The sequence below is a fragment of the Crotalus tigris genome, unplaced genomic scaffold, assembly GCF_016545835.1.
Source record: "Crotalus tigris isolate CLP2741 ecotype Arizona unplaced genomic scaffold, ASM1654583v1 scf7180000018563.1161478300:1536566, whole genome shotgun sequence".
Lineage (NCBI taxonomy): Eukaryota > Metazoa > Chordata > Lepidosauria > Squamata > Viperidae > Crotalus > Crotalus tigris.
Window position 1 is genome coordinate 1 of NW_024097077.1, and position 72,089 is coordinate 72,089.

Here is a 72,089-nt window from a genome sequence, read left to right on the forward strand (position 1 = left end):
CCTGGATATCTGGTGAAAAATGGGTTACAGGACTCAGGAGTGTTGGCTGAGCAACAGGGCCAGCAGCTGCAGAACTACTGGAAGAAAAGGTGTTTACCCGTCGCAGATACACAGTGATGGAAAACAAAGAAATAATGATCTGTTACTACAGATCAAGTCCAACAAGACGAGGGTATCTAAAACGAATGCACCAATTCTGGAAAGAACAACATCCAGAATCAGAAATAACAGAACAGAGACTAGCAGATCAACGCCGATTTATAATATGAAATAAAGTATTCACAGAAACAGAATTGGACGAACTGCAAAGGTTTACCCAGGGCAAAGAAATCAAAGCCTTACCAGAAGTAATTCAGAATGTAGAGGCAAAACCCAGGGGAGTTGGCAGTGAAAGAATCCAGTAGAGATATACAACTGTTCATTTGGAAACCAGGCACCTCTTCCTCAGGAAGAACAAAACCCTTTAACTAAAGAAATAAAAGAATTGAAATAAAGAATAGCTGAGCATCTAGAACAGCACAAAAAAAAAACAGAATAAGGCTGCCTGCATTGAAGCTTGTTCCAAAGAAACAGCTAGCACAAGCATTAAAAGATGCAAATACTTCAATAGCAAGTATAAGCACCAATTCACTGCAAGAAACAAACCAATTAATGTACAGCACAGCTGCAGTTATAACAGAATACCTGGGATGTAAAATCAACAAAAAAGAAAAACAAACCAACAGTGCACCACAAAAATGGAAGGGTAGACTAGAAAATAAGATCAGCAAGTTAAGATCACATGCAAGCAAGCTAGAACAGATGAAAGAAAAGAAGCTGAAGAACAAGAAGACCAAAGAATACCTAATCAAGAAATACCACTTAAAAACAAGGAAGATCAAGGAAGCACTGGAAATAATAAAGCAACAAATAACAGCTATAGCCAGGAAAATCAGTAGATATGAAGCTCGAATTGCAAACTATAGGCAGAACCTCCAATTTCAATCCAATCAGAAACGTTTATACCAATCCATCAATAGAGAAACTGCAAGGAATCAGTCAGTACCTGACAAGGAAGAAACAGTGCAATTCTGGAAGCAGATATGGGATAACCCAAAGAAATACAACAAGGATGCGGCTTGGTTAAAAGAGGTGGATGCAAATAAAACAGAAGTTGAAATGAAAGAACTAGTAATAACAACAAAAATGGTAGAAAAAAGAGCAAAGAAAATCAAAAAGTGGTCAGCACCAGGTGAAGATGAACTGCATGGGTTTTGGTTGAAACATCTAACTGTTATACACCCACTCATTGCCAAGCAATTCAACAATATACTACAAGGGGGAGAAATTGAAAAGTGGCTAACAACTGGGAAAACCTACCTAATAATGAAAAATCCAGCAAAAGGGGCAACACCAGGTAACTACAGGCCAATTACCTGCTTACCAACAACTTTCAAATTACTAAATGGTGTGGTAGCTGATGCAGTACAACAGCATCTAGTTGAAAACAATCTCTTTCCACCTGAGCAGAAAGGAAACCGCCCCAATAGCAGAGGAACAAAAGATCAACTCCTAATAGACAAAATGATCTTGGAAAACTGCAAGAGAAGGAAGACCAACCTGAATGTTGCATGGATTGACTACAAAAAGGCATTTGACTATCTGCCACATGATTGGATAATCAAGTGCCTAGAACTAACAGGAGTAAGTCGAAACATCAGAAAATTGTGCAAAGATCGATGGCACAATGGAAGACACAGTTGCAGATCAAGGTGAGAAGCTGGGAGAGAGGATTAATATCAAGAGAGGGATATTCAAGGAGAGCATTATAACCATGACTATTGTTATTGCACTGTTTCCTCTGTCAACAAACTGAAACTCAGGACATGCTATCAAACATCAAAACATCTGCTAGACTATCCCACCTCATTTACATGGATGATCTGAATCTGTATGGAAAAACATCATCTGAAATAGAATCGCTGCTCAACACTGTCCGTATATATAGCCAAGATATTGTAATGGAGTTTGGCTTGGACAAATGTGCCACACTTACTATCAAACAAGAAAAATAATGAAAACTGAAGGAATCAAGATGCCCCACGAAAATAACATTAAGAGTCTGGATGAGGAAGAATACTACAAATACTTGGGTATCCTTCAAGCTGACAACATCAAGCACACTGAAGTCAAGAAAAAGATTAGAGGTGAATACATCAAGAGAGTGAAGAAGATCTTAAAATCCAAACTCAATGGAGGAAATACAATAAAGGCAATCAACACCTGGGCAATCCCAGTCATTAGATACACAGCTGGAATAGTGGACTGGACTCAAGCAGAACTAAAAGCAATGGATAGGCAGACCAGAAAATACGACATGAACACGCCCTCATCCACGCAGTGACATTGATAGACTTTATCTTACCAAGGCAAATAGGTGGGCGTAGGAATGCTACAAGACATCAGTGGTTGAAGAAGAGAAAAATGGCTTTGGAAGAATATCGAAGAACAATGTATGAAGCGCACTGAAATTAAGATACCAGGAAGGCTTTACTAACACTGGACGAGACCAAGTGGCCTACAAGAAAGACACAAATGAAGAACAGAATAGAGGCATGGGAAGACAAAGCACTACATGGCCATACATGAAAAAAATAGCTGTGAAAAGCAGATAATAATAAAAACCTGGCAATGGCTAAGAGCAGGAAAATTGAAGAAAGAGGACCGAGGGACTAATTCTGGCTGCACAAGACCAAGCCTTAAGGACAAATGCATATACAGTCAAAATTGAGAAGACAGCAACAGACATTAAGTGCCGCCTATGCAAAGAAGCTGAAGAAACAGTGGACCACCTGGTAAGCTGTTGCAAGAAGTTTGCACAGACTGACTACAAGCAGCGGTATGACAAAGTAGCAACAATGGTGCATTGAAGATCTGCAAAAAATATCATTTGCCTGTAAGCAAAAACTGGTGGGATCATAAAATAGAGAAAGTCATAGAAAATGAGAAAATTAAACTGCTCTGGGAATTCAGAATTCAAACAGACAAGCACCTGCAACATAACACCCCAGACTTAACAATTGTCGATAAGAAAGACAAAAAAGTCTGGATAGTGGACGTTGCAGTGCCTGGAGATAGCAGAATAGAAGAGAAAGAACTGGAGAAGATAACAAAATACAAAGACCTACAAATAGAAATAGAAAGACTGTGTCAAAAGCAAGCAAGGGTAGTACCAATAGTAATAGGCTCCTTAGGTCCAATCCCAAAACAACTGGAGCACCACTTGAACACCATTGGCATTGACAAATTCGCTATTAGTCAATTGCAAAAGGCGGCCTTATTAGGAACTGCTTCCATCCTGCGATGATATCTGTAATGCCATCAAACATCCACATCTGCCTATCCCAGGTCCTGGGTAAGGACTCGATAGGTAGACAAAATGCCAAATCCAGTCTGAACATCTGGCTGACTGTGCGATGATCGATAATAATAATAGGAGGAGGAGGAGGAGGAGGAGGAGGAGGAGGAGGAGGAGGAGGAGGAGGAGATCTCATCCAAAAAGCTTCATCAGTTGGGACTGGATGGGGGGGGGGGAGAATGGAAGGATTGTATTTCTTTGCAGTCATCTGGTCGTTAGTACTTTCTCTGAGAGCTGTTGAGGCCCTACCTGTGAACTGCAGTGTACCAGCCAGCAGTGATGGTTAAGTTGATAGCTAAGTCTACTGGGATAATATCAGCTATTGCCGCCGGATTGCATTTTATGGACCGTAAAATCCCTTTTGCAGCCTAGAAATAAAGCAATTAATTAACCTCTATAACATGACTCCCTTAGTTAGCATAGAATGTATGTAGTCCAGAACAACTAAACACAAGGACAATTATCTATTTCCAGATCCACTTATGACTATAATTCTGTTGCTTGTATCTTACGATTTATATTATCTTATGTAGTATCCTAGAATGATTTAGGTTGATGGCTTCTTTGAATATTCTAAGACAGTGATGGCGAACCTTTGAGAGACCGAGTGCCCAAACTGCAACCCAAAGCCCACTTATTTATCGCCGGGTGCCAGGTGGGCGTGATCCACTGGGTGGGTACAGCTGTGGTGGTCATGGCAGATTGGGTGGGTGTGGCCAAGGTGGGCGTGGACATCTCAATGTTGCTCATGGGGAGGGATGCCTGTGGGGGGTGGACAGGGTTGGGGGATATCCCGGGAGCCTCTGGCAGGTGGGGCGGTGGGCAGGAGACTCGTCCTGCGGGGTGAGGCAAGGCAGGGCGGGGGTGCCATTGCCATGGGGCAAGACAAGGGCCGGGGTGGCTGCTGCCTGACATCATTGGCCCCCGCACACAGAGGCTAGTGAGCACATGGGGGCCGAAGTGTCCGTCAGCAGCCACAGCCTGCTGGCCCCTCAACTGGTGCACTCTGGGGCTCCGCACCCCGTCGCCAGCAAGTTGCGTCCGAGCTGGATGGATGGCCGACAGTTGAGGCGATGCAGTGGGTCGTGCAGGAGGAGGAGGAGGAGAGCATGCGAGGCCAGGAGCGATGGGATAGGGGGGAGGGAAACCCACTGTGCCACATGGGACCTCGGCGAGTTAGCAGGCAGCTGGTTGAAAGGGACAATTGCCATCTCCGGGTCATGGTGCATGTGCCCACAGAGAGGGCTCTGAGTGCCACCTCTGGCACCCGTGCCATAGATTCGCCACCACTGTTCTATGACTATCACTAAGTGTTGTATCTTGTGGTTTATGATGAAGGTAGTTTTACGATGACTACGATCATGATTTATCACCTATAGCTTTATGTACACGGAGAGCTTCTGCACCGGAGACAAATTCCTTGTGTGTCCAATCACACTTGGCCAATAAAGAATTCTATATTCTATATCAGCGCTTCTCAACCTGTGGGTCGGGACCCCATTTGGGGTCGAACGACCATTTCACGGGGGTCGCCAAACAACGCAGTCCGCCATTTTTTCCCCCTTTTCCTTAGCTGTGCTACTCCCTTTTATTCTATGGGCTTTTGAAAGCCAATAGAATAGACTCTCTTGAATAGAGTCTAATTCTATTGGCTTTCAAAAGCCAATAGGAATTGTCCAGGCTGTCTCTGCCCTGCTGAGCCCACCAAAAGCCCCAGTCTGCAAACGGTGCTGCAAGTTGTCTGCAGCGAAGGCGAGCTGTCTGGAAGTTTCCACCCCTCCCTGCTGAGCAACTACTAAAAATGCAAGTAAAAGAGGGCCAAGGTTGGGAGGTGGGAGGCTGGCGGGCGCAGGGAGGGTTGCTGGCACGCGTGGGGCCCAGCGGGTGCCTTACCTCCCTTGGGCTGGGCCAGCTGGTGGCCCAGCCGGTGGTCGCCCTGTGCCGTCGCTGCCCCTTGCCAGCTACGCCTCGGCCGGCACAGGGGGCGGCACCACGCATGCGCGGCGCTCCCGGGCAGGGAAAGTCCTCGACGTACGACCATTTGGGTAGTCCTCGACTTACGACCGGTTGGGGGGTCTCGGCATTAAAAAGGTTGAGAACCACTGTTCTATATAGTCCAAGATTTGAATTCTTTAACAGCTGAAGGGGATAAGATAAGTTCTCCTGAACTGAACTGCCCACCCCAGAATCTGGCCTTCCACTGCTGTGATGTGAGCATTGTGGTGCCTTCCTGTCACAATTGTCAGGAAAGCCGAAAGCTCTTGAACTTGCTCGCAATGTGTCAGGCTGCTTCTTGATCAGCCTGGACTTTGCTCTGCCCCGATCTCTTCAGCTGGACTTCACCCTTTGTCTTTTCCCCTAAGACTGAGAAAACCCAAGTCCTATTTTCATCTTTACCTACCGCAACCAGGAAGCCACTTATGCCATTGAAGTTGTCAACCCAGCCCTGAGAAACAAAATATAGGAGAACAATTGTTGTGAAGCATGAGGCATGTGTTACATTAAGATTATGCACAGTTTATTTTTGCTGGCTAACGGGGTCAGACATCCTCGAGGCTGAAAATTGAGTTTCTTACGCAGAATTTCGCTGTTCAGAGATTGATTGAGCAAATAGCACTAGCACTTACATTTATCTACCATTTCACAGTGCTTCACAGCCCTCTCTAAGCGGTTTGCAGAGTCAGCCTATTGCCCCCCAACAATCCAGGTCCTCATTTTACCGACCTCGGAAAGATGGAAGGCTGAGTCAACCTTGAGCCCCATCAGGATCGAACTGCCAAACTGCTGGCAGCCAGGAGTCACCTCAATTAGCCTGCAGTACTCAAAAACAGCAACTGTGAGAGGGACCTTGGAGTCCTAGTGGACGATCACTTGACCATGAGCCAGCCATGTGCAGCAGCAGGCAAAAAAGCTAAGACAATCCTGGGTTGTATAAACAGAGGCATTGAATCAAGATCACGCAAAGTATTATTACTGCTTTATAAAACGCTAGTGAGACCACACCTGGAATACTGCAGCCAATTTTGGTCACCATATCACAAAAATGATGTTGAGAGCTTGGAAAAAAAACAGAGAAGAGCAACTAAGATGATCCAAGGCCTGGAGACCAAAACATATGAAGAACAGCTGCAGGACTTGGGTTTGGCTAGTCTAAAGCAAAGAAGAAATAGGGGAGACATGATAGCAGCGTTCCAGTATTTGAGGGGCTGCCACAAAGAAGAGGGGGTTACGTTATTCACCAAAGCACCAGAGGGCAGGATGAGAAACAACAGTTGGAAACTAATCAAGGAGAAAAGCAACCTAGAATTAAGGAGAAACTTCCTAACAGTGAAGACAATTAACCAGTGGAACAGCTGGCCTCCAGAAATCGTGGGTGCTCCCTCACTAGAGGTTTTTAAGAAGAAACTAGACAGTCACTTGTCTGAGATGGCATAGGTTCTCCTGCTTGAGCAGGGGCTGGACTAGAAGACCTCCAAGGTCCCTTCCAGCTCTATTCTATTCTACTGCACTCCAGCCACTGTGCCAGCACGGCTCTTATGTTACAAATGTTACAAACAAGATACCAATGCTTGTTGAGAGCTAGCAAACAAGAAAGTATGTAAAACGGTGGTAACACGGAGACATGAACCCTGCCCAAACTTTGAAAACGAATATGGAGGATACCCGTTTTGTTTCTCCTGGAATTTTGATCAAGAGACACACATCTAAAGCTAGGACTCCAGCTAGGTGTATCTCCTGTGGAACAGAAAAGAAAAAAAAGACAGACCCTTCACGACCAAACCCTGAATTTCGCAGACATTAGTTCTGTTTGTCCAGCACAAATTGTACGGACAGACTTTGGTAGTCAGACTGGAAGATGGGAGAGTTATTTTCCCCTGCTTTTCTGAGTGAGGCTGCTGGGTCTTACCCAAGAAGGTGTGGGCAGCCTACTGGTCAAAGGAGCTGTTACGGCATGCTTTGTTCTTGTTGATTAGTATGCAAGCATTAATTAATAATCTTTTAGGCTGAGTGGCTGTGAAGCATGTGAAAGGGAAAAGGCTGGGCGTCACAGTGGCTTCAGCCATAAGCTTCAAGAAGAAATGGTTTCCTATTACCTTCTCTTCTGCATTTACTATTCACGTAATCGCCCACGTTTCTACTTGAAAGAGTCCTTGAGGCACCCAACCCAATATTGTGGATCATTCTGAGAAACCTCTGTGTAGTTTGGGGAGTATAGGTTGAGAGATGCTCAATATGTAGCCCCAGATGTGAGTTTCCATAAAGGGATGTTCTATTGTTGTAATGAATTTGAAGGGCCTGACTCTAAACAAGGGATTTGATCGTGTTTTCTGGTTGGAGATTAGACCCGTGCCCCTTTGTGTTGTTTGTCTGTTTTTCAACATCGTTTGTCTGTTTTTCAATGTTTCAATGTGTTGTTTGTCTGTTTTTCAACGTTGTTTGTCTGTTTTTCAATGTTTCAATGTGTTGTTTGTCTGTTTTTCAACGTTGTTCGTCTGTTTTTAAATGTTTTAATGTGTTGTTTGTCTGTTTTTCAATGTTTCAATGTGTTGTTTGTCTGTTTTTCAATATTTCAATGTGGTTTTATCTGTTTTTCAACATCATTTGTCTTTTTTTAATGTTTCAATGTGTCGTTTGTTTTTCAATGTTTCAATGTGTTGCTTGTTTTTCAATGTCATTTGTCTGTTTTTTAAATGTTTCAATGTGTTTGTCTGTTTTCCAGTGTTGTTTGTCTGTTTTTCAATGTTTTAATGTGTTGTTTATATGTTTTTCAACATCGTTTGTCCGTTTTTCAATGTTTCAATGTGTTATGTGTCTGTTTTTCAATGTTGTTTGTTTGTTTTTTAATGTTTTAATGTGTTGTTTGTTTTTCAATGTTTCAATGTGTTGTTTGTCTGTTTTTCAATGTTTCAATGTGGTTGTTTGTCTGTTTTTCAACATCATTTGTCTGTTTTTTAAATGTTTCAATGTGTTGTTTGTCTGTTTTTCAACATCATTTGTCTGTTTTTCAATGTTTCAATGTGTTGTTTGTCTGTTTTTCAACATCATTTGTCTGTTTTTCAATGTTTCAATGTGTTGTTTGTCTGTTTTTCAGCATCGCTTGTTCTTCCGTGTTTCAATGTGTCCATAAAATTAATTTAACCATTCAGAGTGAAGTCCACCTGGCTGACATTTTCTTGGATCCATGTGACCTCATGGCCTCCTGACCATAAGATTCCATGATAGATTTCCATCCATGAATCCAGGTTCAATTCATAATGGCTTCCCTCTCTTCTTCCAAAACTATGAGAAGGGTACTCTTATTTAGAGCCATTAGGGAATGGCTGTAAATCAGGGGGGTCAAACTCAATTTCACTGAGGGCCGCATCAACATTGCAGTTACCCCTGGGGGGGCCAGGTGGGTGTGGCCAGAGTGGGTGCAGCCTACTGGGTGGGTGTGGATGGAGTGGGTGTGGCCTACTGGGTGGGCATGGCCAGTTCGACATCATTCGCAGCAAGGATGCCTATGGGGGCCTGGGCAAGAGTGGGACAGATCTGAGGGTCTCTGGCAGAAGGGGGTGGGACCGGGGCAAGTGCCAAGGCATGGTCCACCGGGCCAAGTGCCAAGATGGCCACCACAAAATTGTACATTGGCTCTCAGCTGGCCTGGGCCAGGGCCAAGGCAGCAGGGGGCCTTTCCCTCACTGTTTCCAGGATGGCTTTGCGGGCCTCATGAAACCACTATGTGGGCCGCATCAGGCCCCCGGGCCTTGTGTTTGACATGTCTGCTCTAAATCAACCCTTTTACTAGATGTTGGATGAGAACCAAGCCCTGGAAGAAGCAGCATACTTACTGGGAAGGGCTCCTGCCAACTAGCTCCCACGATGGAAGGTCTGATGATGGCAACATTTAAATCTCCTTTCTCCTGCTGGATCAGATGCTCAGTCAGAGCTTTGGAGAAGGTGTAGGTGTTAGGCCAGTCTGCAATCAAATTGGGGGTGATCGCTTCAATGAGGGACTCATCCATCCACCTAACAGATTTTTTAAAAAATAAAAATAAAAGATATCCATGGAAATTAAACCTGAACCATTGTCCTCATATATTTTCATACGCATGTCCTTGGAAAAGTTAAAGTTTTATGTACATGGCAGGTCTTCCTAAAAGATCCTTCCTTCCTTCCTTCCTTCCTTCCTTCCTTCCTTCCTTCCTTCCTTCCTTCCTTCCTTCCTTCCTCCCTTCCTCCCTCCCTCCCTCCCTCCCTCCCTCTCTTCTTCCTTCCTTCCCTCCTTCCTTCCTTGCACCCATCCATCCATTCATCCATCCATCCTTTCATCCTTCCGCATGAGTGTCGCCCATCTCATCACTGTTTACCAAGAAGAAGACAGAACATTGGGTCAAAAAAGATCACAAAATAGATTCTTCCCATGGTGCATCTACTCTAGACAAGCCTTTCACCATTTCTGGAACTTCACTGCCATCAATCCTCTCTCTCTTGAAAGGAAGTTGCATAGGACGAGACAACATGGATCCTTTCCAACATGCTTGCAAATCCATCGCAAAGGAGGGAGGTTTGTTTCCATTACTTACGCCATCATGTCCAAAAGCTTCTTTGGCTCCACAGGGATAGGATAAAAGACCTCCTCTATGTGTCTCCGATTACAATTTGAGTAGGCCGTGGAAACATGGATGAGGGCTTCGAGGTTCTTCATCTGGTGGGCCAGCCTCAGGAGCTGCTGGGTGCCCAAGACGTTCAGGAGAAGGGCATTTCTGCTCAAGGAAGCACAAACAGCTAGGATGAGGTCCAGCTGGTGTGGGAGCAGGTCCAAACCAATCCTTTTGGGTCTCCAAAGAGCTACCTCAGGAGCTTCAGGACATCTTGATGGAAAGATGTCTCATGTAGTGTGGAGAAGACCACAGGTTGTAATCTATATCACCTTATGGGAGGTCTCTGCTAGTAAAATTGGAAATGACCCTCGCTTGGTTGAATTTACAAATTAGTTGACAAAAAACCCCAAACAAATAAACATCACAACATCGCCTACAGTGGAGACCAAACTCCACCCAGTTCCTGGTCCATTTGCTTTTTGACAATGGGAGAATAAGACCTTTTCTCCTTGTTCCTAAAGAACATATCTTTTATTTCTATTTATTTGGAGGCTGCCTATGGGCAAAACTGGAATTAAAGCCCTTTGAACTTCCAGCATTGTGTCCATTCATTCAGCTAGGTTCAGAGAACTAAAGAATAAAATATTGGCAATGTCCTTTTTTCATGTTCTCTAAAGGGTATCAGATCAAATCCATTTTCAGATGAAATGTTGTTCTATTTTTTTTTCCTTTGAAAAACAAAAACATCTTGGGAAAAATTCTGAGGGTTGATGCAAAGCAGCAATAGGCAAACAGTGGCCAGCAAATTCCACGTTGTAATAGTACTAATTTCCCAAGAAACCAGCTGTCTCGTTTTTGGCAGAATATTTTTAAAAAAAAACAAAATCAAAGAATTTGGTTGGAAAGAAAGTGGGAATTTTTCCACTCCCAGGTTCCAAACCTTATCCAGATGCCTGGAACAGTTTCAAATCAGATTTTGCCAAAACCAGGCCACCCTGTTGCCAAATTTTGCCAACATAATATCAGAGAACTTCAATGCTAAGCTTTAAAAGGATGGAAATGGATTTGGTTTGCCTCCCAGGTGCTCCTGCTCCATTTCCCATTACTTAGATGGGAAATAGCGTCCTTCCTTAAAACCCCTGCGAAACCAATAAGCCAAAGAAATATTTTTGGGGGAGAGTCCCTATCATTTCAGAAAACACACTTAAGTAACCTAGTACTTTTTTTTAATGATATGAGAAATATAAAAATGTTGGATGATTTATATAAGGGAAAAGTTTTAGATACTCAAATGTAATGGATTTTGAGAGACTTCAATAAGAATGTTCTGAATAGCTCTAAAAGATTAGCTGTGGATTTATTAGATGGAATACTTAAAGATTAAATATTGGTTTGAATATGGTTAAAAAGAATAGAAAAAAATTTGTAAAATACAAATGTATTTTAGCTTAATAGGGACATGTTTTTCAAGTAGTATATTATTTCTTTTTTTCCTTCTCTCTTTTTTCTTCTTGTTTTAAGATATGAGAAATATAAAATGGTTGGGATGGCTTATACGAGGAAAAAGACTTAAATACTTAAGTGTAATTAACTCTAAGAAAATCTTAACAGATAAAAATATTTTTGAACATTGTGGGGAAAATAAATTTAAATAAGAACTTTAAAAACAGGATATATGATAAGGTGATTAAGATGATTACTCAGAAAAGAAACTTCACATTGATGTGGTTGTTACTTATAGAAATACTAGAAAAATGTTTATATTCAATTGTTTATCTATTAAAATACTAGAAGGATCCTTTCCAACTTTGTTGTTCTATTCTATTCTACTCTATTCTACTCTGCTCTATTCTATTCTATTCTATTCTATTCTATTCTATTCTATTCTATTCTATTCTATTCTATTCTATTCTATCCTATCCTATCCTATTCTATACTATTCCATTCCATTCTATTCTATTCTATTCTATTCTATTCTATCCTAACCTATCCTATACTATCCTATCCTATCCTATCCTATCCTATCCTATCCTATCCTATCCTATCCTATCCTATCCTATCCTATCCTATTCTATTCTATTCTAGATTGGGGATGGATGGCAAGAAACCCAAGGAGAGAGCATGGAGAACTTACTTCAGGGACTCATCAAATCGAACCGTTGCAGCACAATGGAAGATCACGTTGACCTCAGAAATCAGCTCCTCCAGGTCTTCAGAAGAGATGGCCAGATTTGGCTTGGTGAACTCAGCACTGATGGGCTTAACCTTCTCATGGAAACTGGGCCGTTCTTCCCGGACTCTGTCAAACACCTGGAGTTCAAGAGACAATATTCACTTTAAAAAGAAGGAAAAAAAAATGCTCCAGGGTTCCTAAGCTGATAGAGCCAAAATGACTGCTGGGCAGACTTTTCATTCCACTCCACTCCACTATTCTATTCTATTCTATTCTATTCTATTCTATTCTATTCTATTCTATTCTATTCTATTCTATTCTATTCTACTCCACTCCACTCCACTCCACTCCACTTTTCTATTCTATTCTATTCTATTCTATTCTATTCTATTCTATTCTATTCTATTCTATTCCATTCCATTCCATTCCACTATTCTATTCTATTCTATTCTATTCTATTCCATTCCATTCCATTCCATTCCACTATTCTATTCTATTCTATTCTATTCTATTCTATTCTATTCTATTCTATTCTATTCTATTCTATTCTATTCCATTCCATTCCATTCCATTCCACTCCACTGCACTTCACTCTTCTCTTCTCTTCTCTTCTCTTCTCTTCCATTCCATTCCATTCCATTCCATTCCACTATTCTATTCTATTCTATTCTATTCTATTCTATTCTATTCTATTCTATTCTATTCTATTCTATTCTATTCTATTCTATTCCATTCCATTCCATTCCACTCCACTGCACTTCACTCTTCTCTTCTCTTCTCTTCTCTTCTATTCCATTCCATTCCATTCCACTATTCTATTCTATTCTATTCTATTCTATTCTATTCTATTCTATTCTATTCTATTCTATTCCATTCCATTCCATTCCACTCCACTGCACTTCACTATTCTCTTCTCTTCCATTCCATTCCATTCCATTCCATTCTATTCTATTCTATTCTATTCTGTTCTATTCTAATTAATGTTGTAATTAGTTAGGTGCTTTTTATTTTCTTTGTGACTGTGGACTTGATTAAGGTGGCCTACAAATGTGTGTAAGTAATAAAATGCACAAATCTCATATTTGTCTCTCTGGGATTAAGACCAGATATGCTTCCTCACCACAGCAGCGAACCTATGGCACAACTCTACCAGCTGCTCCCCGTTTCTGTCCACCTTTGCGTTCCCTACCTTGCATTTCAGCAGATGCTCCACTCGAGTCTGCATGGAACGTCCACCTTTCGGCCTCACACACACGTAGATGGTTTTCACATCGTGGCAGGAACGGAGAAGCTTCTCGACCAGGACTTTGCCCATAAATCCCGTGGCTCCTGTAACGAGGACCGACTTCCCACTGTAGTACGCGCCAACCAAAGACGTGGTGTCCTTCATTTCCAAGCTCTTGGCAGGATCTGACAGGAGGACACATCAAAGCACACAGTTCAATCTTCAAAGCTTATGGAACAACCTTTGAAACAGTCCTACAGTCTGTAGCCCGTCGGTGGGATTAGTCGGCTCAATCGTGTGTCTTCTGACTGTAGAAGTAAGGGCCGGCCTTTTGAGGCATAACTTGTTTTTATCAAAGATGCTTAACCCTTTTGAACATGCCCACCTGTTTAAGGAGAGAGTCCTATCAAGAAGTAGTCCATCCTTGTGTGAATGTCATGAGCTGAGGTGGCGCAGCAGTTAGAGTGTAAGTACTGCAGGCCACTTTAGCTGACTGTGTTCAGCAGGTCAGCGGTTCTGCTTACTGGTGTACACCGCTTAGAGAGTGCTTGCACTTAAAGCGGTATATAAGTCTCATAAATAAATAAATAAATAAATAAATAAATAAATAAATAAATAAATGTAAGATTTGGAAAATTGAAACCTTCACGTTCCCAGAAGTGCTTGCCTATATGTAATGTATAGACACCACCATAAATTAATACATAGCCATGTTCTAGTATTTGAGGGGCTGCCACAAGGCAGAGGGGGCTAGATTGCTCACCAGATGGAAGGACGAGAAGCAACGGATGGAAACTAATCAAGGAGAGAAGCAACCTGGAATTAAGGAGAAACTTCCTGACAGTGAGGACAATCAACCAGTGGAACTCCTTGCCTCCAGAAGTTGTGGATGCTCCATCACTGGAGCCTTTTAAGAAGAGACTGGACAGTCACTTGTCTGAAACAGTATAAGTTCTGCTTGAGCAGGGGGCTGGACTAGAAGACCTCCAAGGTCCCTTTTAGCTCCATTCTATTCTAATATATCTGGGAGATCAAAGCTACTTTAACCTCATACCAGTATTATAGATAGATTAGAAGCAAACCCAACTTAGATATGAATTTAGATCATCTTGGTGCTCTCCCAATACCTGGCTTGATCAAGATAGACTTCCATATCAACATTAGGCTTCTACAGACTAAGGCATCCCTGGGGTTAGCTCTAACCAGTGGTGGGATTCAGCCAGTTCCAACCACTTTGACAGAACCGGTGGCTAATTTTTTGCTGCCCAGGCCCAGAATGGACTTCCGGAAGTGGCATCCACACAGAGAACCGGCTGTCCCGCCATATTTGAATCTCAGCACTGGCTCTAACCCTAACCCCACCATTCAACTGTGAGTTACAAATATTTTCTTTAAGCCCTCTTCATTTAGCAGCTTCCATATTTCTCGTTGTACGTTGCCACTATGCATTCATGAAATAATGCTGAGAAATTTGTCATCAAGTGATACTCCGCTGAGCTAAGGCTGCTCGAATTACGGACTTGAAACTACAACTCAGCAGGCTTTAAGTCAGCGGTTCTCAGCCTATGGGTCGCAACCCCATTGGGGGTCGATTGACCATTTCACGGGGGTCGCCAAGCAAGGCTGTCCGCCATTTTTTTCCCCCTTTTCCGGCGGGTGCCTTACCTACCTTGGGCTGGGCCAGCTGGTGGCCCAGCCGGTGGTCAGCCTGCTCCATCTCTGCCGCTTGCCAGCTACGGCCGGTGCAGGGGGCGGCACCACGCATGCATGGAGCTCCCAGGCAGGGAAAGTCCTCGACTTACGACCGGTTGGGTAGTCCTCGACTTACGACCGGTTTAGTCCTCGACTTACGACCAGTTGGGTGTCGCAGCATTAAAAAGGTTGAGAACCACTGCTTTAAGTGGTGAACTTCCCAAATATTTTGTGCTTGTCAAATGGCCCGTGTGTATATATATTACCCAGAGCACATATATAAATCTGTTGATGTGCCTCTAAGCTTTTCAAAAAGTGTTGTTAAATACTATAATGGATCTCTCTCTCTTTCTTCTTCTCTCTCTCCTCTCTCTTCTCTCTTCTCTTTCTCCCTTTCTCTCTCTCCCTCTCCCCCCCCTCTCTCTCATATCAGAAACCACAGGGATAAAATCACTGACTAAATAGGGCTGGATGAGGGGCCCCTTGGACTGGACAGCACTCAACATGCCCTTGAGGAAGAGCTGAGGGTCTTTTGGAGAGCGAGCGGTATTAATGATGAGGCGAGATTAAAGCCTGTGGGATGTCTAGTTGCTGCCCACTGAAGCAACTCTGGGCAGCTCACAACAATAAAACCCATAAGTAAAACAATAATCAAGCAATACAAAATAACAGAAGAGTTGGAAGGGACCTTGGAGGTCATCTAGTCCAACCCCCTGCTCAAGCAGGAGACCCTATAACCATTCTGGACAAGTGGCTGTCCAGTCTCTTCTTAAAAACCTCCAGTGTTGGAGCACCCACAGCTTCTGAAGGCAAGCCATTCAACTGGTTGATTGCTCTTCCCGTCAGTACGCTTCTCCTTAGCTGGGTAGGTCTAGTCTAGAGAAAAGAAGGACGAGGGGTGACATGATAACAGTGTTCCAATATCTGAGGGGCTGCCACAAAGAAGAGGAGGGGGTCAACCTGGTTTCCCAAGCACTGAAAGGCAGGACAAGAAGCAGCGGATGGAAACTAAGGAGAGACGCAACCTGTAACTAAGGAGACACAACCTGTAACTAAGGAGAAAGTTCTGACACATTACACAGCGCTGACAAAAAAAAAAAAAGTAAGTTCCTCCAAGTCAAGTTGGCCAACGGAGTCTGGCCTTGAGCCGGGATCACTACTGCTGTCAGTCACCCAAACTATCAAAGAGGAGGCTGGCAGAACAGGGCAGGGGAGACCAAGTAGATGGAAAACAAGTGGGATTTTCCAACCTTGTTTTGAAATGCATGCAACCTCCCTTAGTTGTGTGAATATTTGCAAGGACCGTTTGCAACATCCCGTGGGTTTTCAGCATAACCAGAATGGTAGGTGGTGAAACAGACTGTTAATTAACTAAAGGAACTGCCTGGTCTATTGATTAGCTTCTTGCCATTCTGAAAGCAGCTAAAATCCAGGATTAAAGTTGGCTGAGGTAGGATTAATATTTAAAACCTAATTTTATAACACACCTCTGCAATCCAAAGGAGAAGGATGTTTGCACAATGCCAGGAACCACAAAGAAAATTCCCGTTTCTCAACTCAGGGCAACGTTTCTTCAGATCAACCGCAGCTGTGAAATTCCACAACTCATGTTGTGTTCCAGCATTTGCCAACCACGATGGAACAGGCAGCCGTGCACGCCTCCAATCTGAGGTTTGTCAGATACAGCAACACCTTACTGCCACAGCAATACACACACACACACACCTGATACAAATGCACTTGTGAGGTATGCAAAGCATCTCCATAGGGCAATTTTGAAAAGTGCAGTGATGCAAGCAAAACAGCTTTCCTGAGAGCATAAAAAAAAAAAAAAGCTTTGTTTTTACAAAGCTCGTGATATTGTTGCTTTAGGAGTTTTCTCTTTTTTTCTCCTTTTTCTTTCTCTTTCTCTCTTTCTCTTTCTCCTCTCTCTTTTTCTTTTTCTCTTTCTCCTCTCTTTCTTTCTTTCTTTCTTTCTTTCTTTCTCTCCTCTTTCTCTCTTTCTCCTTTCTCTTTCTCTCCTCTCTTTCTTTCTCTCTCTCTCTCCTCTCTCTCTTTCTCTCTCTTTCTCCTTCTCTCTCTTTTTCTCTTTCTCTTTCTTTCTCCTCTCTCTCTTTCTCTTTCTGTCTTTCTCCTCTCTCTTTCTCTCTTTCTTTTTCTTTCTCCTCTCTCTCTCTCTCTCTCTCTCTCTGTGTGTGTCTCCATCCATCCACGACACCATTGGCACTGACAAATTCACCATCAGTCAATTGCAAAAGATGAGTTTACGACAATATCCTGCCACCACATTTGTAACACCATCCAGCCTCCCCCTCTGCCTCTGCCAGGTCCTTCGGAGGACTGGATAGGTGGGCAAAAAAAGTTTGCTACTTCCTGCACCGGTGAGCAATGCTCAGGATTTACACCACCCGCCCTAGAACGTGCACCTGGGAGCAGGCCTGTGCCCTTGCGGTCCACACCTCTTCGCACACCTTGGCAAAGCAAAGGAGAAGAGCCTCCTCTTGAGTATCTTCCCCCCCCCATCCCATTCCAGATTGGGATGAACTGTTGTAAGTCCAAGACTAGGTGTATACCCAACCATAAATGTATATTCTATTGGCAAATCTAATTTTAATTCCCTTTATAATAATCTCAAGCACTGTTATCTTCCTTCCCTCCTTCCTTTTCCCTTTCCCTCTCCCCCTCCTTCCCTTCCTTCCTCTTCCCATTTCCTCCCTCCCTTCCTCTTCCCATTTCCTCCCTCCCTCCCTTCCTTTTCCCATTTCCTCCCTCCCTTCCTTCCTCTTCCCATTCCCTCCCTCCCTTCCTTCCTCTTCCCATTCCCTCCCTCCCTTCCTCTTCCCATTCCCTCCCTCCCTTCAACTTCCCATTTCCTCCCTCCCTTTTCCCATTTCCTCCCTCCCTTCCTCTTCCCATTTCCTCCCTCCCTCCCTCTTCCCATTCCCTTCCTTTCTTCCTTCCTTTCCCATTTCCTCCCTCCTTTCCTTCCTCTTCCCATTCCCTTCCTCCCTTCCTCTTCCCATTTCCTCCCTCCCTTCCTTCTTTTCCCATTTCCTCCCTCCCTTCCTTCCTCTTCCCATTCCCTCCCTCCCTTCTTCTTCCCATTCTCTTCCTTCCTTCCTTCCTTGGGAATGGCAAATGTGAAGATAAGTTTTTTTTTTAAAGAATATTTTAAATAATCAAACAGAATTGTTAAATTGTCCTGCAGTGCGTTGTCCTGCGGAGAATCGACAATGTCACTCCAATCCCACAGTGATTGCAGTGCCCAGAGAGCTCCAGCCAGGTTTCCCTCCGGCTTTTTTGTTTGTTTGTTTTTTGTCCCCTGAAAAGTTCCGCTTTCTTATCGACCCCAAACTCACTCACCCATGGAAACATCTCCGAGAAAAACTCTTGACATGGGACACTTTCCCAGGAAGTCTTTCTCGGCTGGAGTGGGCAGGAACTGCCAAGGCCTGGCTGGAGCTTAAATACAGCACTTCGATTCCTTGACACAGCCCTAATCTGCCCCACCTCTAGCCCTCTTGGTTAAGCTGGTTAGCCTAATGCCATTGTTGCCCCCGGAGTGATTGAGGGCTCTGTGAAACTGGAGCAGGCGGGTGGGTGTTGAGCAAGAGATGCTACAAACTTGTACACAAACTCACACCTTCCTTCAGCTTAGCAGAGATAATTCTCCAAGAGACTTACAGCATCGAACTCAAAGCAACGGGAAAACAATATAATGCATGACTAATGTTCGTTCTTGATGAAGCAAACGTGATCAAAGAGGCGAGTAATAAGGTAAGATTGGATTGATTGATTAGCCAGCATCAAGGCAGAGGCAACGCTCAGCAATCGCACAGAGAACTGTCCCTAACCTGATATTTCAGATAGCTAGTAGCAATAGCGACAGCACTTAGACTTATATAGCCCTTCACGGTGCTTTACGGCCCTCTCTAAGCGTTTGCAGAGTCAGCATCTTGAGGACCCCCAACAATTTGGGTCCTCTTTTGACCGACCTTGGAAGGATGGAAGGCTGAGTCAACCTTGAACCGGTCAGGATCGAACTGCTGGCAGTGGGCAGAGTCAGCCTGCAATGCTGCATTATGACCATTGCACCATCAAGGAAGGAAGGAAGGAAGGAAGGAAGGAAGGAAGGAAGGAAGGAAGGAAGGAAGGAAGGAAGGAAGGACTAGCAATAGAATTTAGACTTGTATACTGCTTCATAGTGCTTTACAGCCCTCTCTAAGCGGTTTACAAAGTCAGCATGTTGCCCCCAACAACCTGGCTCCTCATTTTACCGACCTTGGAAGGATGTAAGGCTGAGTCAACCTTGAGCTGGTCAGGATCGAACTCTTGGCTTCTGGCAGAGTTTGCCTGCAATGCTCCATTGTAACCACTGTGCCACCACAGATATCTCTTTCTCCCTCCCTCCCTCCCTCCTTACTTACTTACTTAGACTTAGCTGTAGCACTTAGACTTATATACCGCTTCACAGTGCTTTACAGCCCTCTCTAAGCAGTTTCCAGGGTTAGCCTGTTGCCAACAATCTGGGTCCTCATTTTACTAACCTTGGAAGGATGGAAAGCTGAGTCAACCTTGGAGGGAGGGAGAGAGAGGGAGGGAAGGAGGAGTGAGATTGAGAGGGAGGGAGAGAGAGAGGGAAGGAGAGAGGGAGGGAGAGAGAGGGAGGGAAGGAGGGGAGAGGGAGGGAGAGAGGGAAGCGGAAGAGAGAGGGAAGGAGGTGGGAGGGAGGGAGTAGAGAGAGTGAGGAGGGAGGGAGAAGGAGTGAGCGAGAGGGAGAGGGAGGGAAGGAGGGGAGAGAGGGAGGGAGAGAGAGAGGGAAGGAGGGGAGAGAGGGAGGGAGAGAGAGGGAAGGAGGGGAGAGAGGGAGGGAGAGAGGGAGGGAGGGAGAACGAGTGAGCGGGAGGGAGAGGGAGGGAAGGAGGGAAGAGAGGGAGGGAGAGAGAGAGGGAAGGAGGGGAGAGAGAGGGAGAGAGGGAGGGAGGGAGGGAGGGAGAGGGTGTGAGCGGGAGGGAGAGGGAGGGAAGGAGGGGAGAGAGAGAGAAGGAGACAGGGAGGGAGAGGGAGAGAGAGAGAAGCTTTGAGTCAATGGAAAACACCTCTCAGTGTGATTTCAACCTCAAACACTTCAATTGTGCAATAAGCATACTATGAAACATCACAAAGACACATCACAAGTCGTGTGTCCTCATTAACTTTCCCAGACAAATACTTTGCCAATGGCCTGCCGGCTCTGCTTACAGCATGTTACTTGTCAGATCAGGAGGGATCTGGCCAATACGGCTCCCTCTAGTTTAATCCTCTAATGACAGCTACTAGCCACTGCTAATGATCAAGGAGAAGCAGAGAATGTCTTCACCTGAGCCTGACGTGACCAAATCTGCAAGCGGGAACCCACGCCAGTGTCTGGAATGTTCACCTCCACCCAGCTGATCCTTCTCCATGCTGGATCCGATGTCACGTTCAGTCTAAATTGTCCTACTTCAGGCATGAGCTGATGAAACGTTTGCCCAATTCAACTTCTAGGATTGTTCCCGGATATACTGAGAAAGGAAGAACTGCAGACATTCAGAAGGTGACGGAACTGTGATTTACATCCTTTTATATCACTTGTTTGTTAGATTTGTTCACCGTAGAGGTGGCCACAGGGTTAGGGTCCAAAAAGTCAGGAGGGTGGACTTCAAGCTCTGCCCAGGGATGGGGCATTGATTACACGCCCACGGCTGCCATCTTGGCTATTTTTTTTTTTTAATAACCACACCCTGTTTCTTTCATTAGATTCCTCTCTTGTTTTTCCTCCCAAAAATGGCAGTGGATACGACGCTGGGCTTGTCGGCTGGAAAGCCACTCAACTCACAAAAGTGCTCATATGGTTCTCAGAACACACACACACACACACACACACACAACCCCCCCCTCCAAAAAAATCTGGTTATAGTAGAAGGAACAAACTTCATTTCAGAGAATTAATTGCTCCAGGCTGGCTCAGTTTAAATCAGGATTTGACATGCAGTCTGTAATGGTCTAGCCATCAAGAGGGCAACAAAACATTAGCTACCGGTTCTGCGGAAGGGGTGCAAACCAGCTGAATCCCACCAGCAATCCGTATTGCTCTTTTTCTCATAATGTTAAAAACCTTTGACCCTCTGTCAAAGGCGATGTAAAAGTTGGTTCCCAGACTATGAGATACACACCAATTGGAAACTTCCCTGTTATCAGCGAAAAGACCCATTTTGTTCTTAATTCATACTAAAAAGAGAAAGTCTAAAAGTCTGTCTCCTAAGAAACCCAGGTATATATAAATTCTAAGTTGGCAGGGGTTCAGTTGCTGGAATGTTTATAAACCCACCCACCCCCATCCCATCCATTTCAATAAATCTTGTTAAAGAAAATGGAAAAATGTGTCTAACCCAGCGGTTCTCAACCTTTTTAATGCCGCGACCCCCAACTGGTCATAAGTCAAGGACTACCCAACCGGTCGTATGTTGAGGACTTTCCCTGCCTGGGAGCACCATGCATGCGTGGTGCCGCCCCCTGCGCCGGCCGAGGCGTAGCTGGCAAGCGGCAGAGATGGCGCAGGGCGACCACCGGCTGGGCCACCAGCTGGCCCAGCCCAAGGGAGGTAAGGCACCCGCCGGGCCCCACGCGTGCCAGCAACCCTCCCTGCGCCCGCCGGCCTCCCACCTCCCACCCCTGGCCCTCTTTTGCTTACATTTTTAGTAGTTGCTCAGCAGGGAGGGGTGGAAACTTCCAGACAGCTCGCCTTCGCTGCAGACAACTTGCAGCATCGTTTGCAGAATGGGACTTTTGGCCGGCTCAGTAGGGCAGAGACAGCCTGGACAATTCAATAGAATTAGACTCTATTCAAGAGAGTCTAATTCTATTGGTTTCCAAAAGCCAATAGAATAAAAGGGAGTAGCACAGCTAAGGAAAAGGGGGAAAAAATGGCGGACTGCGTTGTTTGGCGACCCCCGTGAAATGGTCGTTCGACCCCAAATGGGGTCCCGACCCACAGGTGGAGAACCGCTAGTCTAACCCTTTAAACTAAATTATAAATCTAATCTGCTTGGAACAACATTGGTATTTCAATGTCACCAGTGTAAGCAACAGAGAGTATGATCTTGCTAGAGCAGCCAGGAAATATTTCTCATGTTTTGGTTTCCAGGGTTTACGAGTCCAGGACTGACTATTCCTAGCCAGCTTGATTCCTGGATAAGTTGGCACAAGGTTGCCACCTTATGGGCATTATGGAAGTGATAACCTGGAGCTCCTAAACTCCACGTGACTCTGAAACCTCCATCTGTAAAAATATCAGAGGAGCTGATGGTCCTTATTAAAATTAGCGCCGTCTCCAAATGTCTTGTCTGCATCTCACACAGGGAAGCGGAAGCCTCAAAAGGAAAAACCCTTCACTAAGTTCACCAAAGTCCCTTGCTTTCTGACTTGTTTTGTCAGATAGTAATACTAATAGCAATAGTAGTAGTAGTAGTAGTCATCATCATCATCATCATCATCCACATCTGCCTATCCCAGGTCCTTGGTAAGGACTCGATAGAGAGACAAAATGCCAAATCCAGTCTGAACATCTGGCTGACTGTGCGATGATCAATAATAATAATAATAAAGTTGGAAGGATCCTTGGAGGTCATCTAGTCCAACCCCCTGCTCAGGCAGGAAACCCTATACCATTTCAGACAAATGGCTGCCCAGTCCCTTCTTAAAAACTTCCAGTGTTGGAGCATTCGCCGCTTCTGGAGGCAGGTTGTTCCACTGGTTAATTGTTCTAACTGTCAGGAAGTTTCTCCTTAGTTCCAGGTTGCTTCTCTCCTTGATGAGTTTCCATCCGTGGCTTCCATCCACAGATACATCGACCTACCACCAGCCTACAAACCCATCAGGATCCAAATCAACCAGAGACAGGACCCACCCTCAACCAACACACGCAAGTACCCCTCCCACCAGCACTTCACCTCCCATTGACCATCACTGTGATGTAACCTTCCCATCACAAGATCCACCACAAGACTCCCACTAATGTCTAACACCTGACCTATCACAGAACCCACTGTAAGACCCTCACTTGTCACACCCACACCTGATCCATCACAAGACCCTGCCCTGATGGGACCCTCACCTGGCATGACCTCCCCATCACAAGACCCACCGACCACATGAAGCCCTTATAAACAGAAGAACACCAACAACTGACACCCCCCCTAAACGCCGCTGAAGATGTCTCCTAGCCTGGTAACAAAATGTTCAGAAACCAACCCACAAGCTCGGAGAACAAAACCTCTACCCTCATCCTACAGACTCACACCTGACCCATCACAAGACCCTCACTTGACACGCCCACACTGACCCATCACAAGATCCACCACAAGACTCTTGCTGGTGACCCACACTTGACCCTCACAAGACCTCACTTGACATACCCACACCTGACCCATCACGAGCTCGGAGAACAAAACTCTACTCTCATCCTACAGACTCACACCTGACCCATCACAAGACCCTTACTTGACACGCCCACACCTGGCCCATCACAAGACCCACCACAAGACACTCACTTGACACACCCACACCTGACCCATCACAATATCCACCACAAGACTCTCACTGGTGACCCACACTTGACCCATCACAAGACCCTCACTTGACACACCCCAGCTGACCCATCATGAGACTCTCACTTGACACACCCACACTTGACTCACCACGAGACCCTGCCCTGATGGGACCCAAACCTGACATGATCTCCCCATCACAAGACCCATCACAAGCCTCTCTCTGATGACTCATCACAAGACCCTCACTTGACACACCCACACCTGAAGCCCTTATCAACAGAAGAACACCGACACTGACATCCCCCCCCCCTAAACTCCGCTGAAGATGTTACCCAGCCTGGTAAACGAAACATTTTGAAACCAACCTACCAGCTCGCAGAACAAACCTTCACCCTCAAGACTCTTGGGTCAAGATGGAAGAGCTAATATTGGCTTTCCAAAACAGGGAAGGGGGAAACTGACAATTTATTCTTGCCAACTTCAAATCCACCTCATCACAAGTATGTATTTATCCATGCCCATCAGCCCTTGGGGCGATGTACAACTCAAAATGTAAAACACAATTATAAACTTGCAAGGCATTCCAAACAAGAAGCACACCCAGAATTATTAGCTCTTTATTGTAAAGTTATGTTAATAGAATCTTGCAAGCTGGAAAGTTCACCTCTCCCCCCCCATCCTTTCACAGCCTAGTGAGGGCCCCTTCTGAGATGTTTGCCTTGCCCCCGTTCCTTTTGTAGACTCAGCTCTGATCAGTGCCTAGTCTGTGGCTCTTCTTTTCTCCCAAACACATTCCCACATATCATTACACAAGGCAGCTTTCATGAATTGGTCCAATCTTTTTTTTTTTTTTAAGCCAGTGAAGTTGGGAGACAGCCCCACAAACAGTGATAAAGACCCCGTGAACAGAAGGAATCATCAGCTCAAACACCAACACCAACACCCAAGGGCTTCAGGGCCCATCCAAAGGCAAACCTCTTCTCCTTCGAAGACCCCACTCAACCTCAACTGGTAATGGAGGGCATGGAGCTCAGATCTGAAATACTGTGAAAAGTGGGCGGTCTCCTAGGTTTGTTGGCTTCAAAAAAAGGTTTCATTAATGAATCGCTGTAATATTATAGCTTAGACCAGTGGTTCTCAACCTTTCTAATGCCACGACCCCATAATATAGTTCCCCATGTTGTGGTGACCCCCAACCACTTATACATCACCGGGTGCCAGGGGCGTGGCCAAAGAAAAGGGGGAAAAAATGGTGGACAGCCTTGTTTGGTGACCCCCGTGAAATGGTCGTTCGACCCCAAATGGGGTCCCGACCCACAGGTTGAGAACCACTGGCTTAGATCATGTACCAGACCAGTACAGGGCTTTTGACTTTTTGACCATACCTTGCACTGAACAATCATCTAACTGGAGCATCCATTGAATTGTTCAAACCTTCTTAAACCCTCAGCAATCCAGTTGGCTCATAAAAGACATAGCAAACCCATTGGCTCCCAACAGCCAGATCCCGTCTCCATAAGCCATGCTACAACTGATAGCCCATGTTCCTTACGGGTTAAAAGATGACAAAGAGCAGACCAAACAATATTAAGTAAAATTAAGGCAAAGGCAGGTGAATTTAACAGAATAATAGGCAGACTGTAATAGATAAGGTCAACCATAAGGTCTAGGAATCCCTGGCTTGACACGCCTGGAAAAAAAAGGTGGATATTTTTGTACCCAGAGAACCTGAACCAAGATGCAAGATGACCAGAAGACCCCTTTCAAATCAGAACTGCAAAACTCACTTTTAGAGATCGCTTCCAAAGTCCTTCTTGCCTCTCCTCACCTCTCCTTTCTTCTTCTCCAGCCTAACCTAGAGAAGGAACTTGGAAGAGGCAGGGATCCTTATGAATAAAACTCATTAACCTCAGAAACCATGCAGAATTTTAAAACAGCCTACCTCAAAGGGCTCTCGAAGCTGATTGATAGGTTGGCTGAGGCGTTCCTCTCTACCGTCAGCACTTTTTTTTTTTTCAAAATTGCCTTTACCATTTTAAATTCGCATGAAAAATAATTACTTGTTATTTAACTACATCGAATATTCGGGCAGGAAGGAGGCACTACCTAGTCAAACCTGGCAGATCTATAGAAGGGAAGTAAAATAGGAGACTACTAGAAATTGTGGCAGCGTAAACTAGATGGTGGAGTTTTCAACTTTGTTGTAACCCTTTCTCAACTCCAGTGGGCTCTGCGTGGTAGAGTTTTCAACTTTGTTGTAACCCTCTCTCAACTCCAGTGGGCTCTGCGTGGTAGAGTTTTCAACTTTGTTGTAACCCTCTCCCAACTCCAGTGGGCTCTGCGTGGTAGAGTTTTCAACTTTGTTGTAACCCTCTCGCAACTCCAGTGGGCTCTGCGTGGTAGAGTTTTCAACTTTGTTGTAACCCTCTCGCAACTCCAGTGGGCTCTGCGTGGTAGACACAATAAAAATGAAACATAAAAGACAAGAGAGTCCAGACTAAATCCAGTAGTCAAAAAACAAGGTAGCAACATTCCATTTTCATGTGGTTTTTCCAAGAAAATTACATGAACTCATTAGCGTATCTAGCTGTCTTGGAAAGCCAAATGGAGGTAGTTTTGGGTTGACAGACAATTAGGAAAGACCCAGCTAGACTGGGAAGTCAAAACAACATCCCAAAACGAAATCAAAGTCAAACCATCTCACACCACCCAGACGCTTCCATGGACCCACAAGTGTCTCCAGACTTTAATTTGCCCTTGACGTCAATCCATTCATTTAGGGACCATTCAAATGGCACTGGAGAAAGTTGACTTAGGAGCAGTCTTCACACTTATGACCCTCCAGCATCGCTACGGGCACATGATCAAAAGTTGAGTGCTTGGCATGTATTTCTGAAAGTTGCAGTATCCTGGGATCACACAACCACCATTTGTGACCTACTCAGCTGCTTTCCGACGAACAAAGTCAACGGGGGGAAGCCAAACTCATTTAACAACTTGATTCATTTAGCCACTGCAGTGATTCGCTTAACAACCTTGGCGAAAAAAGGTCATAAAATCAGGCACAAGTCACCTAACAATCACTAACAATTTGCTCAGGGATGCAAATCCTGGCCCTCCATTGTGGTGCTAGGGATGTTCAAAGGGAGAGGATCAAAGAAAGTCAGGATGGCAACCGCAACTACAATGAAATTGAAAACCTGGCTGTACATTGTGACACACCCCAGAAATGGACAGAGTTTCAAACATACTGCAGGTTATGGCAAAAAAAAAAGCATGAAAAAAGCGTTTTTGCCACGACTTGCAGATACCTCTACAAAAGGTAAGCCTGTTGGTGCAAATGTCAGAATTTTCCAATTGCGATGCCTCATTCCGCCATGATGTAGTCAAAATAACCCAACAATACTTTCTCTGTGTGTGTGTGTGAGAGAGAGAGACAGAGAGCAGAGAAGAGACAGAGAAGAGAGAGAGAGAGAGAGAAAGTGAGAGAAACAGAAAAGAGAAAGAGAGAGGAGAGAGAGAGAGAAAAGAGAGAGAGAGAGAGACAGAAAGAGAGAAGAGAGAAAAGAGAGAGAAACAGAGAAGAGAAAGAGAGAGAAGAGGGAAAAGAGAAATGAGAGAGATGGAAAAGAGAGAGAGACAAAGAAGAGAGAGAAGAAAGAGAGAAAAGAGAGAGAGAAAGAAAAGAGAGAGAGAAAGAAGAGAGAGAGTGTGTGTATTGAGGGAAGAATACAAGAACAAATTACAGGTAGCCCTCAACTTACAACTACAACTGAGCCTAACATTTCTGTTGCTAAGGGAGACAGTCGTTAAGTGAGCTTTGCTCCATTTCCCAACCTTTCTTGCCACAGTTCTTAAGCGAGTCACTGCTGCTGTTAAATTGGTAACACGATTGCTACGTGAATGTGGCTTTCTCCATTGACTTTGCCTGTCGGAACATCGCAAAAATGGATAATGTGACCCCAGACACTGCAACCGTCGTAAATACCAGTCAGTTGCCAAGCATCCGACTTTTGATCACGTGACCCTGGGGATGCTGCAAAGGTCCTAAGTGTGAAAAACGGTCATAAGTCACTTTTTCCATTTCCATTGTAACTGTGAACGGTCACTAAAGAAATTGTTGCAAGTCAGGGACTACCCATAAAAGAGAAAAATGTCCACGCACGCGTGTCTTGTCCCTATGTCTGAAGAAGGAGAGTCTGTACACGGTTTGGTGGATCTGTATCTAACATCATCATTATGTTTTCAGAGGTCCATTTGGGTGTAAAAAAATATAACCCCTCCTGACTTCTTTCCGTTCTTACATTTTTTTTCACCGTCCACCTTACTCTCCTGCAAATCCTAGCTCTCGTCATTTTCTCTCTGACGCGTGTCCGTCAATTCTGGGTTCTAAACTTTGACCGAGAAGGCCCTCCACCCCTGCCATGGTTTCACGCTGGCTGGAGGAATTCTGGGACTTGAGGTCCACGCATCTGAGAATTGCTGAGGCCGAGAGACGTCAGCCGAAGGAAAGGGGGGTCTACAAACCTGGCGACTTTAAGACCTGTGGACTTCAACTCCAAGAGTTTCTCAGCCAGCGTAGGAAGTTCACAAGTCTTGAGGTTGCCGAGTTGTCTAAAGCAAAGAGAAACAAAACAGGATGGAGCCTGAGTGGAAAGGCAACTCAGCCCACCTTTGAAGTGGAGTCTTCGTGGAACTGAGATAGACTCTTTTCACGCGCTTCGAGGGTGGGAAAAGTCTATCATTTTCGACGTCTGGACAATTTTGCAAGACATTAGCACAGAAGCCGGATATATTTCCACCCTACGCAAGAGAAAAACATCACTAATGGAATTGCAAGTCAATGAGCAATTCTGGAGCCTTAATAAGAGTCAGCTACTCATTGGCAATTCAGTGACACTTCTCCCACAGTGAGGTATGCTCAGGCTCTGCAACCAGCCTACAAACTGGATTGAGCAGTTTCAGGGCAGAAGGATCTCCTTGCCTACGCCCATCGTCCAGGGTTCCTTGAAGACTGACAGGAACCAGGAGGTTCCCGTCTTCTGCACTCTTTGGCATCCCTCCATCAGAACAATAGAATAACAGTGTTGGAGAGATCTTGGAGGTCATCTAGTCCAACCCCCTGCTCAGACAGGAAACTCCATACTGTTTCAACAAATCGTTGTTCAGTCTCTTCTTTAAAAAACCTCCAGTGTTGAAGCACCCATCACTTCTGGAAGCAAGTCCTGATTGTGCTGGCTTTCTGCACATATTTGCCACACCTGGTGCATGGGCGTTTGTACCATGTGTACAGTTTCAGTGACCCCAAACTTTAATTAAAACTGAATAAAGCTGACAACAATTCATCTCCGTTCATTATTTCACATGTTGTCTCTTGCCCAAGTCATGCTTATACATTGGTAAGAATTTTGGGGAACCACTCTTAATCTTTCTAGAGTCTTAGGAGATGGTCTGGAGAGCAGGGTGGGTTTTTTTTTTTTAATGCAGCCTTGGTCCCACAGGATGACCAGACTAGGAATGATGGGTGAACTGGCTGAGATGGCCAAATTTTCTTCTTTGAAGAATCTGCTTTCAACGTGACGAAGTGAAAACACCTGGAGATCAGAGTAAAAGGAGTCATTGTGGATTTTACTCCACTAATTGTTGCTGACTATGTGGGGCGGTGTTCATCTCCTTTTCAAGGACATCGAGCCAGCGCTGTCCAAAGACATGTTTCGTAGTCATGTGGCCAGCATGACGTCACGGAGTGCTGTTACTTTCCCACCGAAGTGGTACCTATTTATCTACTCGCATTTGCATGCTTTCGAACGGCTCGGTGGGCAGGAGCTGAGGTGAGGAGGGGAGCTCACCCTGTCATGTGGCGCTGGGGTCTCGAACCAGGGTTACCGGCTTTCCAGCGGACCAGCCAGAATCTTAATCACTCAGCTACCATGGTGCCCTGTAATCAGAGTACTCTGGTAAATTTCTATTTTTTAACCTTATTTTATCAAATTACACCCCCCTCCCTTTTTAATTACTGGATCCTGTGCGCAACTGTATTTAGCTAGTTCCCAAACAACAGGCTCAGATCTGTTCCACTCTATTCTGTTCTGTTCTGCTCTGCTCTGCTCTGCTCTATTCTATTCTTTATTTCTATTCTATTCCTTATTCTTTTCTTTTCTGTTCTATTCTATTCTATATTCTGTTCTGTTCTGTTCTGTTCTATTCTATTCTTTATTTCTATTCCATTTTCTATTCTATTCTATTCTATTCTATTCTATTCTTCATTCCTATTCTATTCTATTCTATTCTATTCTATTCTATTCTATTCTATTCTATTCTATTCTATTCTATTCTATTCTATTCTTCATTCCATTATTCTATTCTATTCTATTCTATTCTATTCTATTCTATTCTATTCTATTCTATTCTCCTTGTTTGCAATGACCGCAAGGAAGATACCAAACATAGGCAGACTAATAGTATTGTTAATATTAAAGAGGGTGTACAGAATTGATAGGATGGTGATAATTTTATATGTATCTTGCTAAAACCTATGGTTGCAAAGAAATGTTTTACTTATTAAATTAACTTCTTTGATTAGGCAAAAGACAGTGTTTACTTTTATTGCTGACAGGAAGTCCCATTAACATTCTTCATAACCAAAAATGAACATATGATTTATGGTTTTGGTAATTAGACAGGATAATTACAGAAAGAAGGGAATCGTGATGTAACTTTAAAGCAAGAGATAAATTTATATTTGTATTTATAACTGCTGTAAAGAAACCGGGAGTCACTTCTTTGCCTCTATTTTCTTTTTCCTTCCTTCCTTCCTTCCTTCCTTCCTTCCTTTCCTTCCTTCCTTCCTTCCTTCCTTCTTTCCCTTTCTCCCTCCCTCCTTTCTTCCTTTCCTTCCTCCCTCTCTTCTCCTTTCTTTCCTTCCTTCCCTCCCTCCTTCCTTCTTTCCCTTCTCCCTCTCTCCCTCCCTCCTTCCTTCCCTCCTTCCCTCCTTCCTTCCCTCCCTCCCTCCCTTTCTTTCTTCCTTTATTTCTCTTTCTTTTCTTTTCTTTTCTTTTCTTTCCTCTTCCTTTACATTAGTTTTTAAGCTTTGCTTTTAAAACTTTTAATAAAATTCTGTTGGAAGAAGATGACCAAACCAGGCTGAATGGATTAAAGAATGCCATCCTCTGGGTATTTTCCATAGCTGTATTATTGGATGAATATCAAACAGCTATGTCTTAATCACACCACCGACAGCAGACATTACAAATGCATTCTTTTCTAAATGACTTCTTTACATATGCGCATTCAAAATAAGGTATTAGAAGATACTTTGCTGGAGGCATAAATTGAAAGCAGTGACTATTTGGTACTTGATTTACAATGGGGTTAGGATATATACATATAACAACAACAACAACAATAATAATAATAGTAACAGTTGGAAGGGACTTTGGAGGTCATCTAATCCAACCCCCTGCTCAGGCAGGAAACCCTACACCATTTCAGACAAATGGCTGTCCAGTCTCTTCTTAAAAACTTCCAGTGTTGGAGCATTTACTGCTTCTGGTGGCAGGTTGTTCCACTGGTTAATTGTTCTCGCTGTCAGGAAGTTTCTCCGTAGTTCTAGGTTGCTTCTCTCCTTGGTTACTTTCCATCCATTGCTTCTTGTCCTGCCTTCAGGCATTTTGGAGAATAGCTTGACTCCCTCTTCTTTGGGGCAGCCCCTGAGATACTTGAAGGCTGCTATCCTGTCCCCCCTCGTCCTTCTCTTCGTTAAACTAGACCTACCCAATTCCAGCAACCATTCCTTATATGTTTTAGCCTCCAGTCCCCTAATCATCTTTGTTGCTCTTCTTTGCACTCTTTCCAGAGTCTCAACATCTTTTTTACATCGTGGTGACCAAAATTGGATGCAGTATTCCAAGTGTGGCTTACCAAGGCCTTGTAAAGTGGTATTAACACTTCACGTGATCTTGATTCTCTCCCTCTGTTCATGCAGCCCAGCACTGTGTTGGCTTTTTTGGCAGCTGCAGCACACGGCTGGCTCCTGTTTAAGGGATCGTCCACTAGGACTCCGAGATCCCTCCACTGTGCTTCCCTGTTGCCTGGAGACCCTCATTATTGTACCCAGGGCTTTTTTTCTCATAGAACGCCCAGAACGGAGTTCCGGCACCTTTTTTGGATGGAACCTTATAGGGTAGGCAAGGCGGGTTGTATGACATGTGTGAGTTCTGGCATCTTTTTTTTTTTTTTTTTTAGAAAAAAAGCACTGATTGTACCTCTCTCCAATCCTTTGGCATACAAACTGCCTCTTGCTACAGCCAAATATTTCAAATTTTGACTCATCCATCCAGAGCCCTTGCTGCCCTTGTTCTGCACCCCAGTTCCTATGTTTTCATGGATAGTTGAGTCAGCTAGCCTTGTTTCCATGTTGAAGGTATGGCTTTGGGGGCACAATTCTTTCACAAAGATCACTCTCTGGACAGTAGATGGATGTACTGGAAGGTCCTGTTGGTTTCCACCAGTTCTGTGCTGATGGCACAGCTGGACATCTTCTGAGGTCAAAGGAAAATAAGCATGGTGTGTCTTTCATTGGCTGCGCTAAGTTTCCTTGGCTGACCACGATGTCTATGGTCCTCAACGTTGTCTGCTTTTTTTGTGCTTCTTCAAAAGAGCTTGAACAACACATCTTGAAACCCCAGTCTGCTTTGAAACTCCTGCCTGGAAGAGACCTTGCTGATGCAGTATAATTACTTTTTATCTTGCTCTGTGCTCAGTTCTGCCCTGGTGTGTGACTTGTGGCATGAAACTGTCTTCCACAACCTGACCTTAGTAGCATAGTTTGGCTGTTCCTCACCCACTTTTTAAGTCTCCTACGCAGCTGTTTCTGTTTCAGTTAATGACTGTTTTTCAACCTACATATCAAGATGATGATCATTTGTACCTGCTTGGTATAATTGGTTAATCACACGCCCGACTTTAGTCCTACAAAATCCCTGACTTTGCACAAACTAGCAAGCGTAAGAATTGATGCTGTTTTTAAAGCAAAGGATGGTCACCTCAAATATGGATTTGAGGCATCAAATTCCTCAGGTAGACTGACTTGGTCACTCAACAGAAAGACACGAGTGAAGCCGGCACAGCAGCGCCTCCGTTTCCTGCATCACATGAGAAAAGCACATCTTCCTTCCCCTGTCCTCACCATTTTCTACAGGGGGACGATCGAGAGCATCCTGTCATACAGCATCACTGTCTGGTTTGGAAGCATCCCTGCTTCGGACAGGAAGGCGGTGCAGAGAGTGGTGAGGACAGCAGAAAAGATGATTGGCAGCTCCCTCCCTTCCATCCAGGACATAGCACAGAAGCGTTGCTTGAGCTGGGTCCACAAGATTGTCTGGGACACTACGCACCCTCTTCACGACCTGTTTTCCTTGTTCTGTTCTGGGAGGGGGCTTCATGGTATCCAAAGCAGAACATCCAGATTCAGTCACAGTTTTGTTCCATACAGTATTAACCTTATGAACCTCTCAAGCTTCCTCCTTCCATTATGTATTCAAGATGGACAGTGATTAATATTTATATGTTACTTATATGTAAGGGTGTAGGTCTATACATATGTTGTATGTTGTATGTTTTAAATGTGTGTTATGTATGCGTACACTTGAGAGCAAGCAACTAAATTTCATTTTTGATGTGTGCCATTGTGCTCACGGGAAAAATGACAGTAAAGGTTATCTAAGATCTAAGATTTGGGCTTCTCTTCTCTTCATTTGCTTTTAATAACACTGCAGTTTCTGAAAGCATTCTTAAGTTACAGCCTTTTTGTGCAACTGCCTAACACTTTTGCACAGTACTGTACATGGATCTACATAAAGTCCTTAACAAGGTCACTTGTTCAACAATTGTTCAAAGTTCTGACGGCCCTGAAAGGGGGAGTATGGTGTGTGTGTGATGTGTGTGTGTGGTGGATTTGCAACATCATCATCATCATTTTAGCCATTGTTTATCCACCACAGGATGAAAGCCTCTTCCACATGTTTCCAACCTATATGGTCCTGAGCTATTAGGCCCAGATGAGAAGGAAAAATAGAAAAACACAAAAGAGAAAGAATACAAAGAAATACAAAGAAGCTCCCAGCTTCCTTTGCAGCAAATAGAAGCACGGTTACAAAATTATCCCTTACTCTCTGATTGCAAAAAAGAGATCTTTCAACTTCAAAACCACAATCATAAATGCATTTTTTCCAGTTTCACGCAAAAAGTCTATAAGGGGTTTCCAGTCGACCATAAATGAAAATATTGTGTTTTCTCTGATAAGTTAATTGGCAATTCAGAAAGCTCCATCATCTATTTCTTCATTGTGGGTGAACCTTGAATAGAATAGAGCTGGAAGGGACCTTGGAGGTCTTCTAGTCCAGCCTCCTGCTCAAGCAGGAGGACCTATACCATCTCAGACAGGTGAATGTCTAATCTCTTTTTAAAAATCTCCAGTGATGGAGCAATTTCTGGTGGCGAGCTGTTCCACTGGTTAATTGTCCTCCCTGTCAGGAAGTTTCTCCTTCATTCCAGGCTGCTTCTCTCTTTGTTCAGTTTCCAACCCTGTTTCTTATCCTTCCCTCTGATGCTCTGGTGAATAACGTGACCCCTTCTTCTTTGTGGCAGCCCCTCAAATACTGGAACGCTGCTATCATGTCACCCCTATTTCTTCTTTTCTTTAGACTAGCCAAACCCAAGTCCTGCAGCCGTTCTTCACATGTTTTAGTCTCCAGGCCTTGGATCATCTTAGTTGCTCTTCTCTGAACCTTTCCAGTTTACTCTTGCTGCAGCTGTCATGTATAAAACAAAGTTCCATGTCTCTTTTCTAGCTGCCTATCCATTTGTCCCAAAAGGAAAATATTTGCTTTTAGTTGTACTTTGCCCTTTAAAATCTTCTGAACTGATGGATGTATTTTTATGGAATGTTTTTTTTGGGGGGGGGGCTGTAAAACCTGAACCCTGGTTCTGCAAACAGCTCCACTGTGCATATAATTACATTTCTCTGGACATAAATGGAATCCTAGAAGACAATTAACAGTGGAATTCCCCAAAACAGCAGTTTGAGAAGTTTAAATTAAATCAACAAGCATGAAGTAACCTTCTAGGATTCGGCAAGGCTATTTGTCCCCAAATGCTGTTTGATCTCACTTCCACTAGAGGGGAATCTTGGCTCAGGAAAGGTGCCAGGAAAGTTTTTGCAAGTTAGGTGGTCCCATTACTCAAATTCTAAGCAAGGTAAGGATAGCCTAGCAAAACAAAGCAGCGTTTCTTATGTTTCTTGTCCTACAAGGCAGAGGAACTATAGATATCCAAGATCAAGAGAAGGAAATGTGTGGGGGAAAATGCTTTGGAACTTTTAATTTAAGAGATGTTGGGCTGAGCTGTACCAGTTATTAAAGCTGCTTTGGAAGAAGTTTCTTTAATGAAAGATGTTGAGACGTTGGAAAAAGTGCAGAGAAGAGCAACTAAGATGATGAAAGGCCTGGAGACTCAAACATATGAAGAACGGCTGCAGGATTTGGGAATGGCCAGTCTAGAGAAAAGAAAGACTAGGGGGTGACATGATAGCGTTCTTCCAGTATCTCAGGGGCTGCCCCAAAGAAGAGGGAGTCAACCTATTTTCCAAAGCGCCTGAAGGCAGGACAAGAAACAAAGGATGGAAACTAATTAAGGAGAGAAGCAACCTGGAATGAAGGAGAAACTTCCTAACAGCGAGGACAATTAACCAGTGGAACAACTTGCCACCAGAAGTTGTGGGTGCTCCATCACTGGAGGCTTTTAAGAAGAGACTGGACAGCCACTTGTCTGAAATGTTATAGGGTCTCCTGCTTGAGTAGGGGGTTGTCTTAAAAGACCTTCAAGGTCCCTTCCAGCTCTATTCTGATTCCGGTTGAAAGCAGACACAAAAAGAGTTTTTTCTTCACTCACATAACTTAAATGCCCCCCTTCCTCCCAGAAGGATGAGCGGAGAGACCATTCCAGGGTTAGGTTTCCATTCCAGATGATGTGGGAAAAGGAAGATGCAAAACCCACTGAACAAGAGGTTTTGTTCTTGTTGAAGGAAAAGTCTTCATCGTGGTTCAGTTCAAGCCGGGAATAAACAACATGGTGACTGCTTTAGAAAGAAGGTTGCAGTTTATCGAAGAGGAGAGTCAGACAGGAAGATGGCTCTGGAAGAAAAGAGAGAGCACATGTAGGGAGTGAGTTTTTATACCTTCTGGGGCTCATGAAGTTGTTTCCTGTTCCTGTTTGAGGCTTTGTATTTCCTGTGTCGTGTATTTTGACCTGTGTCCCTTTGGCATCTGTGGGTCAATCCTATTATGTCCTGTTTTGGAGTCTGGGTGTGGTATGTAGATTTTTTGTCTTCTTAATCTTCTAGCTTCAACCTTCCTGAATGGTTTACATCTGCATTTCTACAGAACTAGTTTCTGCTTGAAGGAGGGAGACCTGGGACTATTAAGAAAAACTGGGCATGCTTTTCTGCCTCTTTAAGATCCTTCTCTGGGGGGCTGACTTCCCACATTCTCTTTCCACTTCTTTTGTGTGGCCTGATGGAGTTGCTGATGCCACCTCTGCTTTCTCAGGCTGGAAGCAGATGGTGAAACTGCTGAAAGTTTTGCTCCAGCTTCTCATGTCTTAGAAGCTGCAAGTTGGGATCTTCACCATTTTAAGTCTAACTCTGGCCTTCCTTTTGTGCCAAGCTGGCTTCCATAAAAAAGCTTTTGGATCCTCAAGTGGCTCTCCCTTTTCCTGCATATATCATTTGAATCAGGGGAGACCATCCAGTCATCAACCTATCAAGGAAGCCAGTCCCCTCACAATCATTGAATCGTTGGCCAAATGGTTTTGTGACTTGTTTCTTAATGAGAGAGAAAACACAACTACAATAGATTAGATTGGAGAAAACTTCCATGCAGGGGAAAAAAAAATCTACCCAAAGAGGCATCTTCTCCAATAGATCTGCCCCAAATGGGCACGCTCGCAAATCTGTGTGATGTTTTGTCTCGGCTTAAACTTTAAAACATTGTGTTAGTTTAGAATTTTTGGAGAACACGATCCTCCTTTCCACAGATCAGATAGCTATCTCAGCTGACAGGTTCACCACAAGGACATGAACTTACACACAGCAGAGAGCTCTGCACTTCATTACTTCAGCCTTGAGAAGTGTAAGCCGTAACTCCCACGGTACAAGAGTGACTAATTTTAAAGTTACCCTCCTCTCTGAAAATACAAACCTGACTTAACAACTGTACCATCAAAAATTATTTAAATAGTCCTCCAGTTACAGCTTAACGGAGCTTCCCCATCCCAGTTGTAGCTTGTGACGGTCATAAAGTGGGCTTGGTTGCATGGCTGACTTGATTTTATGACCTTTTTTGCGGTGGTCTTTCAGATTATGCCCGAGTGGTTGAGCAAACCAAATACTTAATATCTGTAAATAAAATGTATCCTGAAATGCAGTCACATGACCAGAAGGGGGAGGGGCAACCATCAGAACTTCAAATCCAGGTTGTAATTACCCCCAGGTAGGTAGGTAGGTCGTCAGAATTATGAACGATGGCTAAAGGACCGGTTGTAAGTCAATCTCTACCTGTAAACAAGAAATATTAAATACAGCACACTAAATATTAAATGAGGTTTGGGCTGCAAAACCTGGAATGACCACTTGAGGGTAGCAAAGGGTTTTGAGAACCTCTTGGCTGCCCTCTATCGGTTGCCCAACTCTTTGCAAACCAGATATAGTGATGCTATCAAGATGCTTAATATTTCTGGCAAGCCAAATGATTTTTTTTCCTTCCTTATTTCTAATGAAATTCTATCACGGCTGGATAATTCTTCTGTATTTTTTTGCAGTGTGGGTGTGCCAGGTGTGATATGGATATATATGCACCAAAAAGTCAGGATCAAAACTCCACCTCCTTTTTGCTTTGATTGCACCCAGCATTTGGACTTTGGTGGACGCCTCTACAAAGCCCGTGCACCCTAGCACTTGATAAAGCGTCCAGGGTTCATCCACACAACCCATGTGACGTGCTTATCTGCGTTACAAGGGCTAGAAACCACGGGACCCTGAGTTCTAGTCCTGTCTTTAGGCACAAAGCCATCCCGGTGAGCTTGGTGCCAGCCATTCACTCTCAGCCCTGGGAAAGAGGCAATGGCAAACCACTTTTGAAAAAAACAGGGCCAAGAAAACTTGTCCAGGCAGTGTCTGGCTTTCAACAATGAAGCTGACCCAAAGTGACGTGAAGTGCAGGCACCCCCCCCCCAAAAAAAGCCAAAACACCCCCCCCAGACTGTTGATTGTTGTTCTTTTTTGCTTGCAAAAAGAGCTTGAACCTCCCCCGTGAAAATTCACCCTGCAGAGCCATCCGAACGGCCCACCCTTACAGTAAACGGGCCCTTCACCACTCAGCTCCTGTGGGGAGAGCAGAATTACAAACACTGGGCCATTTTGCTTCTACTGTAATTAACTGAAGAGAGTACGGCCCTGCCAGAAACATTTTTTTTTTAAATATTCTTTTTGGCAGAATCAGCAGCTGGAAGACAGAAAGCGTCCACTGTGCACACACAGGGAGCCTTGCCAACGTTTTGCAGGTGGGGGGAAAAGTTGAAGGCCGATGCTGTCGTCTGACTCGCTCCCCATGGTGGCCTTGGGAGTTGAAAAACCGGGCAATTGCTCTGGGCTTAGAGACAGTGACCTTATGACAGGTAGCCCTTGCCCAGTGGTGGGATTCAGCCGGTTCGCATCACTTCGGAAGAACCGGTAGCTAATTTTTTGTTGCCAGGCCCAGAACAGCAGCGGCATCCACACAGGATATTCTATTCTATTCTATTCTATTCTATTCTATTCTATTCTATTCTATTCTATTCTATTCTATTCTATTTTCTATTCTATTCTATTTCTTATTCTGTTCTATTTCTTATTCTGTTCTATTCTATTCTATTTTCTATTCTATTTTCTATTCTATTCTATTCTATTCTATTCCCTATTCTATTCTATTTCTTATTCTATTCTATTCTATTCTATTCTATTCTATTCTATTCTATTCGATATTCTGTTCTGTTCTATTCTATTCTATTTTCTATTCTATTCTATTCTATATTCTATTCTATTCTATTTCTTATTCTGTTCTATTCTATTCTATTTTCTATTCTATTCTTTCTATTCTATTCTATTCGATATTCTATTCTATTCGATATTCTATTCTATTCTATTTCTTATTCTATTCTATTCTATTCTGTTCTATTCTATTCTGCATTCTATTCTATTTTCTATTCTATTCTGTTCTATTCTATTCTATATTCTATTCTATTCTATTTTCTATTCTATTCATTCTATTTCTTATTCTGTTCTATTTCTTATTCTGTTTTATTCTATTCTATTTTCTATTCTATTTTCTATTCTATTCTATTCTATTCTATTCTATTCTATTCTATTCTGTTCTATTCTATTCTATTCTGCATTCTATTCTATTTTCTATTCTATTCTATTCTGTTCTATTCTATTTCTTATTCTGTTCTGTTCTGTTCTATTCTATTTTCTATTCTATATCCTATTCTATTCTATTTCTTATTCTGTTCCGTTCTATTCTATTCTATTCTGTTCTATTCTATTCTATTCTGCATTCTATTCTATTTTCTATTCTATTCTATTCTGTTCTATTCTATTCTATTCTATTTTCTATTCTATTCTATTTCTTATTCTGTTCTGTTCTATTCTATTTTCTATTCTATTCTATTCTATTCTATTCGATATTCTGTTCTCTTCTATTCTATTCTATTTTCTATTCTATTCTATTCTATTCTATATTCTATTCTATTCTATATTCTGTTCTGTTTTATTCTATTCTATTCTATTTTCTTTTCTTTCTATTCTTTCTATTCTATTCTATTCGATATTCTATTCTATTCTATTCTATTCTATTCTATTCTATTCTATTCTATTCTATTCTATTCAACCGTCATAAATGTGAGTCAGTGGCCGAGTGTCTGAATTTTGATCACACCACCCTGGGGATGCTGCAAAGGTTGTAAGTATGAAAAATTGACTTTTCCCCCCCAACGCCGTTGTAACTTCGAACAGTCGCTAAATGAACTGTTATAACAAATGCCTCGAGTGTTTACCATTTGAAAAGGGCCTTCTTTGCTTAGTCCGAACATGTTACCCTGTTGATCAGACGGGGAGCTGGCCACAGTAGTGCCAGTTGATGCCTTGTGGGTTTTGTGTTGATTTCCCTCCATAGCTGTGCTGGGACCGGGCCTCTAGCAAACAACCCAAATTATTTTGACTTCTCCCGAAGTGAAGCTTGGATGCAATCAGTGTTTCTCGCGTCTCGCCATGTTTCCATACAAATCTGCATTGTTTTTTGTTTTTTTTTTAAAGTGCAAGCAGCCATCCAAGGCTGATCTCGGAGGTCTCGGGAGGAGATTCCCAAGCCAAAACAAATCAGGCTGAATGTAAAACATTTTCTCCATCTGATTCGCCCTTCATCAGCCCATTCTTTGATATCAAAGGGGAGAAGGAGGGAGAACACACACAGGGCGCAGCCTGTCTCCCTTTCCCTGGCTCTTTCGCCACAATCTCTGATTTGGCCCCATTTCAGATTTCTTTTTTTCCCCCTTCCCTAATTGGTGGCCTTGAACTTTTCATACCCAGCCAGTTATCTTCAGCTAAGTACATTCGGGTAATTCGTCCTGACTAGCTCAACACCACCTCGGGAGTCCTAGTAGACAATCACGTAAATATGAGCCAGCCATGTGCTGCAGCTGCCAAAAAGACCAACACAGTGCTGGGCTGCATTAACAGAGGGATAGAATCAAGATCACGTGAAGTTTAATATGACTTTACAATGCCTTGATAAGGCCACACTTGGAATACGGCATCCAGTTTTCGTCACCAGATGTAAAAAAGAGGTTGAGACTCTAGAAAGAGTACAGAGAAGAGCAACAGAGAGGATTAGGGGACTGGAGGCTAAAACATATAAGGAACGGTTGCTAGAATTGGGTATGTCTAGTTTAACGAAGAGAAGGACAAGGGGGGACATGATAGCAATACTCCAGTATCTCAGGGGCTGCCATAAAGAAGAGGGAATCAAGCTATTTTCCAAAGCACCTGAAGGCAGGACAAGAAGCAACGGGTGGAAACTAAGCAAGGAGAGAAGCAACCTAGAACTAAGGAGAAACTTCCTGACAGAGAACAATTAATCAGTGGAACAGCCTGCCTCCAGAAGCAGTAAATACTCCAACACTGGAAGTTTTTAAGAAGAGACTGGACAGCCATTTGTCCGAAATGGTGTAGGGTTTCCTGCCTGAGCAGGGGGTTGGACTAGATGACCTCCAAGGTCCCTTCCAACTTTACTACTATTACTATTACCTCCCTGCATTTGAGCTCAAGGGGTTCAGCTGCCCGGCCCAAAATGCCTCGGATGACCAAAGCAAAATGTCAGCTTTGGCTCTGGGTCAGCCCGAGGCGTGTCCAGGACCAGCAGATGGACGGGGAGACTTTTCGCATTGTCTAGCAACACGCTGTGTGTTTGGGGCTACCTTGGCCGGGAAAAAGGGAGATTACTAATCGGGATTTTTTTTTCCCCATCCATGGGTGGGTGTGAACTGTTGCTCTCAGCAGAATTGCAAAGTTTGGGTCTGCTTTTCCGCCGCTCTCGTTCGCCGTTTGACCGGCTCCAATTGTTACTGAGTTAAGAAGTCTTGCTGATTCCCCTAAGGTGGTCCAAGCACAACAGAAACCTTCCCTTCGACCGGGGAAAGTAAACGCCAGGCCCAGTGGGAAAGTTGAGTTCACACGACTTTTTGCCCCCGAAACGGATGAAACAGGAGGAAGGCAACCAAGCAGAGGAAATTTCAAAACAGCTGGGCTGTTGTTAGAGAGATGCCCGTGGTGCGTCCTCTTCGGTGTGCTGGTGGCTATCCAAATAAGGGAGGGAGGTTGTTTTTAAAGCTGGATTGATGGTGGGCCGAAGAATTAATTGCCTCTCACCCTCTACACATGCTCTTGTGAAAAGTGTTTTCTGGTGAGCCCGGTCTATCAGAGCGACCTGCTTTACCCAAATATGGGACGGAGCACACAGCTTCCTCTTGAAGAGATATTCCATTTTAATTTAGAAAGAGTGCAGAGAAGAGCAACAAAGATGATTAGGGGACTGGAGGCTAAAACATATGAAGAACGGTTGCTGGAATTGGGTATGTCTAGTTTAACGAAGAGAAGGACGAGGGGGGACAGGATAGCAGCGTTCCCATCTCTCAGGGGCTGCCGCAAAGAAGAGGGAGTCAAGCTATTCTCCAGAGCACCTGAAGGCAGGACAAGAAGCAATGGGTGGAAACTCACCAAGGAGAGAAGCAACCTAGAACTAAGGAGAAACTTCCTGAGAGTTAGAACAATTAACCAGTGGAACCACCTGCCTCCAGAAGTGGTGGATGCTCCAACCCTGGAGGTTTTTAAGAAGAGACTGGACAGCCATTTGTCCGAAATGGTGTAGGGTTTCCTGCCTGAGCAGGGGGTTGGACTAGAAGACCTCCAAGGTCCCTTCCAACTTTATTATTATTATTATTATAACACTCTCTTGTGAAGTTAGTGTCCCTGGGCACTCGTTGTGCGGGTGTCCTTGTCGCTAACTAACTCAGAGGGTTGCCGTAAAATAGGTTCCCCTGTCTTTCCTTATTGCTTGCTTTTGGTGTCTTTCCTTTTCTGCACTTCACGTAAGGTTGCCAGGTTCGTGGCTGAGATCGCAGTAGGTTGTCTTGTAGAAATGACCCCCTCTTCCATTCATTCATTCATTCTTTCTTTCTTTCTTTCTTTCTTTCTTTCTTTCTTTCTTTCTTTCTTTCTTTCTTTTCCTTCCCCTCCCCTCCCTTCCCTTTCTCCTCCTATCTTTCCTTCCCTTCCCTTCCCTCCTTCCCTTCCCTTCCCACTTCACTTTCTCTTTCTTTCTTTCTTTCTTTCTTTCTTTCTTTCTTTCTTTCTTTCTTTCTTTCTTTCTTCCCTCCCTCCCTCCCTCCTTTCTTTCTTTCTTTCTTTCTTTCTTTTTTCTTTTTTCTTTCCCTTCCCTTCCCTTCCCTTTCATTTCCCTTTTACTTCACTTCACTTTCTTCTTTTTTTCTTTCTCTCTCTCTCTTTCTTTCTTTCTTTCTTTCCTTCCTTCCTTCCTTCTTTCTTTTCCTTCCCCTCCCTTCCCTTTCTCCTTCTATCTTTCCTTCCCTTCCCACTTAACTTTCTTTCCTTCCTTCCTTCTTTCTTTCTCTTTCCTTCCTTCTTTCTTTCTTTTCTTTCTTTTTTTCTTTCTTTCTTTTCCTTCCCCTCCCCTCCCTTCCCTTTCTCCTCCTATTTTTCCTTCCCTTCCCTTCCCTCCTTCCCTTCCCTTCCCACTTCACTTTCTCTTTCTTTCTTTCTTTCTTTCTTTCTTTCTTTCTTTCTTCCCTCCCTCCCTCCCTCCCTCCTTCCCTCCCTTCTTTCTTTCTTTCTTTCTTTCTTTCTTTTTTTCTTTTTTCTTTCCCTTCCCTTCCCTTCCCTTTCATTTCCCTTTTACTTCACTTCACTTTCTTCTTTTTTTCTTTCTCTCTCTCTCTCTCTCTCTCTCTTTCTTTCTTTCTTTCCTTCCTTCCTTCTTTCTTTTCCTTCCCCTCCCTTTCCTTTCTCCTTCTATCTTTCCTTCCCTTCCCTTCCCACTTAACTTTCTTTCCTTCCTTCCTTCTTTCTTTCTCTTTCCTTCCTTCTTTCTTTCTTTTCTTTTTTTTCCTTTTTTTCTTTTTCTTCTTTCTTTCCCTTCCCTTCCCTTTCCTTCCTTTCCCTTCCCTCTCCTTTCCTTTCTCCTTCTATCTTCCCTTCCCTTCCCAGCCAAAAACTGTGATTCAGGAATGCAAACATCCCCAGCTGTAACTGGCAGTAACTACCACATCTCCATATTTTGAACCAGCAACATTTGGAAGAGCTGAGACATAACCCCATTCTGTGTTCACACCAATTATGCAAATATTACACATATAGCTATCATCATCACCCAACATATTTTACTTGGAGATCTTCTCGAAGCCAGGGGCAACCACAGAAGGAGATCCAATTGATCAAGAGAGGCTGGACTTGTGAAATTGAAGAGGTGTGGGGGGGTCCATTGCTGCCCTCTTGACTCCTTCACAAACTCCACAGATGTCTCTACTTATTATACATTTTATTTTTAGGGCCAGTATTTGAATGCATTTCAGTAAGCCCCCAATTAACAGAAACGAGGGCTCGTTGTTTTCAAATGAACAATTGTTATTTTGTTGTGCTGCCTTTCTAATTCTTCACAACTGGGGTAGCCTGAAAGATGAAAAACAATTTCCTAGTCTGCATAGTTCTTTGCTTTCATTAGCTGTGATTCTTGCAAGTCTTAACAACTGACCATCATTTTTTCCAATCTTCTTGAGATATTTCACCCCCTAGGTCTCCAAAAGGAGAATAATAAATGAGTCATACATTGAACTTTATCTTGTTATTCCAGTCACTTTTAGGGGATTAGATACTATCTGAAGATCAGTTTATGAAAACAATACAATTCAAGAGAAGATATCTTTGGAAGTATACAAAAGGTTTTCAGATCTCTTCCATCTGGGTCCTAACTATTGAGGCAAAGTCTGCAGTCCCAAGACCACATCCTTGCCTAATAAAACTTCTCTTTAACATCCCCAAAATTATTTATTTACCACATTAACTGTCCAGATCAAACTTCCAGTGAATTGGTAGCTTATTGATCTGATGAGTGGAAAAACAATGTTCTGGTGGTCCTTGATGCACAGCCACAATTCAGCCCAAAATTTCTGTTGCTAAGCAAGACAGTTGCTAAGGAAAGTTGTGCCCCAAATGGATGAAACAGAAGGAAGACAACCAAGCAGAGGAAATTTCAAAACAGCTGGGCTGTTGTTAGATTTGGGGATCTCTTTGGCCATACAGGTGGAGAAGGGTACCACTTATTTTGCTGCCTTATTTTAATAAGGCTGAAATAAGGCAGCAAAATAAGCGTGACACTTCCCCGCCTGCATGATCCCAAGATCCTCAATCCCTGATCCTCTCCAGGGCGGGAGGTCAAATGAATGCCTCCCTGTTATGATGGACCTCCATTATGTCCACCTCCTCTGGGTTCTGTCCTCACCACACGTTACCCTGTGTGCTGTAGTGGTGGGATTCAAATATGTGAACAACCAGTTCTCTGCATGGATGCCGCTTCCGGAAGTCCATTCTGGGCCTGGGCAACAAAAAATTAGCTACCTGGTCTGCTGAAGTGGTGCGAACTGGCTGAATCCCACCACTGCCTGCCTGCCTGCCTGCCTGCCTGCCTATCTATCTATCTATCTATCTATCTATCTATCTATCTATCTATCTATCTATCTATCTATCTATCTTATATCTACCTACCTACCTATCTACAGTGGTGGGATTCAAATAGGTGATGTCTTATTAAAGCAGTGTTGCCCAAACTTGACAATTTTAAGGCATGTGGACTTCAACTCCCAGAATTCCACAGCCAGCGTTGCTGGCTGTGGAATTCTGGGAGTTGAAGTCCTCATGCCTTAAAATTGTCAAGTTTGGGAAACACTGTATTAAAGGAACAGGATAAACAGTGTTGAGTTGAGTTGCTGGTGAGCATAGCAATGAACAAATACAGATAAAACCCAAGGGTCACCAGCGATGCTTTGTATATGGGGCATGGATTATGACTTCTGATGAATATGCTTCATGGATTAGGCTGGATCCTTCCCGGTGCTTCTGTTTCATCAGAATGTTAGAAAAAGGAGTCTGGCTTGTCAAGGAGGATGGGTGCTCTGTAGGGTAAAAACACTATTAAAACCAACTTTCTAAACTTGGCCCTTTTATGACTTGTGGACTTCAACTCCCAGAATTCCTCAGCCAGCGTGCCTGCCTGAGGAATTCTGGGAGTTGAAGTCCACAAGTCATCAAAGGGCCAGGTTTGAAGACCCCTGTTCTAAACGATGAAAGTTTTGTCTTTCACCATTAGATGGAGCCCAATACATGTTAGAGAACAATAATAGTCTATACATATATATATATACAAATGCTACCCTGGAGGAACGACAGACACTCTGCTTAATTCGAAGCTCAGCAGAAATGAAGATACAGGGGAAAAGTAACCAGTTTTCCTAAGGAGATGGTAACAAATGGAATGATGGAGACACATCACAATATGTCTGTAATTTAGAAGACTCTGGAGGACACAAAATGGGGCTGTATCCAACTTGGAAGTTAAGAACGGCAGATCCCCGAATTCAGCTATCCTTGTTTAGTGATTTGCTTCAGAGCAGAGGTATTCAACCTTGGTAACTAGACTAGCTGGGGAATTCTGGGTAATGAAGTCCTGAAGTCTTAAAGTCACCAAGGTTGGACATCCCTGCTTCAGAAGATATCCAATCACTTGGACATTTAAGGATAGGAAGGTTTCTACAAGTCCTCTTAAACTTTTATATGCATCTTCAGGAAAACAAGCAGGATTTCGTGTTTCCTAGAGCCTGGAATTATCTACCAACAGCCATCCATGTGAATAGAATAGAATAGAATAGAATAGAATAGAATAGAATAGAGCTGGAAGGGACCTTGGAGGTCTTTTAGTCCAGCCCCCTGCTCAAGCAGGAGAACCTATACCATCTCAGACAAGTGACTGTCCAGTCTCTTCTTAACAACCTCCAGTGATGGAGCATTCACAGCTTCTGGAGGCAGGTTGTTCCACTGGTTAATTGTCCTCACTGTTAGGAAGTTTCTCCTAAATTCCAGGTTGCTACACTCCTTGATTAGTTTCCAACCATTGTTTCTTGTCCTGCCTTCTGGTACTTTGGAGAATAATTTGACCCCCTCCTCTTTGTGGCAGCCCCTCAGATACTGTAATGCTGCTATCATGTCACCCGTTTCTTCTTTTCTTTAGACTAGCCAAACCCAAGTCCTGCAGCCATTCTTCATATATTTTAGTCTCCAGGCCTTGGATCCTCTTAGTTGCTCTTCTCTGAACTTTTCCCAAACTCTCAACATCTTTTTTGGAATATGTTGACCAAAATTGGCTGCAGTACTCCACGTGTGGCCTCACTAGGGCTTTGTAAAGCGGTAATAATACCTCGCGTGATCTTGATTCTATGCCTCTGTTTATACAACTCAGGATTGTCTTCGTTTTTTTGGCCGCTGCTGCACACAACTGGCTCACAGTCAAGCGATCGTCCACTAGGAATATTACTCAGATGTCCTCATACAAAGGATACAACTGACACACATTTCATAATTCCCATCATAGCGGCCATCATAAATTTAGATGGATGCCTACATTATGTGCCCCAATCTCCTAAATCTTTGGTGGATTATTTCTAACTTTCTGCAGATGCAAAAAAAGAAAGAAAGAAAGAAAGAAAGAAAGAAAGAAAGAAAGAAAGAAAGAAAGAAAGAAAGAAGGAAGGAAGGAAGGAAGGAAGGAAGGAAGAAAGAAAGAAAGAAAGAAAGAAAGAAAGAAAGAAAGAAAGAACCAATTCTTGGCTATCCCCAATATCAATTAATAATTCTATTCTTGTGGATTATAGTGATGTCATGCCTCAATTACAACATTGCTCTCTAAAGATCTGTGGGAATTTACTCATTCTGGTCTCCCGGGCTCCATCGACTATCCAAAGGAGGCTATTCTGCCAATATTTTATTTATTTTGCTGCAAGAAAGAGAAAGTTTTTAATTTATATTTGGGGCCAAACGCACCACAAAAGTGTCCCATTACACTCGGTTGCCCAGTTCTGAATGCATAAGATCCGCCTGTTTTTTTAATTAATCGGACAGAACAAATGATATATTATCTTTGGTTACTCTTGCCGCCCCTTCCATTTTTTATCCTTTCCCATGAAGGCTAAACTTTCTCCAGTTTCATGATTTCCAAACAAACAAACTATTTTCCAGTTTGCATAGAACTTTCTGGCAAAAAATAAAATCACCTAGGACTCGGGTGAGAAGTTAAAGGCCCAGCTGAAGGCTGGAGGTTGAAGAAAGACGCAAGGCCTCAAAATGGAGAGTCTTCGGTAGATTTCCTAACACAGTTAAGGTCTCCAGAAGTCGAACCCAGAACATGGATCAGTTGGAGACCTAAACCCCATTTAAACTCTGTGCCAGTCTTCAGGATACAGAGAAAACGTTCCCTTGCAAATGTCTATGGAGATTCTTCAATCATCCAGGTCAAGGTTGGTCCAAAAGGCAACTGGACATCCCTGGTTATTTTTTTTCCCTTGAAAACCTTTTGCTTCTCATCCAAGAAGCTTCTTCAGTTCTTCCGAAAAGAAATCAAACAGGCCCAGTTCACTTGCCAAGAAATCTGCTTCTGCTGAGTTTCAGGCTGCTATTTCCTAGTCCCTTTTCTTCTTTTTCCTAAGCCAGATTCGAAAGAAAGAAAGAAAGAAAGAAAGAAAGAAAGAAAGAAAGAAAGAAAGAAAGAAAGAAAGAAAGGAAAGAAGGAAGGAAGGAAGGAAGGAAGGGGGAGGGAGGGAGGGAGGAAGAAAGGAAGGAAGGAAGGAAGGAAGGAAGAGAGAGAGACAGAGAGAAAGAAAGGAAAAAAGAAAGGCAGGGAGGGAGAGAGAGAGAGAGAAAGAAAGAAAGAGAGAGGGAGAGAGGGAAAGAGAGAGAGCAGGAGGGAGGGAGGGAGAAAGGAAGAAAGGAAGGAAGGGAGAAAGAAAGAAAGAAAGAAAGAAAGAAAGAAAGAAAGAAAGAAAGAAAGAGAAAGAAAGAAAGAAAGAAAGAAAGAGAAAGAAAGAAAGAAGGAGGGAGAAAGAAGGAGGGAGAAAGGAAGGAAGAGAGAGAGAGAGAAAGAAAGAAAGAAGGAAGGAAGGAAGGAAAGAAAGAAAGAAAGAAAGAAAGAAAGAAGGAGAAAGAAAGAAAGAAAGAAAGAAAGGAAGGAAGGAAGGAAGGAAGGAAGGAAGGGGGAGGGAGGGAGGGAGGAAGAAAGGAAGGAAGGAAGGAAGGAAGGAAGAGAGAGAGACAGAGAGAAAGAAAGGAAAAAAGAAAGGCAGGGAGGGAGAGAGAGAGAGAGAAAGAAAGAAAGAGAGAGGGAGAGAGGGAAAGAGAGAGAGCAGGAGGGAGGGAGGGAGAAAGGAAGAAAGGAAGGAAGGGAGAAAGAAAGAAAGAAAGAAAGAAAGAAAGAAAGAAAGAAAGAGAAAGAAAGAAAGAGAAAGAAAGAAGGAGGGAGAAAGGAAGGGAGAGAGAGAGAAAAAAAGAAAGAAGGAAGGAAGGAAAGAAAGAAAGAAAGAAAGAAAGAAGGAGAAAGAAAGAAAGAAAGAAAGAAAGAAGGAGGGAGAAAGGAAGGAAGGGAGAGAGAGAGAGAGAGAGAGAGAGAGAGAGAAAGAAAGAAAGAAAGAAAGAAAGAAAGAAAGAAAGAAAGAAAGAAAGAAAGAAAGAAAGAATACACCATGGTATAACACCATAAAGATTTTGAAGGAGGGCTGTTCTAGCTTCTAGCACTTTTTCCCAATTTCGGAAAGGTGAGGGTAATTGATGCCCTAATCAACCTTTCCCACCGATTGAAAGACTCATCTTAACTTTCTGCATCTCTGGAATTTTTCAGGATTACATCGGCCTCTTTAGTGGACAAGATCAATCAATCCCTTTGATGAGCAACGCTGACAGATGTGCCACCTCACCTGAGTCAGGTAAGCACTTCCTGTGCTGCTAACTCAGCACATTTCACCAGACCAGTTAAAAGCTGGGAGAGGCATTCACTCTGCAGGCTTAAAATTGGTGAGTTTTGCATTTTCTGTGGGCTGGTAGGTTATATAAGCATAGCCAATCTGAATCAGAATTGGAAGAGAGCTGGAAGGGACCTTGGAGGTCTTCTAGTCCAGCCCCCTGCTCAAGCAGGAGACCCTACACCATTCAATGAAAAGAAAGAAAGAAAGAAAGAAGAAAGAAAGAAAGAAAGAAAGAAAGAAAGAAAGAAAGAAAGAAAGAAAGAAAGAAAGAAAGAAAGAAAGAGGAAGGAAGAAAGGAAGGAAAGAAGGAAGGAGAGAGAGAGAGAAAGAAATAAAGAAAGAGAAAGAAAGAAAGAAAGAAAGAAAGAAAGAAAGAAAGAAAGGAGGGAGGGAGGGAAGGAAGCAAGGAAGGAAGGCAGGAGAAAGAAAGAAAGAAGAAAGAAAGAAAGAAAGAAAGAAAGAAAGAAAGAAAGAGAGAGAGAGAGAAAGAGAGAAAGAAAGAAAGACTCTTCTTAAAAACCTCCAGTGATGGAGCACCCACCAATTTTGGAGGCAATGGCATTCCACTGAATACAGAATAACGGAGCTGGAAGGGACCTTGGAGGTCTTCTAGTCCAACCCCCTGCTCAAGTAGGAGAATCTATGACCATTTCAGACAAGTGACTGTCTGATTGATTGATAGATGAATTGATTATTTATAAAAATTTATAGGCTGCCCATCCTACTTTAAGGTAACTCTGGGTGGCTTAGAATCCATTGTTAATGCACAGAACATTAATTGCCCTTTTCATTAGGTAACTTCTCCTTAGTTCCAGGCTGCTTCTCTCCTTGGCTAAGTGTAAAAGCTAATTTTTCTCATCACCAAATTTCTGTTTGAAATTCGATTGGGCTTCGGGGTTGTCTGAATTTGTGCCTTTCAGGGATCTGAAAATCTGAGCATTCATCTTGAGCTTTGCAGAGGTTACTTGAGTCTGGAAGAGGAGGTGACATTGGTTCCCAGAAATTAAGTCCATTGCGCGCCAAGACCTAGCCTTTTGGGCACAAGAAAAAAATAAGGCAAGAAATAATGAAACACACACACACACGAATACATACACACACACCATACAACATGGAAAATAATTGAAAAAAAAAAAACCCTAGGACCATGACTTCTAAATTTAAAGAATTCCTTAAATGGATTTTTAATCGAACGGGGAGGCCAGGGGGGTAAAGAAAGAGAAGATGGTATAGGGTTTCCTACCTGAGCAGGGGTTGGATTAGATGATCTCCGAGGTCCCTTCCAACTTTATTATTATTATTATGGATCATCGCACAGTCAGCCAGATGTTCAGACTGGATTTGGCATTTCGTCTACCTATCGAGTCCTTACCCAGGACCTGGGATAGGCAGATGTGGATGTTTGATGGTATTACAGGTATCGTCGCAGGATGGAAGCAGTTCCTATTATTATTATTATTATTATTATTATGATTATTATTATTATTAATAATAATAATAATAATAATAATAATAATATGGTTTTCAAGGCGGAAAAAGTCTTTCATTTAGATGGTTCATTTAGTGACCATTCAACATTACAACATCTCTGAAAAAGTGCCATTTTTCACACTTATGACCGTTCATACAGGCTCGCTTGATCAAAATGCAAATGCTTGGCAACTGACTCGTATTTATGACGGCCACAGCGTCCCCCCAAGGTCACGTGATCCCCCTTTTGCGACGTTCCGACAAGCCAAGTCAACAGGGGAAGCCAAATTCACCTAGCAACCATGTTACTAATTTAACAAGTGCAGTGATTCACTTAACAACCGTCATAAAATGGGGGCAAAACTCACTTAACAAATGTCTCACTTGGCAACATAAATTTTGGGCTCCGTTGTGGTCGTAAGCTGAGGACTTGCCTGTCATTTGCGAGCAGATTCCCGGACTAAAATAACGATAATGACAATAAAATAAGGCCAGAAAATCAGAACGTTGTGGCGGTTTTATAGCAAAACCTTAGTAGAAGCTATCAAGATACAAAAGGTACCCAAACTAAATCGGCTGCTCCTATTTTCCTGTCTACACGCTTCATCTCAGCACCACTTCAGCTTAGTTTGGCTCCATATTAATGGGTGTCAAATGCTTGTAAGCCATTTCTCCATCCACGGACTATGAGCTCATTTCCACCGCTGACATTTAGGCCAGAATAAAATTAGAAGTTAATTTATAATCTTACGAAGTGAATGTACAGATATTTGTCTGAGAGTTTCTTGCAGTTTCTAGCTTATCTCAAAATTCCCTTCCTCCTGCCAAGGTTCCCTGCCATGTCTTGTGCGGTTTGAGCGCCAGTGTTGACATGATTGAAGGATCTTTTCTTGAAGTGGGCTGTCTTAGACCTTACATCTTTTAGGGCAATGTTTTTTTCTGCTGGGTTTTTCTATGTCTGTAACATTTCTCGGATACATACAAAGATACATCTCAGGAGGAGAGGAGGAGGAGGAGGAGGAGGAGGAGGAGGAGGAGGAGGAGAAGAAGAAGAAGAAGAAGAAGAAGAAGAAGAAGAAGAAGAAGAAGAAGAAGAAGAAGAAGAAGAAGAAGAAGAAGAAGAAGAGGAGGAGGAGGAGGAGGAGGAGGAGGAGGAGAAGAAGAAGAAGAAGAAGAAGAAGAAGAAGAAGAAGAAGAAGAAGAAGAAGAAGAAGAAGAAGAAGAAGAAGAAGAAGAAGAAGAAGAAGAAGAAGAAGAAGAAGAAGAAGAAGAAGCAGCAGCAGCATAGGAAGAGGAAGAAGATGAAGATGAAGATGTGGAGGATGTGGAAGGAGAAGAAGAAAGAGGAGGAGGAAGGAGGAGGAGGAGGAATAATAATAGAAGAAGCAGAAGAAGAAGAAGAGGAAGAAGAAGAAGAAGAAGAAGAGAAGAAGAAGAAGAAGAAGAAGAAGAAGAAGAAGAAGGAAGAGAGAAGAAGAAGAAGAAGAAGAAGAAGAAGAAGCAGCAGTAGCAGCAGCATAGGAAGAGGAAGAAGATGTGGAGGATTGGAAGGAGAAGGAGGAGGAGGAGGAGGAGGAGGAAGAAGAAGAAGAAGAAGAAGAAGAAGAAGAAGAAGAAGAAGAGGAGGAGGAGGAGGAGGAAGAAGAAGAAGAAGAAGAAGAAGAAGAAGAAGAAGAGAAGAAGAAGAAGAAGAAGAAGAAGAAGAAGAAGAAGAAGAAGAAGAAGAAGAAGAAGAAGAAGAAGAAGAAGAAGAAGAAGAAGAAGCTTCATTTCTCAGAAATAACCAAATTTCACAAGAGGAGTGGAGTAAGAGAGAGTCATAGTTCTTTCTGTCCATGGTTAAAGTACTTTGCAGATTGCCACCATGCTCCAAAGAAGCCTGGCCTGTAGTAAGAGGCATTTCATCCTATTAGAACAGAGGTCCCCAACCTTCTGATCACCAGGGACCAGTTACTTGGAGAGAGTTTTTTCCACGGACCGGATGGGGCGTGGTTTTGTGTGCTGCCTGCATCCTGTGGATGGGGCTTTACTTGTTTGTGCGGACCGGTTGCTGGTGTGCCATGGCCCGGTGCCGGTCCAGAGCCCGGGGGTTGGGGACCCCTGCATTAGAAGCCAGTGGGCCACTATCTGCTGAACAGAGAATTGTTTCAGGAGTGGGAGTCTGAGAGAAAATGGCTCTCTACTTTACAGGCCCAGAAAGCCGAAAAGGTAGAATTTTCCCTTTCCCCTTTTCTTCGTGTAAGTGAATATGATCCAAATTACTTCTGACAGGATGCCCCAAAGCTACGCTTCTCCAGGAGACTTTTCCCAAAAAGCAGTTGGTTAAGAGAATTACCCTTTTAAGAGATAAAGGCAGGACCCGGGGCCAGAGGATGCAAAACTGCCCCGAAGCCAGCTTTAAGGAGAGAGATTAAGCTTGGTTTGGCCCTCTGCCATCGCGCGTCCTCAGTCTTCACCTGGGAAGGCCTGCAGGCATCAGAAAAGCACCTCTTATCCAAAAGTCCGGGCCCCCATCCTTCGGGATTGACAGTGTCACTCAAAGCATGAACACCCAGAGCGGAATTAACCGTCTTTCCTTCAAGCCCTGCTCTAGTCATAGAAAGGTAGGTGCGTGGCTTCAATTTGGCGGGTTTTTGTAAGAGAGACAATGCTGGGAACCTGAAAGGGAGAGAAGAGGAGAAAGAGACTTAGGACATGCCTCAAAGGCTTTCGGAGGAGGAGAATTTGGCTTTTAAAAGACTAGATGTGATAACGGAATAACAGTTGGAAGGGATCTTGGAGGTAATAATAATAATAATAATAATAATAATAATAATAGTAGTAGTAGTAGTAGTAGTAGTAGTAGTAGTAGTAGTAGTAGTAGTAGTAATACCTGGCAATGGCTAAGAGCAGGAAAATTGAAGAAAGAGACCGAGGGACTAATTCTGGCTGCACAAGACCAAGCCTTAAGGACAAATGCATATAAAGTCAAAATTGAGAAGACAGCAACAGACAGTAAGTGCTGCCTATGCAAAGAAGCTGAGGAAACAGTGGACCACCTGGTAAGCTGTTGCAAGAAGATTGCACAGACTGACTACAAACAGCGGCATGACAAAGTAGCAACAATGGTGCATTGGAAGATCTGCAAAAAATATCATTTGTCTGTAAGCAAAAACTGGTGGGATCATAAAATAGAGAAAGTCATAGAAAATGATAAAATTAAACTGCTCTGGGACTTCAGAATTCAAACAGACAAGCACCTGCAACACAACACCCCAGACTTAACAATTGTCGATAAGAAAGACAAAAAAGTCTGGATATTGGACGTGGCAGTGCCTGGAGATAGCAGAATAGAAGAGAAAGAACTGGAGAAGATAACAAAATACAAAGACCTACAAATAGAAATAGAAAGACTGTGGCAAAAGCAAGCAAGGGTAGTACCAATAGTCATAGGCTCCTTGGGTGCAATCCCAAAACATCTGGAGCACCACTTGAACACCATTGGCATTGACAAATTCACTATTAGTCAATTGCAAAAGGCAGCCTTATTAGGAACTGCTTCCATCCTGCGATGATACCTGTAACACCATCAAACATCCACATCTGCCTATCCCAGGTCCTGGGTAAGGACTCGATAGGTAGACAAAATGACAAATCCAGTCTGAACATCTGGCTGACTGTGAGATGATCCATAATAATAATAATAAAGTTGGAAGGGACCTTGGAGATCATCTAGTCCAACCCCCTGCTCAGTCAGGAAACCCTATACCATTTCAGACAAAGCGCTGTCTAATCTCTTCTTAAGAACTTCCAGTGTTGGAGCATTCACTGCTTCTGGAGGCAGGTTGTTCCACTGGTTAATTGTTCTAACTCTCAGGAAGTTTCTCCTTAGTTCCTGGTTGCTTCTCTCCTTGGATTAGTCTCCATCTGTTGCTTCTTGTCCTGCCTTCAGGCACCTTGGAGAATAGCTTGAGTCCCTCTTCTTTGGGGTAGCCCCTGAGATACTGGAAGACTGTTGTCATGTCCCCCTTCGTCCTTCTCTTCATTAAACTAGACATCCCCAATTCCAGCAACCGTTTCTTGTATGTTTTATCCTCCAGTCCTCTGATCATCTTTGTCGCCCTTCTCTGTTCTCTTTCTAGATGACCTCCAAGGACCCTTCCAACTCTCTCATCGTCGTTGTTGTTGTTACTGCCATTTTTCACATGCTTACATCCATTGAGCCTACCCATGCTCCCGTGATCGTAACTCAGATGCTCGGCAACTGGCTTGTATTGGTGACAGCTGCAGCACCCTGGGGGATCACGGGATCCCCTTTTGCAAACTCCTGACAAGCCAAACCCAACGGGGGAAGCCAGGTTGATTTCATGGCCTGTGCTACTAACAACGATTCGCTTAACAACGTTGGCAAGAAAGGTGGCGCAATTTGTGGAACTGTCTCGCTTCGCAACGGCGATTCTGGCGTGGCCGTAAGTTGGAGGACCAGCGCTGACCTAAAAGCTGGAAGAACTTGGCCAAGAGAAAGAGATCTTAATCTGTCCCATTAGAGACCCCCCTTTTTTTTCTTTCAATCCCCTGTGCCACTCTTCAACCGATTCCCGGCTGGCACTGGCACCTCCTGCCCCAAAGTGGGGGGGGAGGCACCCAAGAAAAATACCTGAAGAAGTGTAAACATGTCCCCCCCCCCAGCCCCCTCCGCCCGGCCATGGACGGCCTTGCCTGCTTTCAGCCTGGCTTCATCACGGCTGGCTCACGGCTGACCTGCCTCCCTCGGACCCACCTCGTCGTCCTTGTGTTTGCTTTGGCCTTTTCTCCCAGCCTGGGCAATGCAACCTGAGGGTTGAGCCGTGCCCAGGGCTTTTGCAGAAACAAGAACACATGTTTTTTTGTTCAAGAGACATTGCTTAAAATAACTCTCTTTCTAGAAAGTTGGAGCTGAAACTGTATCTCCCCCCCCTCTTCCAGCCCTGCCAGACCCCCCCCCCTTCCTTGTCTTTCAGGCTTGCTTGTTCGCTCTCCTGCGATTTCATGGCTGGAGTGTGCAAAAAATAATAATAATAATATAAATGAACTCTTCCCACGCAGGGAAATGGGATGCCTGTTTGGTTTCTCAAGCCGTCCATCTTGACCAGTCCCAAGACTGGACTCGTAGTAGCTGCCATCTTGACTTTTCTGATGCTACCTTTCCTTCTCCCCAGATTTAGGACTGGCTCCCTGGAGGCTCCCACCGTGCGTTTCACGTGCCGCCCGTCTATCACTTTCCCAGTCATGTTTCATTGAAAAGCTGATGACAGCTTTAAGAAACCCATTCCTCCAGCTTTCCAACTTCCTTTTCGTTTGCTTCTAAGACCGAAGCAAATCTTAATGGGTTCTGCAAAGGAAAAAAAAAAAACAAAAACCAAAAACGTTACTTGCTTCTAAAAAGATCATTTAAAAGGGTTTTGTTGTTGTTGTTTTACATTTTTCTTTGTATAATTATTCCTCTGCTTTGATTTATAGGATTGAGACGGGTTTGGCTAGACTAAAGAAAAGAAAAAAAAAAAACGGGCGACATGATAGCAGTATCCCAGTATCTGAGGGGCTGCCACAAAGAAGAGGTGAGGGGGTGTCAAATTATTCTCCAAAGCACCAGAGGGAAGGACAAGAAACAATGGTTGAAAACTGATCAAGGAGAGAAGCAACCTGCAATTAAGGAGAAACTTCCTGACAGGGAGGACAATTAACCAGTGGAACAGCTTGCCACCAGAAATCATGGGCGCTCCATCACTGGAGGTTTTTAAGAAGAGACTGGACAGTCACTTGTCTGAAATAGTATACCATTTCAGACAAATGGCTGTCCAGTCTCTTCTTAAAAACCTCCAGTGTTGGAGCATTCACTGCTTCTGGAGACAGGTTGTTCCACTGGTTAATTTTTTCTCACTGTCAGGAAGTTTCTCCTTAGTTCTAGGTTGCTTCTCTCCTTGGTTAGTTTCCATTCACTGCTTCTTCTCCTGCCTTCAGGTGCTTTGGAGAATAGCTTGACTGCCTCTTCTTTGGGGCAGCCCCTGAGATACTGGAAGGCTGCTATCATGTCACCCCTGGTCCTTCTCTTCATTAAACTGGACATCCCCAATCCCAGCAACTGTTCTTCATGTGTTTCAGCCTCCAGTCCCCTGGTCCTCTTTGTCACAACGTTCATCGTCATGAGTGAAAATGCATTGCAGCTCATTGCATTTGAGAAAGCAGCCTTCCGTTGTGTTTTTGTTTGTTCTCCAATTGGAGAATTAAACAAACCAACCAGAAAAAAAAAGAAATAACTGTGGATTTCTGTCAGGTAACTGAGTTTGGAGGCAAATCTCCAGCAGCCCTCCATCACCGAAGAGAGATTGTGGGTTATTTTCTCCTACCCCAAAATGACTTTCTTCCCCAGCCCCTCCTTTTTTAAAAAAACAACAACCCCAAAACCCCACCGTTCTCACACTGACAGAAAAATGGACCGACTTGCCTGGCCAGAAGACGCTTCTCCTTGCAACTTTTGCCAAAGCTGAAGGCATCTAAGAACCTGTTGAAATGTTCTATTTGTGTGGCTCCGTAGCCCATCTTGGAGCACAATGGAGACGTTGTTTGAAGCAAAGAATTTTAAAACTAATGAATCTTTCAACAAGACTTTTGAAGTCACCGAGAGAGATCCTTTGCAGGAGCAGCTTAGATTTTACTGGGACTGCAAAACAGGTCCAACAATGACATCCAAGTAGAAAAGAAGAAGGAGAAGGAGGAGGAGAAGGAGAAGGAGAAGGAGGAGGATAGGAAGAGGAGGAAGAGGAAGACGAAGAGAGGAAGATGAAGATGTGGAGGATGAGGAAGGAGAAGAAGAAAGAGGAGGAGGAGGGGGAGGAAGGTAGGAAGAGGAAGAAGAGGAAGATAATGAAGATGTCGAGGATGGAGGAGGAGGAGGAGGGGGGAATTAAAAAGGTGGAAAGAAGAGTGAAATAAGAACAAAAGGCAACTCCTAACAGTGAGGATAATTAACCAGTGAAACAGCTTTGCCTTCAGAAACTATGGGTGCTTCATCACTGGAGGTCTTTAAGAAGAGCCTAAACAGTCACTGAAATGATATGCTTCAGCAGGGGGCTGGACTAGAAGACCTCAAGGGTCCCTTCCAATTCTATTCTATTCCATTCCATTCCATTCCATTCTATTCTATTCTGTTCCTGGTGGCAAGCTGTTCCACTGGTTGATTGTCCTGACTGTCAAGAAGTTTCTCCTTAATTCCAGGTTGCTTCTCTCCTTGATCAGTTTCCAACCATTGTTTCTCGTCCTTCCCTCTTGTGCTTTGGAGAATAATAATAATAATAATAATAATAATAATAATAATAATAATAATAATAATAATAATAATAATAATAATAATAATAAAGTTGAAAGGGACCTTGGAGGTCTTCTAGTCCAACCCCCTGCTCAGGCAGGAAACCCTATACCATTTCGGACAAATGGCTATCCAGTTTCTTCTTAAAAACCTCCAGTGTTGGAGCATTCACCGCTTCTGGAGGCAGGTTGTTCCACTGGTTAATTGTTCTCACTGTCAGGAAGTTTCTCCTTAGTTCCAGGTTGCTTCTCTCCTTGATGAGTTTCCATCCGTTGCTTCTTGTCCTGCCTTCAGGCGCTTTGGAGAATAGCTTGACCCCCTCTTCTTTGTGGAAGCTCCTAAGATATTAGAAGACTGCTATCATGTCTCCCCTATTTTTTCTTTTCTTTAGACCAGCCAAACCCAAGTCCCGCAGCCGTTCTTCATATGTTTTAGTCTCCAGGCCTTGGATCATTTTAGTTGCTCTTCTCTGAATTTTTTCCATCTAGACCTCATCTCTCAGACTTCTTCAGCCAACATGGTGGGCTGTGAAGTTCTGGGAACTGAAGTCCTCACATCTTAAAATTGCCAAGGTTGAAAAACTTTAGTACAGGGTCTCCTGCTTGAGCAGAGGGTTGGACTAGAAGACCTCCAAGATCCCTTCCAACTCCGTTATTCTATTACGCAATTTGGGGGCTTGGCCTATGGGCTTATTTCATCTTCTGCTGATCCCTTTGACCAGATACCCATTCCTTCTTTGGCTTTCACAGCTGCTCTTTAGTGAGTCGAACAAATCTCATCCTACTTTTCATGCAAATATGTGAAATAAGATAGGAAAAAGGAGATTGGGTTTCCCCTAGTCCTCCGTGCAATCAATCATCTGTTGCCCATGATCCAGTTTTCTTCTAAGGCCAAGCCTTATATTGGGAGCACCAGCCTCTCAGAATTCTGATCCATGCTCCCCGCCAAAGAGCAGCAATTTTTCAGCTCATGTGTCAGAGAGTTCCTCATCCTCTGTTTTGGCTGAGATGTATGAGGAACTGAATGTGGGACTTCCTGTGTCCTCTGGTGCCCCAGATTTTGATGATGCAAATATAGCTGATAGGTTGGACTTGAGGTCCCCTCATGTGGTGGCCAAAGTATTTGAGCTTCTGTATCTGTATATTGCAGTGGTTCTCAACCTTTTTAATGCCGTGACCCCCAACCGGTCGTAAGTCGATGACTACTCAACCAGTCGTAAGTCGAGGACTACTCAACTGGTGCAGCACCGTTTGCAGAATGGGACTTTTGGCGGGCTCAGCAGGACAGAGACAGCCTGGACAATTCCTATTGGCTTTTGAAAGCCAATAGAATTAGACTCTATTCAAGAGAGTCTATTCTATTGGCTTTCAAAAGCCAATAGAATAAAAGGGAGTAGTAGCACAGCTAAGGAAAAGGGGGAAAAAATGGCGGACTGTGTTGTTTGGCGAGAGGTACTCAAAGGCCTAAAAAAACTACCTTATTATAGAAATTAAGTACTCAAAGGCATGTTGTCACGAGATCAGATGTGATGGACAATCAGCCTCAAAGGAGGAAAAAGTGAAGTCTCCTTATATTCTTACTGGCTAGACCGCACATCTGTCTCCTGATGTGACAAGCAGAGATTGACGTAATTAAAATGGCTTCTTTGACTGTCTTTGGCTAAATATCTGTCTCCTGATGTGACAAGCAGAGATTGACATAATTAAAATGGCTTCTTTGACTGTCTTTGGCTAAATCTCAGGAGAAATAGAAAAGGCATTTCACCCCCTCCAACAACGGGAAACAAACAAAACATCGGAACGAAGGAGTAGAGTTTCATAACACGTCAGCTGGAGGTGGTCCATGCACATTGGGACCAATTTTTTGAAATTATTTTTCCAGATATATTTCCTGTTGCCCGTTCTCCGAATTCAGCTCCTAAAATGGAGCATCGGATACAGACTCCAGACAGACCAGTGTGCCCATTTTTTCCCCTGGTAGGACTATTTGAGGCTTCTTGGATTTGAGCGTCCTTCTGCTTGGTGTCTCCACCACACTGGAGTGGTGGACCTATTGGGTAGACCTTTGGAGACCGTCCCAAGGTGTTCTCCATCCAAGGTTCTCCGTAGCTGTTGAAGGAGAAAGGGCAGTTTTTCCTAGTGAAACTACTCCGAAAGAAGGTCCCCATCTGTTCCAGCCAGGAGAAAGAGGTGGGTGGTAACCATGGCAATTGACCAGCTATGAGACAGCAAATGTTTGGCTGCAAAAGGTGCTGTATTTATTTACATAGTTTTACTGGTACATACACCCAAACACACATGCTTTCATGGAAATTCTGGGTTATACGGCTGTATTAACTTTGGCCGGAGCTTGGGAACTATTTTCAGAAGCTTTCATACATTTGGAGGAAGTACCTATCTTTCCTTTCTTTTTCTTTTTATTATTATTTATCTTCCGCCCGATGGTTAATGTGACGGTATTCAGTGACTAGAGGACACTGCTAGCTTTGCTCCCTCTAACCTTTTGTGTCAAGTACACACAAAAAAGAGGGGTGGGGAAGGGAAGGGAAGCACGGAAATATCACAATTTTAAAACAATCCTCCAGAACGGCCTTGTCCTTCTGGAGGAAACTTCCACGCATCTCCAACAAGAAATGCATCTCCAACAAAAATTCTTCTGGCCGAAAGGAAAACAAACAAATGGAGCCGAGTTTATACAGCAAGTGTCCACCGAGAGATTCACATCTCACTGTCTTCATGAGTAATGAAGTGGCTGACCACAGAGGCTTGGAAAACGGGTAACGCTCACATAATCCCTGGGTTTCCAAGCGGGCCAAGCAGAGGGCTGTAGAGAAGCATTTGGCACAGTCGGAGAATCAATTAGAGAGGCCTTCAAAGGAGAGCAGTCATTTCAGGAACCCACCCACTAACTATGCCCCCCCCCCAGAAAATCCACACAGAGAAATAGCCAACAAATCATCCTTACTTGTAACCAGAAGTATATGTGGGCAGGAACTTTAGTATACAAACTGATTCATAGCATATGTCTGGGAAGAAATGGTCCTTGCCCGTTCCCCATCTTGAGTTTTCAAATCATGGAACACCTTAACGAGTCTAAATTTAATTTCCAGCAGCAGCAGCAGAAAAAGGGGTGGTTGGTAAATCTGAACTCAGCAGATTGAAATAAATTGCCCTAACCTGAGTAGTCTGTGGTCTTTCAGAACAGGAGCCATTTTATTGAGGAACAGTACAAATATAAAACAGAATTAATTTAGTTCTTCTCCTTCTCCTCCTCCTCCTCCTCCTCCTCCTTCTTCTTTTTCTTTTTCTCTACTCCTCCTCCTCTTCTTCCTCCTCTACCTCCACCTCCACCTCCTCCTTTACACTCATTGCTTCCACCATCTTCATGGCAAATCTGAAAGTGTTCATAATCATTTGCATAAACAAATTTTCCTTCAGTTATAACATGCATAATTTCTTCGTACAAGAATGCACAGTTGGCTTCTAGTATTGGAAGTATTGATGGAGAGAAGAAGGCTGTTTTTTGAAAGCTATGCCTGAAGAGCAATAATAGTTTTGGTGTCATTCTGAAACTAAGCTGTAACAACATTCTGTCAGGGTCAGATGGTTTTGAAGGAACTTATTTTGATTGATATTTTTGAATCAAGAATGACAGCTATGATGTATCTTCTGGGATACAGTCTATTTGTAAAAGAGGACATTATACCAAAATAAAGAAGAAGAAGAAGTCCAGCCAAGACCAAAATGCATGAGGATTTTAAAAATAATTTGTCATATAAAAGCATGAGCACCAGGAAAATTTACAAAACTATAAAAGTTTTATTCAATAAAATACCAAGCTTTCACTGGCAACTGCCAGCATCGTCAGGGTACATTCTAGTCGATGGGAGATGCTGGCAGTTGCCAGCAAAAGCTTGGTATTTTATTGAATAAAACTTTTATAGTTTTGTAAATTTTCCTGGTGCTCATGCTTTTTAGCTATTTGAAATGAATACACCCAGGAATTATTTTCAGCATTGTTATTTATATATATATATATATATATATATATATATATATATATATATATATATATATATATATATATATATACAAGACTCTAAAAATTAAGAAGGAAAGAGAAGATTCTTTTACACAAAAAGAAGGAATATAAAGTTAGTTTATTTGATCATTGTTAAAATGAGATGTGTTGCAATTTTTGGTAATTTTTTTTTGGGGGGGGGGATTTGCTGTTATCTGGACTGGAAAAAATGTTGTGCATTGAATTTTTCATATAAACATGGTACTTAGACCTTTTCCGTACAGCTAGTTTATGTATCCTAACCTGATAGTATTTAAACTGGCTTTGTATCGAATTTTATTTGTCCTTAAAGTAAGGGTTTTTTGCGACCTTGTTCTACTTAAAGGAGAAATTATATCCTTTTGTGTCGTGTCAAATTCTAGTCTTATTTATGCTAGGATACTGGATTACTTTATGCCTCCTAAATGTGAATTTGCTTAAAATTGAGGTATGGAATGTTTATTTGATGGAACATGAAGTTTTCGGGATTCTTTTTGGATTTTCTAGCATCTGGAATAGAAAAATGTTGTGTGTTGGCTCTGCTTAAAGTGAACATGGTACTTAAGCCTTTCCCCCTATAGTTACTGTATGTATTCTCATCTGATAGGATTTATAGAAGCTTTTTATCTATCTTTCTATTTTCCCAAACTCAGACATGACTGAATGAAAGAAAAAAAATCTATCTATCTGTCTGTCTGTCTGTCTGCCTGCCTGCCTGCCTGCCTGCCTGCCTGCCTGCCTGCCTGCCTGCCTGCCTGCCTGCCTGCCTGCCTGCCTGCCTGCCTATCTATCTATCTATCTATCTATCTATCTATCTATCTATCTATCTATCTATCTATCTATCTATCTATCTGCCTCTCTCTCTCTCTCTCTCTCTCTCTCTCTCTCTCTATCCATCACCTATCTATCTTTATCAGCTGTCTTTTATCATTTATCATCAATCATGTGAAGTATGAGTACTGCTTTATAAAACCTTAGTAAGATCACACCTGGAATACTGCATCCAGTTTTGGTCACTATATCTAAAAAAAATGATCTTATCTTATCTTATCTTATCTTATCTTACCTTACCTTACCTTACCTTACCTTATCTTACCTTATCCCCTTTCACTGTGTTTTTTTATATAGAGAAATTATTGAGTCTGTCATTTATTCTTCCATAACTGTCTGATTTGGTATAGCAACCAAACAGGACAGATTTCAATTGATAGGACTGCAGAAAAAACAATCACAACCTGCCTGCCTTCCCTTGAGGATGTGTATACTGCACAAGCCCAGAAAGAGGGCTGTGAAAATATCTACAGACCCCCTCACAACTTGGACATACATTATTTCAATTTCTCCCTTTGGGACACTGCTATAGGGCATTGCATGCCAAAACAACTAGACACTGAGACAGTTTTTTCCCTTGTGCCATCACTCTGCTGAACACCTAATTCCCACAGCACTGTCTTATGTTTAAGGATATTTATCCATGTTGTTGTTGTTGTTGTTGTTAATTGCGAAGTCATGTCCGACCCATTGCGACCCCATGGACAACGTTAAGGCTATATTACTATCAGCCTACACACTGAGAGCTTATGCATCAGAGACAAAGAACTTATGCACTGGAGAAAAAATTCTTGTGTGTCCAATCCCATTTGGCCAATAAAGAATATTCTATTCTGTTCTCTTTATATATTGCCTTATATTTTTCTTATACGTTTCCTATTTTTCTTATTTTAGTTTATTTTTAACTTCCTCTATTTCTTTTTTTCTTTGGTTTTTTCCTTCCTTCCAGATAATTAGCAGAAGCGAAAGTGATCGTGTCTTTAAGACACAAAACTGAAGATGTAAGTGACCTCACTAAAGAGTAAAGAAAAAGTGAAAACGTTTTGTTTTGTAATTGTACAACTGTGAACAGAACATGGAATGTATCTGGCAAAAAGGAAATAATACTGATCCCAGTTTTCACACCCTGCCAAGTTTCAAGAACCAAAATCCCCCAGGTGAGAACTGGGTTAAAAATACCTTGACCCAAATGTCAAGATAGCAGTTGCCACCAGGTGCTCAAAGCCCCACCCTTTTTTATATGAGACGTGGCCATCCTATTTACCTTTTTTGATTCCTTTCTCATATTTCTACGGAAATATGCCTAGATTTGAAGGACCCAAAGCCCTCACGGCCTGTAGCCAATTAGCTGTTTCCTTCTGGCTTCTGCTTTGCTAACTGATAAGAGTCTAAATTGAGATAAGAGTCTAAATTCAACAGGGTTTCTGAGCTGCCTCTAGGACTTCAATTTGGTCTCTGCTCAAGCTGAAGACAAAATCGTCAGGCAAAAAAAACCCCTGAAAACAAGCTAAAAAGAGCAGTTGGATGAAGCCAGATACGAAATATTTCTTCTGAAGGTGATTCAACATTTGCTCATAGCTAAAGAAACGTATTTTGGAGACTCAGTTCCATGTTTTAAGGTCCAAGGAACTGGTCCTCCCAAAACTGTATCCTCTGGCACGTTTAGCATCAACACTCAGAACTAGGATCCGCTATCTACTGTTCACCAAGGCTTATGGTTTGGGCACTCCTGGCAGAGATGGTGAAATGGCAACCTCATGGTTGGCCAAGTAGAGGCACTAAGGGCCCAACCAGCTACACCCTTTATGCCCACGTCTTTCTCCTAGTCCTCAAGACAGATCTTGTTTCCTTACTGAAGACACCTGAAGCAGACATTGTTCCAGATGTGGCTTCTTCTCCTATCCTCTCCTTCCTTCTCTTCCAACCTTGAAGGACAACCTTGTGTTTGCCACAAGGCAGGGAGCAGAGCGTTCCGATTTATTTATTTGTTTTGTCATACAGTTCTGCGCAGTTGGACGTAGCAAAAAGTTGGAGAGAAACCCAGCCACTGGTTCCAGGGTCTGATGTGCTGCACCAGTTAGGCAGTTTCAGCGCCTCTGGCATGTTAGAATTTTCCACCCAAATTGCCAAACTGTAAACTTAGCAGGAAAAGAGTAATCATTTCATCTTATTTGAAAAAGAGAGAGAGAAGAAGAAGAAGAAGAAGAAGCACAACATCAGCGCAACATGATGCCTCAAGTGAGAGATAATCTGTAATTATAAGCCAGATCCTTCAATATTTCCTGCATTAACTCTTTCACGGGCTAATCCTCTTAATTCTACCTGCAGGGGAAGGGGATTCATAAGTGTTTTTTTGGTGAAAGGAATGCAAAATCAATAGAAATAATCCCCAAACACTAAAAATAGTATAACATAGTTTGCTGATAGAGGAATGTCAGAAGTGAGGGTGATCCATCACTGGAGATTTTGAAGAGGAGACTAGAGAATTTTTTATCCAAAATGGTATAGGGTCTCCTGTTTGAGCAGGGAGTTGGACTAGAAGACCTCCAAGATCCCTCCCAGATCTCTTATTCTGTTATTCTTCAGTGATCTATAAATGGGATTAATAAATTAAGTACAGTAAATACTGACTGAGGGCAGAACAAGAAGCAATGGATGGAAACTAATCAAGGAGAGAAGCAACCCTAACCCTAACCCTATACCATTTCAGACAAATGGCTGTCCAGTCTCTTCTTAAAAACTTCCAGTGTTGGAGCGTTCACCGCTTCTGGAGGCAGGTTGTTCCACTGATTAATTGTTCTAACTATCAGAAGCTTCTCCTTAGTTATAGGTTGGTTCTCTCCTTGGTTAGTTTCCATCCGTTGCTTCTTGTCCTGCCTTCAGGCACTTTGGAGAGTAGGTGGACCCCCCTCTTCTTTGGGGCAACCCTTGAGATATTGGAAGGCTGCTATCATGTCCCCCCTCGTCCTTCTCTTCGTTAGACTAGACATCCCCAATTCCAGCAACCGTTCCTTATATGTTTTAGCCTCCAGCCCTTAATCCTCTTTATTGCTCTTCTCTGCATTCTTTCCAGAGTCTCAACATCATTTTTTTATAATATGGTAACCAAGACTTTTTTTATAATATGGTGACCAACATCATAAGATTTTCAAAACTGAAGCTCATCAAAAGGCATCTTACTAGACAGAGCCCTGTAGTCAGACTGAACTGCTGGAACAGGCAGTGTCTAAGTTATGGCAAATGGCACTCACAAAACATCTGGCCATACTAATCTACCAAGACTTAGCCCTCAGTCTTGGACCTCAATTTCTATTGGAGCCAGAATATTTTTTTTCCCTCTGCCAATATTTGTCATTTTAGAGCTTCTTTTCTAAAGGTCTTGGAATGGTTTTCCCCTCTTTCTTTCACTTCATCTACCTCTACTTAGATGTCTTTAATTTTTGCTGACTAGCAAAGTTCGTCTATTTCCTCTCTTTGGTTGGGTGGCCTATAGTATACACCTATGGCAATGTCATTCCCCCCCCCCTTTTTTTTATATTGACCCAAATGCATTCAAGACAATTTTCATCATTGTTGTGCTCTATTCCTGTAGAGATGTAGTTATTTTTTATAGAGAGAGAGCAACTCCACCTCCTCTTTTATTTGGTCTGTTTCTTTTAAATAATTTAAATCCCTCTAGCTGTGTGTTCCATTTGTGGGTTTCATCCCAGCATATTTCCATAATGGCAACAATATCATATCTGCCCTCATTTACCTGAATTTCTAGTTCACCCTGTTTACCGTTCAAACTCTGTGCATTGGTGTAGAGCAGGGGTTCTCAACCTTGGCAACTTTAAGACTTGTGGACTGGCTGAGGAATTCTGGGAGTTGAAGTCCACAAGTCTTAAAGTTGCCAAGGTTGAGAACCCCTGGTGTAGAGACATTTGAGTCCTTTGTGACCGACCCTGTGTTTGCTTTCTACATAACCTGTGTGGTGCCTGAGTTCCCCTATTGTCTTACCACCTATTTGGTTAGTGCACTTTGTGTGGCACTCGCTATTAAAAGCTTGATTTGCTATTAAGCCAGCCTACCTTAATTATAAAATGCTCTGTGATTTGTCTAATCTTAATAACTCTCGTTCACCTTTTCCTTTTCTTTTCTGTTTGTTGATGTTTCTGACTGAGGTGTCTCTCCTTGCCTTGCTTTCTTGCATTCAGCCATCCTACATCCTTCTTATTCTCCAAAGCTTCCTTGCTGTCTTTCTCTGGGTATTAAGATAGCTTGTTCACAAACTTCCACTCACCAACTTTAAGGGTACCGAATATATTCCTGATGTTAAATTTACTATGTTCCGGTTGCTTGTCCTTCAGGTTAATCCCATTGGCACATCTACTCTCTTTTATCGGATACAATCGCTCACAATCTGTTCCAAATCACAACGGTCTTGGTTTGCTAGACGTTGCTTCTCCCATATTTTCTTTCTTATTATGTGGTTAATTTGATTTCCATGTTACCCAGCCAGCAATGTCCATGTCTGGAAACTATGTTCCTTGAAGCAGAATTTTGGCAACTTAACCCCTGCCCATCACAAGAGGATTCCTTGCTTGGAACAACAAAAGTCTTCTCGCTATATAGAAAAGAGAAAGAAGTTGTATGAAGGGAAAGTCCTAGCAGTTCTGACAATCTATTTATGCTCCTCTCCTATCTCAGGAAAAAAGAGGAAATACGCTGGTTATTGCAGGGGAGATGAGAAGCTGCAAAGCCAGCATGTCACTTGTAGAACCCAAAACTCAGACCTGGGAACTGAGATGAAGTAAGGCAAGAACTTGTCCTGATGATGGTTACGTGGCCCACTCTAGACTCTGCCCAGTGTCATTGTTTCCAGATGAAAGAGCCGAGGTGGCGCAGCAGTTAGAGTGCAGTCCTGCAGGCCACTTTAGCTGACTGTGTTCAGCAAGTCAGCGGTTCAAATCTCACCGGCTCAGGGTTGACTCAGCCTTCCATCCTTCCGGGGTAGGTAAAATGAGGACCCAGATTGTTGGGGGCAATGTAAATATATATATACATACATACATTGCTTACTGGTGTACACCGCTTAGAGAGTGCTTGCCCTTAAAGCGGTATAGAAGTCTCATAAATAAATAAATAAATAAATAAATGAAACTTGGGTTCAGATGGGAAATCAGCTTGGCAATCAAAGGGAAGGGCAATATTTCAATATTTACAGAGCAAAATCAGGGATTGTGGTGTCTCCAGGGTGATCAAAGAAAGGAAAGGCGGCATTCACAACTGTACTTTTGAAACCCACCTCCCACTCAATTTTTTTTAACACAAATCTCATGTACGGGGCATATAGACAAAGAATAGTACTTCAATCACATGATAGACCGTTTGAGCCCTAGCTGCTCAAGACAGGGTGAGCTCCTGTTACTTGTCTCAGCTTCTGTCTACCTAACAGCTCGAAAGCATGTTCTGTGCAAGTAGATAAATAGGTATCACTTCGGTGGGGAGACGAGCTGGTGCTCTGTGCAGGCGGGCAAATTTCTCATGGCTTTGAACCTTCCTGGTTGTGTGAGGCAGCTTCCCGGGGGGGGGGGGGGCTTGGTTGATGGTGCAGGAAGAGACAAGTGGCTCTGCATGAAGCCAGCTCACCCTCCTGTGGCACATTTTGGAAAGCACGTAAATGTGTCCCATAACAGGGCTGGTATCTTGGCAAACCCAACTACTACTCTACAGTAGCATTGTGGTCTCCTGGCTACCGTAACAATGCCATATGCTAATAATAATAATAATAGCACTAGGACTTCGGCTTAGATACCGCTTCACAGCGCTTTCACAGCCCTCTCTAAGCGGTTTGCAGAGTCAGCATATTTGCCCCCAACAATTTGGGTCCTTATTTTACCGACCTCGGAAGGACGGAAGGCTGAGTCAACCTGGATCCGGTGAGAATCGAACTGTGAACTGCTGGTAGTCAGCAGTCAGCAGAATTAGCCTGCAATACTACATTCTAACCACGGCGCCACCACAGTATTTACGTGATCTTGGCCATCTGAGTCTTCTTGCAGATATCGTAAGAATACAGAAGCACTTTTTGTATTTTAGGGAGACTGCATTTATTCTAAGGTTGTGTATCTCACTGTTTAAAGACAAGCATTTCGCTATTCTCTTCTAAATGTGTCTATTAAAGGCTATCGCTTTCTCCCATCTTTTCAAATCCTTTAAGTGACTTCTACCTGTGGATTTGCTTCTGACCCAAAATCAAACAATTCTCTCACTTGCTTCTTGGCACATCTTGCTAAAGGGTTGTGTTTTTTTGTTGTTTTTTTTTGACAACCTTAATTAAAATGATTGCCTGTCAGTCTGTCAGGTGCTACCAGGAATCAAAGAATGGAATGTTAATAAGTGAGTTATGTTTGGTATGAAAATAACCCCTGTTGTTTCTGTTTTCCACACGGCAGCAGCTTCAGACAAGGTGTCTTAAACTTAGAACAAATGGTGTTTGGCAAGACAACTCAAACACCCTTGACTGAAACAGTCATGATCATGGCAATTGCTGGAAAGATGAGAACTGGCCAATTAATGTGAGGATTGATGGATAGCATCATCTGATTTATTCCTATCCAGCTTTGACACACTTTGATAAAGAGCCTACCACCCACATAATGAAATTCAGCTCAGTCTCCTGCCTTGGGTGTGTGTGTGTGTGGGGGGGTGGACCTAGAAGACCCTCAAGTTCTTTTGCAGCCCTGTGATTCTATGATTCAGTCAATAAATCAGAACCTTCCAAGATTTCAGTACTTTGGTTCAGATAGAAGGGAAAATCTGGAGCTCAGGGTTGAACTGTGGGGTCCCTGGTGCTCTCTGAGCTTGCTGCTTTTCTTGCAGACGTTTCATTACCCAAATTGGTAACATTATCAGTGCTAGAAGGGAGTAGGGTTTGTGGAATGATGGAGGAGGAGGAGGAGGAGGAGGAGGAGGAGGAGGAGGAGGAGGGGGGGGACTGTGGGTTCCTTGGTGCTCTCTGAGCTTGGTTGTTTTCTAGCAGATGTTTTATTACCTTAATTAGGTTACACCATCAGTGCTAGAAGGGAGTAGGGTTTGTGGAATGATGGAGGAGGAGGAGGAGGAGGAGGAGGAGGAGGAGGAGGAGGAGGAGGAGGAGGAGGAGGAGGAGGAGGAGGAGGAGGAGGAGAATGATGACTGTCAGGTCCTTGGCGCTCTCTGAGCTTGCTTGTTTTCTGGCAGATGTGTCAAAGTGGGTTTCTGCCCGTGAGTTTCCCATGGCTATGAGTCAATAAAAATAGATTAAGGGCAACAAAGAAGTGCAAACTATACAAAAGCATCTTAGTTCTCCAATCCTTGCTTAAGACTCTTGTCCCTAGTCACTGACTGTCAAGAGGGGGAAAGGCAGCTTTGAGTGCATATTCAGAGAACTAAGAGTTGAGCTTCCTAGTTGTCTCCTGAGCCTGGAAGCAGAACAGTCCGTGAGAACGTGCTGTAGCCCAAGTCCAGAAGTGGATAGCAAAGGAAGGGATGGGAACTCATACAAAAATGGCTTTACACCTCGGAGAGCAGTGCTAGGCAGATTGATAAGGGGTTAGAATCTTTGGCTTGGTGCTTCCTCTGAATTACAACTGTTTCACCACTCACCTTCCGTCAGGATTCTCATGTGTGGAGAAGAAAGGTTTACAGAAGGCTGTCCAGTCTCTTCTTAAAAGCTTCCAGTAATGGAGCACTCACATCTTCTGGAGGCAAGCAGTTCCACTGGTTGATTGTTCTCGTTGTTAGGAAGTTTCCCCTTGGTTCTAGATTGCTTCTCTCCTTGATTAGTTTCCATCCATTGTTTCTTGTCCTGCCCTCAGGTGCTTTGGAGAATAGCTTGACTCCCTCTTCTTTGGGGCAGCCCTACAAATATTGGAACAGTATCCCCTCTAATCTTCTTTTCACTAAACTAGATATACCCAATCCCTGACACCGTTCATATGTTTTAGCCTCCAGCCCACTAATCATCTTTATTGCTTGTTTCTGCACTCTTTCCAGAGTCTCAACATCTCTTTTACAGTATAATATAGTGGCCAAAACTGGATGCAGTGTTCTAAGTATGGTCTTACTAAGGCTTTACAAAGTGGTACTAATATTTCCCGTGATCTTGATTTAATCAAGGTTGACTTGGCCTTCTATCCTTCTGAGGTCGATAAAATGAGGACCCAGATTGTTGGGGGTAATGTACTGACTTTGTAAACTTCTTAGAGGGCTGTAAAGCAATGTGAAGAGGTGTATAAGTCTAAACCCTATTGCAATTGCTATTGCTAACTCTGCCCACTATCAGGAGTTCGATCCTGACTGGCTCAAGGTTGAGTCAGCCTTCCATCCTTCTGAGGTCAGTAAAATGAGGAGCAGATTGTTGGGAGAGGCAATATGCTGAGTCTGTAAACTGCTTAGAGAGGGCTGTAAAGCACTGTGAAGCGCTATATACAGTAAGTGCTGTTGCTATCCCTCTATTAATGCAACCTAGGATCGCATTAACATCGTTGATGTTTATTGTTAACAAAGCTACAACATTCTCAATGTCTTCAAAGACGTAGAAAAGCCATCGAATCTGCAAAGGTCCTGATCTGACTCTCTGCTTCAGAGTGAGTGTGCAAAACTGCTTCGGTTGGGATTGAAGCTGTCAAAACACATCTCTCAAGTAAGGTTTTGCACAACCCTGATTTGATTCCAGAAAGTTGCCTGGGGGCCTTTCATGAGATCTGCTCCTGCAGCTTGGAACTGTCACAATTTTAGCCTTCACACATACAGCCACAGCATGTGGCTATTGTCTATCCACTACGCTGGTCCAATTGTTACTTCTTCTTCTTCTTTTTTTTAATAAATAAAGCTTCCACCATTTTCAGGAACAAGGTTTTTTTTTTTTACTCTTGTTTATCTCCTGGAAATATATCTCCCTCTTACGTCTGAAGAAACACAATTAGCATCTTGATTTTTGTCCAAACTCTCTATTGTGGTCAGAAAAACTGCAAACACAAACTTTTCAACCGTAACTTGAACGGAGGCGAAGTAAGG

General features: G+C 43.2%; 1 protein-coding gene across 1 annotated transcript; it reads right to left on the minus strand.

The window, feature by feature from the left end:
* Nucleotides 1-3,646: 3,646 nt before the first annotated feature.
* Nucleotides 3,647-18,493, minus strand: FAR2 (fatty acyl-CoA reductase 2; the record flags this gene model as incomplete). The annotated part of the gene is made up of 7 exons (XM_039354553.1): nucleotides 18,435-18,493; nucleotides 13,344-13,564; nucleotides 12,116-12,291; nucleotides 9,964-10,143; nucleotides 9,229-9,406; nucleotides 5,799-5,843; nucleotides 3,647-3,765 (listed from the first exon to the last, which is right to left on the minus strand). Coding segments are annotated over exons 1-7 (953 nt in total), but the record flags the coding sequence as incomplete, so codon positions are not given.
* Nucleotides 18,494-72,089: the final 53,596 nt, after the last annotated feature.